The following is a 72,089-nucleotide window of genomic DNA, read 5'->3' on the forward strand; positions in this document are numbered from 1 at the left end:
GCCTCCAAGCTTCAGCAATCGACATCCCACGCAGTCCCGAACTTGGATCTATCACTGCACCTAGAAATCCTACCATCCAGCTTGACTGCATGGCGACGACTGCACAACACCATGGTGAGATCACCCAAATCGAACTTCCAGACCTCACCTTCCGGGCCATTGCAGGACTCAGAGGGAAGAAGATCGGTGAAAAAGGTGGATTCCTGATGTCTGTGGCCGAACCTGAGAAGAAAAAGATCACCACAGCCTACCTCGAGGAGAGCGAGAAGATGGCGGCTGCACCACGAAGCGAAGAACCCAGATTCAAAATGGCCGCGACCAGACCACGAGGGGCAGCGTTGGAGGAGCGACACGTGCACCGAGCGGCGAACTGGATGGAAGGCTCCCTTAAAGGAGACCGGGGTAACCCAAAGAAATTAAAGGGACAGTTTCACTCTTAAGATGCCAAGGACTTTAAAGTTCAAAGTGCAGTAAGCGAATGCAGGTATGTTAATGTAACGTTGAATTGTGATGCCGGAGTAACTGATGAAAAAAATTTTATGAATGCTTGTGAAAGTGATGTTAAGAACAAGTTTGTACTGTTAAATGATGATGATAGAAATTTTAATATGACTAATGTAACCCTGTATGGAGACACCGAGATACAAGAAAGTGACGTAAGTGCTAAAAGTAATAATGTAAAGAGAGATAACAGTGTAGAATCGACTATGTATGATCGGAGCCAATATGTCAAATATACAGAAAGTAGACTGTTAAAGGACACTGGGTTCTACAGGTACAATGTAAATGCCAGAGCTATCCCCCCCGTGGGAGACACCAGGTCCAGCAGGCTACCTGACCATGTAGCCTGGACTTTTGGGACAAATGTGATGCCCCAAGAAGGGACACCCAGTGGGAGCAGACCCACTGCAGAGACAGCAGTCAATGGACAGCACAGCCACCACCACTGGCAACCTGCCCCAGATCGGCCCTACACCCCCTGGCCACCAGGGCCAACACCAGGAGCAAGAGGCCAGTACCCTGCAGCTTTCCTGGCGGACCCTGGGATGACCACACTTCCACCACCAATGGAGGACAAGGAGCCCACACATTCCTGTGGCCCTGCCCTCCACCAAACACCACCACTTACCCACTCTACAGGGTATGTACCCTACCCATTGCACTGCTCCCCCACTGAGAGATCCTACAACAATGACACCCACATGGTCTGTGTGTGGGGGGGAGGAAATGTATGAGGCCAACCTCAAGCACAGGGATCACACCTGGCACCCACACAACCCTCACCGCAACCTCCCACAGCCCACTACTGATCACCTACCCAGGTTATAGCAATAAGGACTTGAAAAAAGCTCAGGGGGGAGTGTTGTTATATATGCATGCCAATGATGTAATGATGTACTGAACACTAGACCTGAATGTACCTTCACCTGTACACCAGAAAGTGCTGCTGCTGGAAACCTAACGGTCACCTGTACACTGCAGGTAACCCAATGTAGGAGCTGCAATAAAGGACGACAGTCTATACAATTCAAGTGCCATACCCCTGCCTCGTGGAGTCACTAACAGAGTGCCTAAATACACAATAGATTCAATGCCAGATGTCACACACTCAGATCAGCTGACATTTGTCGTCCGCTAAGGTTCCTAAGGTTCTTACTGATAATCAGTCATACAGGACAAGAAATAGTAGAAATAATACTGGCCTTTCTGGATAAGAACGGGATCGACATACAAAATTGTCGCAGACAATCTTATGATAATGCTTCAAATATGAATCTGAAATACAATGGTGTCCAAACTACCATCAAAGAGCAATGCCCATATGCGACGTTTATACCATGCGCAGCATACTCACTCAACCTTGTGGGGAAAAACAGTGCCAAATGCAGCCCAGTGATTGTCAGATTTTTTGACATTGTACAAAAGTTGTACACTTTTCTCTCTGCATCGCCGTATCGCTGGCGACTGCTTTATGAAAAACTAAAGCCTTTAGGGCTGTCTATCATCAAACAGCTTTCTGCTACTCGATGGTCAGCAAGGTATGAAGCAGTGTCAGCCCTGCTCAATGGTTACACTCCCATAAGCAAAGTGTTGGAAACCCTGCCAACTGACGTGGAACGGAAAGTTGAATGTCGAAATGAAGCTCAGTTGCTCCTTGACAAACTTAGTGAATGGGATTCAGCTATTGTCATTGTTATTTGGAACACAGTTTTGAAGCGCTTTCACCTGACCAATCTCTCGCTTCAAGAAACCGGCTTGAATCTGAATGTCATGGTGTCCTTACTCGAGTCCCTTGTCAATTTTGTCAATGCTCAGCAGACAAAGTTTGAGGACATCGAAGACCGAGGGATTAAACTGTGTAGCCACGAGTACAATTCAGAGAGGCGCGTCCGGGTACGCAACCACCGCTATGGCGATGGAGATGCTGAAAACACTGTGCTGTCACCTAAGGAGAAATTCAAAACTGAAGTGCTCCTTGTCATCATTGATCAACTAATCAGTACCTTGAAACACCATCTTGAAGCATACAAGGAAATTAATTGTAAGTTTGGATTCCTGTCCAAGCTAGCCGCTCTCTCGACTCATGAGATCAAGCAAGCCGCAATAAATCTTGCCCGTTCCTATCCCAAAGATCTAGAACCTATGATTGAAAATGAATTCATCCAGTTTTCTAGCTTAGTGGCATCCTCAACAGAGCTTCAAACCTCAATTTGTGTCAAACAATCGAAGTCAGCAGAGCTGAGAATGTATCAATTCCTCCATGCACACGCCTTCACCCAAACTTTTTCTAACATTGAAATAGCTCTTCAGATATATCTGTTGATGTTGGTATCAAATTGCAGTGCTGAGCGGCCCTTCTCGAAACTAAAATGCATCAAGGATGAGGTCAGGAACCGAATGGGACAAGGTCGACTTAATAGTCTTTCAATCATGAGCATTGAGAGCGAAGTACTGAGAGGACGACTTCTCGAAAATTATTAATGAGTTTAGCCGACAAAAATCTAGGAAAAGACCAATGTAATGTATACTTGTAGTGGCCTCTGTGGAGAAAATGGAATGCAAATGACAAATGATGGTCTTCCAAAAAATTTGCACTGTCTTGTTCTAAATTGTTGTCATTGTCAATTTAGTTTCAAAATGTAAGGATTTTAAAAAATTAAAGCGTTGTTGTTTACTATTTATACAGGGTTTCATCAAGGTATCAATTTAATTGTTGGAAACATAATAAAATATTAAATGAATGTCATCAAAGTATCAATGAGAACATAACCTTAGATATAGACCTGAATTGACGTTGACCTGCTACATACTCAGTATAGTGCCCTGTGACTTAGCTCACTAATGTCATTTATTGCAGGATGTGAATGGGAGTAGGGGATATTGCCCAGGGCCCGAGGCACCCTTAATCCATCGCTGCTTGAGCCCGCTTCTGAGTTGTTCAGCCACTCAGCAGCGTATATAGAGCCACCTCAATGCTGCAATCATTTATGTCCACCAGCGACAACACCAAGCACATTAGCAGAACAAAGAAGTTTTGCCACTACTCTGCATAAAGTAACGTCGGTTTTGAACAGAAATGTATATGGCAGAACGTACACGCTGGCTGCTGTGGCCCGACCTCAATTGACCCAGAGTCTGCCATCAACTGTTAATGTGAGGCAGTTAACATCCGTTGGCGCTGCGGAGGTGATCATCGGCCCCATCAATGCCACTTTAAGCACTATGCGTGGAGTGGTTGCAGAACAATGGGACACCTCCAACGAATGTGCAAGCGAGCTGCAAACCCTGCAAACCACCACGTTGCAGAGGAAGATCGATCTACAGTGTACCAGGCTGAATTGGAGATTCGTACTGAGGAGGCAGAAGTGGACGGGGTACACACGTTCACTACGAAATGCCCACCAATAATGTTGAAAGTTGAACTGAACGGCATTCCAGTATCTATGGAGCTGGACACGGGGGCAAGTCAGTCCGTAATGAGTAAAAAGGCCTTCGACAGGCTGTGGGAAAATAAGGCAAACGGGCCCAAGCTCATTCCCATTCACACCAAACTAAGGACTTACACCAAGGAACTAATCCCTGTAATTGGCAGCGCAGAGGTCAAAGTCTGCTACGACAGAGCAGTACATGAACTCCCGCTGTGGATTGTACCAGGGGCCGGCCCCACGTTGTTTGGCAGAAGCTGGCTGGGAAAAATCCGCTGAAACTGGGACGACATCCGAGCGCTTTCGTCCGTCGACGACGCCTCATGTACCCAGGTTCTGAGCAAGTTCCCATCGTTGTTCAAACCAGGCATTGGAAGCTTCTCGGGGGCGAAAGTGCAGATCCATTTGGTTCCCGGTACGTGACCCATCCACAACGAGGATCGGGCGGTACCGTACATGATGTGTGAAAAAGTGGAAATTGAACTGGACAGGCTGCAGCGAGAAGGCATCATCGCGCCAGTGGAATTCAATGACTGGGCCAGTCCGATTGTCCTGGTACTCAAGGAGGACGGCACGGTTAGAATTTGTGAGGACTATAAAGTAACGATTAATTGTTTTTCGCTGCAGGACCAGTACCCGCTACCCAAGGCAGACGACCTATTTGTGACCCTGGCTGGAGGGAAGACGTACACCAAGCTGAACCTGACCTCAACCTACATGATGCAGGAGCTGGAGGAGTCTTCGAAAGGCTTTACTTGCATCAACACACACAAAGGTCTGTTAATCTACAACCGGTGCCCGTTCGGGATTTGGTCGGTCACGGCGATCTTCCAGAGGAACATGAAGAGCCTGCTAAAGTCAACTCCTTGTACAGTGCTCTATCAGGATGACATATTAGTTACCAGTCGGGACACCATGGAGCATGTGAAGAATCTGGAGGAGGTTCTTAGTCGGTTGGATCGCGTGGGGCTCAGGTTGAAATGCTCGAAGTATGCTTTCCTGGCACACATCTTCTTGGGAAGAAGAATTGCAGCAGACGGCATCAGACTCACCAACGCCAAGACGGAGGCCATCCAGACTGCGCTGTGACCACAGAACGTGACGGAGCTGCGGTTGTTCCTGGGACTCCTTAACTATTTTGGTAATTTCCTACCTGGGTTAAGAACCCTGCTAGAACCCCTACATGCGGGAGATGACTGGCTGTGGGGGAATTCACAAGAGGCTGCCTTTAAGAAAGCCAGAAATCTGTTGTGTTCTAACAAACTGCTTGTCCTGTATAACCCATGTAAACGATTAGTGCTAGCTTGCGATGCGTCGTCATATGGGGTTGGGTGTGTGTTACAACAGGCTAACGAATTGGGGATTTTGCAACCGGTCGCTTATGGTTCCAGGAGTTTGTCCAAGGCCGAAAGGATTTACAGCATAGTTGAAAAAGAGGCTCTTACGGTTACGGGGTAAAAAAAATGCACCAGTACTTACTTGGCCTCAAGTTTGAGCTTGAAATTGACCACCAGCTGCTCATATCGCTGTTCTCTGAAAGCAAAGGGTTTAATACCAATGCCTCTGCCCGCATCCAAAGATGGGCGCTCATGCTGTCGGCATACAATTATGTAATCCGCCACAGACCGGGCACAGAGAACTGCGCAGATGCTCTCAGTCGGCTGCCATTGCCCACCACCGGGGTGGAAATGGCACAGCCAGCAGACTTGCTCATAGTCATGGAAGCATTTGAGAACGAGATATCCCCCGTTATGGCCTGCCAGGATCCTTTACTGTCCTTGGTAAAAAAACTGTGTGCTCCATGGCAGCTGGTCCTGTGTCCCAGTGGAGATGCAGGAGGTGATTAAGCCGTTCCACAGATGCAAAGACGAATTATCCCTGTAGGCGGACTGTCTATTGTGGGGCAATCACGTGGTCTTGCCCAAGAAAGGCAGAGACACATTCATACGTGAACTGCACAACACCCAACCAGGCATCATATTGATGAAAGCCATAGCCAGATCCCATGTGTGGTGGCCCAGCAACGACTCAGATTTAGAGTCATGCGTGCGCCAGTGCAACACTTGCTCTCAATGTACCCAGAGAGGCAGTGCTAATTTTATGGTCGTGGCCATCCAAACTGTGGTCGAGGATCCATGTAGGTTATGTAGGCTCATTATTAGGCAAAATGTTTTTGGTTGTCGTGGACGCTTACTCAAAATGGATTGAATGTGCAATAATGTCTGTAAGCACGTCCACGGCCACCATTGAAAGCCTACGAGCCATGTTTGCCATGCGCGGCTTGCCTGATGTCCTAGTTAGCGACAATGGGCCATGCTTCACCGGTGCTGAATTCAAGGAATTCATGACCCGCAACAGGATCAAATATTTCACATCTTCCCCGTTCAAGGCCGCATCCAAAGGCCAGGCAGAATGGGCAGTTCAGACCATCAAGCAAAGCTTGAAACGTGTGTCGGAAGGCTCCCTGCAGACCCAGTTGTCCCGAGTGCTGCTCAGCTACCGCACCAGGCCCAACTCATTCACTGGGGTTCCCCCAGCTGAGCTGCTCATGAAAAGGGTGCTAAAAGCAAGGCTCTCTCTTGTCCACCCTGATCTCCATGATCACGTGGAGGGCACGCGGCATCAACAAAGTGTGTACCATGACCGCGCAAATTTGCCACGCGATATTGAGATCAATGATCCTGTGTTTGTGCACAATTATGGACATGGTCCCAAATGGCTTGCTGGCACGGTCACGGCCAAAGAGGGGAGTAGGGTGTTTCAGGTCAAATTGACCAATGGACAAACGCACAGAAAACATTTGGACCAAATCAAATTGCGATTCACCAACAGCTACGAACATCCCGAAGTGGACACCACCAACTTTGACCCTCCAACGCACACATAAGTGGCAACTGACATCATAGTTGACCACGAAACTGAACTCATCATCCCCAGCAGCCCGGCAAGGCCGGCTGCCCAACAGCCCAGTAAAGAACTGACCAACCCACCCACACCCGCCTTTGTACCGAGACGATCAACAAGGGAGCGCAAAGACCCAGATCGTCTCACCTTGTAAATAAGTGTCATGTTGACTTAGAAACATAGAAACATAGAAAGTAGGTGCAGGAGTAGGCTATTCGGCCCTTCGAGCCTGCACCACTATTCAATATGATCTTGGCTGATCATGCAACTTCAGTACTCCATTCCTGCTTTCTCTCCATACCCCTTGATCCCTTTAGCCATAAGGGCCACATCTAACTCCCTTTTGAATAAATCCAACTTCACGGGGGAAGTGATGTTATGTATTTAACCCTTTGTAACCTGCATTACATCTGACCACCAGAGGGCCCACCTGTTGGAGTCCCAAGGGATCCCAGTATCCCTTGGGAGCACAGTACATAAGCAGGCCACCCACGAGGTACCTGCACTCTGGAATTTTATTAAAGGAGCTAAGGTCACAATTGCTCATTACACACAGTACTCAGCCTCACCTTTTATTATGAGTGTAACAAAGAAGGTTGGAATTCTCTGCCCAAGTGGAATTCTCTGCCCAAGGAAGCAGTTGAGGCTAGCTCATTGAATGTATTCAAGTCACAGATAGATAGATTTTTAACCAATAAGGGAATTAAGGGTTACGGGGAGCGGGCGGGTAAGTGGAGCTGAGTCCATAGCCAGATCAGCTATGATCTTGTTAAATGGCGGAGCAGGCTCGAGGGGCTAGATGGCCTACTCCTGTTCCTAATTCTTATGTTCTTAAGTTCTTATGGGCCTATACTCCTTGGAGTTTAAAAGAATGTGTGGGGATCTTATCGAAACATATAAGATTGTGAAAGGGCTTGACAGGGTCGGTGCAGAGAGGATGTTTCCCATCGTGGGGGAATCTAGAACTAGGGGTCATAATTTCAGAATAAGTAGTCACCCATTTAAAATGGAAACGAGGAGGAATTTCTTCTCTCAGAGGGTTGTGAATCCGGAATTCTCTGCTCCAGAGAGCTGTGGAGGCTGGGTTATTGAATGTATTTAAGGTGGAAATAGGCAGATTTTTGAATGATAAGGGAGTCAAGGTTAATGGGGTGTTGGCAGGGAAGTGGAGTTGAGGCCAAAATCAGATCAGCCATGATCTTATTGAATGGCGGAGCAGGTTCGAGGGGCCAAATGGCCTACTCCTGCTCCTATTTTAATATTCTTATGTTCTTATGTACACCCTTTCAGATTCAATTGAGCTGCTGTGCATTTCCAGCAATTTCCATGTTTCTTTCAGATTTCCAGTTTTTACGATATTTTGATCTTTTCTTGACATGTTACGGAATGTTCAAAAAAGAAGCACTTCAGATGAAACTGTGACTCCGGGATTAGAGCTATGAGCAGAGATTCACAAAGTGGAATTTATTTGAATTGAAACATAGAAACATAGAAAACATAGAAAATAGGTGCAGGTGTAGGCCATTTGGCCCTTCGAGCCTGCACCAACATTCAATAAGATCATGGCTGATCATTCACCTCAGTACCCCTTTCCCGTTTTCTCTCCATAACCTTGATCCCTTTAGCAGTAAGGACCACATCTAACTCCCTCTTGAATATATCCAATGAACTGGCATCAGCAGTAGGGAATTCCACAGGTTAACAACTCTCTGAGTGAAGAAATTTCTCCTCATCTCAGTCCTAAATGGCTTACCCCTTATCCTTAGATTATGTCCCCTGGTTCTGGACTTCCTCAACATTGGGAACATTCTTCCTGCTTCTAACCTGTCCAGTCCCGTCAGAATTTTATATGTTTCTATGAGATCCCCTCTCATCCTTCTGAACTCCAGTGAATACAGGTCCAGTCGATCCAGTCTCTCCTCATATGTCAGTCCTGCCATCCCGGGAATCAGTCTGGTGAACCTTCGCTGCACTCCCTCAATAGCAAGAACATCCTTCCTCAGATTAGGAGACCAAAACGGAACACAATATTCCAGGTGATGCCTCACTAAGGTCCTGTACAACTACAGTAAGATCTCCCCACTCCTATACTCAACTCCCCTAGCTATGAAGGCCAACATACCATTTGCCTTCTTTACTGCCTGCTGTACCTGCATGCCAACTTTCAATGACTGATGTACCATGACACCCAGATCTCGTTGCACCTCCCCTTTTCCAAATCTGCCGCCATTCAGATAATATTCTGCCTTCGTGTTTTTGCCACCAAAGTGAATAACCTCACATTTATCCACTTTATATTGCATCTGCCATGCGTTTGCCCACAAACCTAACCTGATCAAGTCACCCTGTAGCCTTTTAGTGTCCTCTTCACAGCTCACACCACCACCCAGCTTAGTGTCACCTGCAGCTTGGAGATATTACACTCAATTATTTCATCCAAATCATTGCTGTATATTGTAAATAGCTGGGGTCCCAGCACTTAGCCCTGTGGCACCCCACTAGTCACTGCCTGCCATTCTGAAAAGGACCCGTTTATCCCGACTCTCTGCTTCCTGTCTGCCAACCAGTTCTCTATCCACGTCAGTAAACTACCTCCAATACCATGTGCTTTAATTTTGCACACCAATCTCTTATGTGGGACCTTGTCAAAATCTTTTTAAAAGTCAAAATACACCACATCCACTGGTTCTCCCTTGTCCACTCTACCAGTTACATCCTCAAAAAATTCTAGAAGATTTGTCAAGCGGGATTTCCCTTTCATAAATCCCTACTGACTTGGACCGAACCCGTCACTGCTTTCCAAATGTGCTGCTATTTCATCTTTAATAATTGATTCCAACATTTTCCCCACTACCGATGTCAGGCTAACCGGTCTATAATTACCCGTTTTCTCTCTCCCTCCTTTCTTAAAAAGTGGTGTTACATTAGCTACCCTCCAGTCCATAGGAACTGATCCAGAGTCGATAGATTGTTGGAAAATGATCACCAATGCATCCACTATTTCTAGGGCTACTTCCTTAAGTACTCTGCGATGCAGACCATCAGGCCCCGGGGATTTATCGGCCCTCAATCCCATCAATTTCCCGAACACAATTTCCCGCTTCATAAGGATTTCCTTCAGTTCCTCCTTCTCACTCGACCCTCAGTCCCCTAGTATTTCCAGAAGGTTATTTCTGTCTTCCTTCGTGAAGACAGAACCAAAGTATTTGTTTAACTGGTCTGCCATTTCTTTGTTCCCCATTATAAATTTACCTGAATCTGACTGCAAGGGACCTATGTTTGTTTTCACTAATCTTTTTCTCATCACATGTCTTTTGCAGTCAGTTTTTATGTTCCAGCAAGCTTCTTCTCATACTTTATTTTTCCCCTCCTAATTAAACCCTTTGTCCTCCTCTGCTGTAGTATAAAATTCTCCCAGTCCTCAGATTTGCTGCTTTTTCTGGCCAATTTATATACTTCTTCCTTGGATTTAATAGTATCCTTAATTTCCCTTGTTAGCCACGGTTGAGCCACCTTCCCCCTTTTATTTTTACTCCAGACAGGGATGAACAATTGTTGAAGTTCATCCATGTGATCTTTAAATGTTTGCCATTGCCTATCCATCGTCAACCCTTTAAGTATCACTCGCCAGTCTATTCTAGCCAATTCATGTCTCATACCATCGAAGTTACCTTTCCTTAAGTTCAGGACCCTAGTCTCTGAATTAACTGTGTCATTCTCCATCTTAATAAAGTATTCTACCATATTATGGTCACTCTTCCCCAAGGGGCCTTGCACAAGATTGATAATTAGCCCTTTCTCATTACACATCACCCAGTCTAGGATGGCCAGCCCTCTAGTAGGTTCCTCGACATATTGGTCCAGAAAACCATCCCTAATACACTCCAGGAAATCCTCCTCCACCGTATTGCTACCAGTTTGGTTAGCCCAATCAATATGTAGATTAAAGTCGCCCATGATAACTGCTGTACCTTTATTGCACGCATCCCTAATTTCTCATTTGATGCTGTTCCCAACCTCACTACTACTGTTTGATGATCTGTACACAACTCCCACTAGCATTTTCTGCCCTTTGGTATTCCATAGCTCCACCCATACCGATTCCACATCATCCAAGCTAATGTCCTTCCTTACTATTGCATTAATTAAAACGAAGAATGTTGAGAAGATAATGTGATCTTCAGCGCCCTCAAATATGCGAGAAAGGCACTCATCAACAATGGTTTTGCTTGAGATATTCGAAGAACAGAGCCGAACTTTAGCAACACATGTTAACTAAAGTTGTCTAAAGTTGGCTGGCTGAGCCCCATTAGGTTTGTTACACAAGACCAAATGCACTGTTCAAAACTGTTGTTTTGTCATTTGTATTAAAACATGATAAGAACTACAATCTTTTCGGTGTTGAGCATTTACTTTCATTGTTGCAGGAATGCATGGGAGGAATATTCAACCCCTGCCCAAACCGGATTCAGAGTTGGCAGGGCAACTGTGCTGCTGGTCTGAAGCTGGCTGGGACAAGCCTGAATCAGTTTCAGGTCCGGGCTTCATTTGAATATAGATGAGAAATATGTGCTTTGCTACATCTTGCTGATTGTGGGAGGTCAGGAAATCAATGCTGAGTCAGCCGGCAGGTCTAGCCTGAAAGAGAGGGAGTGTAAGATTTCTAAATCACTGGCATTAAATTGACAGCAAGACCTTTCTTTTCAATCAAGTTGGAACAAGTTTATTAAACACACGCACATGCAAATAACCTATCGAACACAACAGCAGTCTATTAGTATCCTATGGACTCTACTTAATTTCAACTGATACAATGATGTTACAATAAAAAAGGTAAAAGAACATAAGAACACAAGAAATAGGAGTCGGAGTAGGCCATACGGCCCCTCGAGCCTGCTCCACCATTTAATACGATCATGAGCGATCCGATCATGGACTCAGGTCCACTTCCCTGCCCGCTCTCCATAACCCCTTATTCCCTTACCATTTAAGAAACTGTCTATTTCTGTCTTAAATTTATTTAATGTCCCAGCTTCCACAACTCTCTGAGGCAGCAAATTCCATAGATCCACAACCCTCTGAGAGAAGAAATTCTCCTCTTCTCAGTTTTAATTGGGCAGCTCCTTATTGTAAGATCATGCCCTCTAGTTCTAGTCTCCCCCATCAGTGGAAACATCCTCTTTGCGTCCACCCTGTCAAGCCCCCTCATAATCTTATAGGTTTCGATAAGATCACCTCTCATTCTTCTGAATTCCAATGAGTTGAGGCCCAACCTACTCAACCTTTCCTTATAAGTCAACCCCCTCATCTCTGGAATCAACCTTGTGAACCTTCTCTGAACTGCCTCCAAAGCAAGTATATTCTTTCGTAAATATGGAAACCAAAACTGCATGCAGTATTCCAGGTGTGTCCTCATCAATACCCTGTACAACTGTAGCAAGACTTCCCTGTTTTTGTACTCCATCCCCTTTGCAATAAAGGCCAAGATTCCATTGGCCTTCCTGATCACTTGCTGTACCTGCATACTAACCTTTTGTGTTTCATGCACAAGTACCCCCAGGTTCCGCTGTACTGCAGCACTTTGCAATTTTTCTCCATTTAAATAATAACTTGCTCTCTGATTTTTTCCGCCAAAGTGCATTGACCTCACACTTTCCAACATTATACTCCATCTGCCAAATGTTTGCCCACTCACTTAGCCTGTCTATGTCCTTTTGCAGATTTTTTGTGTTCTCCTCACACATTGCTTTTCCTCCCATCTTTGTATCATCGGCAAACTTGGCTACATTACACTCGGTCCCTTCCTCTAAGTCATTAATTTAGATTATAAATAGTTGGGGTCCCAGCTCTGATCCCTGCGGCACCCCACTAGTTACTGATTGCTAACCCGAGAATGAACCATTTATCCCTACTTTGCTTCCATCTGGTAAAGCACACGGCCTGCTTCTTTGTCTGTGGAGGGAGGTCCTGCTTTTGCCATGTGCTAAGGAGAAGAGACAGAGCAATCTTTGGCTTGAGCTTTTATACCTCTTAAGACCATAGTTTCTCAGAAAGCCTCAGGATTGGATCTTAGTTCCAGGTCCATTCCTGATTGGCTCCTCCTCATATATGTGTTTGTCTGGAGGGCCGGTGCCATTCCTTGATTAGGTTAATGGCTTTCCAATTAACATCTTTTCTAGTTTGGTGAGTTTCAAAGCCATGCTTCCTTTGTAACATGAGCTCTGCCCAGCCCAGAGACATGAACTTGGGGAAAGTATCCATTTTGTTTCTTTCAACAATGCAGTCTTTGCATATAATCTACACTTTTAACATTTATATATATATATATACAGAAGCAATTTTATCATTACTAAACACTTTTATTCTTACAGGAGTGGGCAGAGCATGGCCCATTTATGGGCCACATTATGTGCTTGGATCCAGGAAGAGCACTCTTGCTCCACCTGGCCTCAGAAATGCGAAAGAGAACAAAATAAGTTTGGGTTCCTTTTGTGAAGCGGCCACCAACAGACTCTCTAAGGACTGCAGGTTAGGTTGCTCACCACAGAGAACAAACAGACGTAGCATGCTTGGCACATACTCCACACATTTGTAGTTCAAAATAGGGTCTCACACAGGCTATTTACATCATTCCCTATTTAAACAGTCTCCCGCCTGACACTGGCTGGTGCACTGTTTTCCCATTTACAGGCCCTCTGATAATCACACCAGTTGATGTGTGTAGGTACTGCAGGGAATTCAGTGCCAGAGTGATCTCCTGGACTAGTTTCGATTGCCCAGATGGGTCGGAGAGGAATTTTCCAGATTTTTTTCCTTCAAATTGGCCTGGGATTTTTTAATCTGTTTTGTTGTCTCTCCCCCGAGTTCACATGGTTTCAAATGGGGTGGAGAGTATATTGTGATACACAAGTTTTCACAATTGGTAGGACAGGCTTGATGGACCAGTAGGTCTTTACCTGTCTGTCATTGTTCGTATGTTCATTCGGATGTAAAAAGCCTGAGTCTGTCAAGCATCGTTATGTTCTTCCCGATTTTTCCTGGCCAGCTCACCATGGTAAAGGCTGAAGCCTTGCAGACAGCTGGTAATTGAGTCCCAGGAAGCATTGCATTCCTTACCTCTTGCCAATCTCCAATAAAATGAGCCTATTGAAGATAAGCATGTTTGAGCAGCAATAATTGCCAGCACCACTATTTTATGGAAAAATTAAATGCTCAGAGCAACAGCAATAATCCCTTGTATCAGAATTCTGTATTAGTTGACTTATTAGCATGGTATTTCTATTGGTTCTTCTGTTTGCTCACCTTGTGTCCCAGCAGCAGTTTTCGAAGTGTGTCTGGGGGCATTCTGTTCTTTGCTGCATTTCCAACAATGCAACGGTGTCATTATGGGCTTGTAATTTGCTGTAGCAGGGCATCTAACAGTGTCTGCGACAGCTAGGCTTGCCCTTGCACATTAATGTTTTTACATTTCTTTTCCGTGGCAAGTTCCTGAAAGTGAGAGAAACAGTCCATCGAGGACCTGAGTGAACAGGCAAGCAATCTCAACTAATCCGATTGATGGATTGTGAAATTAACAGTGCAAGGGCTGAGAAGGAAGTATAAATTAGAGTGGGTGAATTCAATGCCAAATCAAGTAGAAAGAGAAATAAACCAAGGAAAAGAAAGATTGGATTGAAAGAAAAAGAGAGACAGGAAAAGTAAAAATGTTTATTAATTTTACATTTAAAAATTTCCAACTATTAAAACCTGAAGGACTGAGACTCATAAGAACATAAGAACATAAAAATTAGGAACAGGAGCAGGCCATCTAGCTCCTCGAGCTTGCTCCGCCATTCAACAAGATCATGGCTGATCTGGCCGTGGACTCAGCTCCACTTACCCGCCCGCTCCCCATAACCCTTAATTCCCTTATTGGTTAAAAATCTATCTATCTGTGATTTGAATACATTCAATGAGCTAGCCTCAACTGCTTCCTTGGGCAGAGAATTCCAAGGATTCACAACCCTCTGGGAGAAGAAATTCCTTCTCAACTCGGTTTTAAATTGGCTCCCCCGTATTTTGAGGCTGTGCCCCCTAGTTCTAGTCACCCCGACCAGTGGAAATAACCTCTCTGCCTCTATCCTGTCTAGCCCTTTCATTAATTTAAATATTTCTATAAGATCACCCCTCATCCTTCTGAACTCCAACGAGTAAAGACCCAGTCTACTCAATCTATCATCATAAGGTAACCCCCTCATCTCCGGAATCAGCCCAGTGAATCGTCTCTGTACCCCCTCCAAAGCTAGTATATCCTTCCTTAAGTAAGGTGACCAAAACTGCATGCAGTACTCCAGGTGTGGCCTCACCAATATCCTGTACAGTTGCAGCAGGACCTCCCTGCTTTTGTACTCCATCCCTCTCGCAATGAAGGCCAACATTCTATTCGCCTTCCTGATTACCTGCTGCACCTGCAAACTAACTTTTTGTGTTTCATACACAAGGACCCCCAGGTCCCTCTGCACCGCAGCATGTTGTAATTTCTCCCCATTCAAATAATATTCCCTTTTACTGTTTTTTTTTCCAAGGTGGGTGACCTCACATTTTCTGACATTGTATTCCATCTGCCAAACCTTAGCCCATTCGCTTAACCTATCTAAATCTCTTTGCAGCCTCTCTGTGTCCTCTATATAACCCACTTTCCGACTAATCTTTGTGTCACCTGCAAATTTTGTTACACTACACTCTGTCCCCTCTTCCAAGTCATCTATGTATATTGTAAACAGTTGTGGTCCCAGCACCGATCCCTGTGGCACACCACTAACCACCAATTTCCAACTGAAAAGGACCCATTTATCTCGACTCTGCTTTCTGTTAGCCTGCCAATTCTCTATCCATGCTAATACATTTCCTCTGACTCCACGTACCTTTATCTTCTGCAGTAACCTTTTGTGTGGCACCTTATCGAATGCCTTTTGGAAATCTAAATACACCACATCCATCGGTACACCTCTATCCACCATGCTCGTTATATCCTCAAAGAATTCCAGTAAATTAGTTAAACATGATTTCCCCTTCATGAATCTTGATTGCACTATTCCTATCTAGATGTCCCGCTATTTCTTCCTTAATGATAGCTTCAAGCATTTTCCCCACTACAGATGTTAAACTAACCGCCCTATAGTTACCTGCCTTTTGTCTGCTTGCCTTTTTAAACAGAGGCGTTACATTAGCTGCTTTCCAATCCACTGGTACCTCCCCAGAGTCCAGAGAATTTTGGTAGATTATAACGAATGCATCTGCTATAACTTCCGCCATCTCTTTTAATACCCTGGGATGCATTTCATCAGGACCAGGGGACCTGTCTACCTTGAGTCCCATTAGCCTGTCCAGCATGACCCCCCTAGTGATAGTGATTATCTCAAGGTCCTCCCTTCCCACATTCCCGTGACCAGCAATTTTTGGCATGATTTTTGTGTCTTCTACTGTGAAGACCGAAGCAAAATAATTGTTTAAGGTCTCAGCCATTTCCACATTTCCCATTATTAAATCCCCCTTCTCATCTTCTCAGGAACCAACCTTTACTTTAGTCACTCTTTTCCGTTTTATATATCGGTAAAAGCTTTTACTATCTGTTTTTATGTTTTGTGCAAGTTTACTTTCGTAATCTATCTTTCCTTTCTTTATTGCTTTCTTAGTCATTCTTTGCTGTCGTTTAAAATTTTCCCAATCTTCTATTTTCCCACTAACCTTGGCTACCTTATACGCATTGGCTTTTAAGTTGATACTCTCCTTTATTTCCTTGGTTATCCACGGCTGGTTATCTCTTCTCTTACCGCCCTTCTTTTTCACTGAAATATATTTTTGTTGAGCACTATGAAAGAGCTCCTTAAACGTCCTCCACTGTTCCTCAATTGTGCCACCGTTTACTCTACACTTATAATAGTTCATTTTCAATGCCAGTGAGGTTGGCGGGCAGTAATTAACACTTATCACGTCGCTAAAAGCGCACTTAGACTGAACAAGAATTGATTTTCTGTGATGAGTTTAGTTTACATCTACCATGCAAATACAGTAACTTCATGTCATTCAATGGTGAAGCAGACAGCACGGGCCAACCCACACTGCGATATGTGCGTGCACTAGATCCGTGCAGCAGAGCTGGTCGCCAGTCGCCTTGGTTAATCCTTGCTACTGGACTAAGACCTAGCTCTTTCAAGCCCGTGTGGTGGCTGATGTGCAACAGTCACCACACGTTAAAAAAATCCACACACAGGCATCTTCCACCCTTCAAGGTTTAGTTCGAGACCTGGAATTTTAGGTGCTTCATTGAAACACCTGTGAACTTTTTGACGTGGAAGCAAGTCATCCTCGATTCGAGGGATTGCCTTTGATGATGCTGATGAGACAGCAAGATGCCATTTTCGCAAAGCTAGCAGTGCATCTCCGACAGAATCTTGTGACTAATTTAGTTTAAACGCGTATCTGATTCTCACCATTCAAACTACAACAGATACTTCTGTCCAAACAATCTCCCACCATATGTTCAACATTGATAATTGAGGGGCATAGTAGCATAATGGTTGTGTTACTGGACTATTAATCATGAGGCCTGAGCTAATGATCTGGAATCGTGAGTTCAAATCCCACTCTGGCTGCTGAGGACTTTAAATTCAGCTAATTAAATGAATCTGGAATAGAAGTATCAGTAATGGTGACTATGGGCTCAAATTTTCCCAACCCCTTTTTCTGGCGCCGCTTTTGTCCGCCTCGAAGTGCGCCAAAAATCTTCCTCCCCATTCTGGCTGCTCCCCAGCCTCTCCTCCAACGTGGGGCAGCGTGGCCCAGTGGATTGGGGGCGAGCTAGGTCCCGGCGCTGAAAACAGTGCCGGGACCTCTGCACATGCGCGCTAGAGTCTGCGCGCATGTGCAGTAGCTCCTGGCAGGCCGATTCTGTGAGTACATGCTGCAGGCTTTGTGGGAGGGGCCCGAAGCACTCCATCCCGATCCCTGGCCAAATGGGCTTTCTCATTGGTGGCCCGTTGCGTTTCTTAAGATAGGACTTCTATTTTATATTTGTTATTTACTGATTGATTGGTTGCTTATTATTTTGGTCTTGGTGCTTTAGGTGCAGGGTTCCTTCTATTTTTTTATTTGTTATTTATTGATTAATTGATTGCTTATTACTTTGGTCTTGGTGCTTTAGGTGCAGGGTTCCTTCTATTTTTTATTTGTTAATTAATTGCCTATTACTTTTTGTGCTTGGTGCAAATGTACTGCTTTGTTTAGTGCTTGGTGCTTTAAATGTATTTATGCTACTTTAATGTTGTTGTGAAGGTGTTTAGTACTTTTCAAGGTCCCCTTCCCCCACCTATCTCTGACTGCCTGCGCTGATTTCTTAAGTCACTGCAAGGTTTTGCTGAACGTACAAGTGTGCCCACTTACGCTGGCCTAACTTAGTTTGGAGTAACTTTTAGCTGGCTAAACTTGCTTAAATGGTGTAAGTGGCTGGTAATGCCCCCTTTTGAAAAAAAAACTAAACTTAAAAAAAAACCTAACTAACTCACTTACACTGGCGCAAATTAAATAGCCAGAATTGCAACTAAAAAGATACTCCAGAAAAATCAAGTTGCTCCAAAAAAATCGGAGCAACTCCTGGGGAAATTTGGGCCATATAAAACTAATGGATTGTTACAAAATCCCATTTGGTTCACTAATGTCCTTTAGGGATGGAAATCTGCTGCCCTTACCTGGTCTGGCCTATAGGTGATTCCAGACCCACAGCAATGTGGTTGGCTCTTAATTGCCCTCTGAAATGGACGAGCGAGCCACTCAGTTGTCCCAAACCTCTACAAAGGAGCATCATGGCGGATCAAGAAGGTGGCTCACCACCACATTCTCAAGGGCAATTAGGGATGGGCAATAAATGCTGGCCTTGCTGGTGGCACCCACATCCCAAGAACGAATAAAAAAAATCGGTCACTTCATAATATGGAGTCAAACTAATCCAGTTTCTCTGCTGGCTACAGATTGCTGATTTGGTCTTCCTCAGCCAATTGTAAGCCCATACTAGAATCCTCCAATCACAGGGCTCTCCACCAAAGGCCATGCTGCTTCTGACAGTGCTCTCAATCCACATAATCATTGAAAGATACTTGATATTTTGAATCTCTCAGTGCCCTTGATCAAACTCGTTAAAATATGTTAGAACAGGGACAATAATAGAAATGGAAGCACTTTTAATTACATAAATTACATTTGCAGTGATTGGTATTTACTATCTTCACACTTTCGTCTTAGAGAATAGTGTAAAGTAGTGGAAGGATTTGCAAGCTGATTAACAGTCTGGTAGGCTGAAAATGTAACGCTCCTTCTATGGATGTAACCATCTTTATATCAACTGATCGGGTGGTTAGTCCAATATGGCTGGATGTGAATATTCCGCTGGATGTCAACCCAGAATTCAGAGCCAGAGTCTCTACTCGCCGTGACTGTCTGGAGCGGAGTTCTAATCTTGCACCTTCTGGCTCAGGGGCAGGATCATTACTGTTAAATTAAAGGCTTTCTCCATTCACAGTGGTGAACCACAGGTAAAGATTGGGGAATGAGCCCTGGGGCTCCTGTGCTTTGTACCATTTAAACAATTAACATATTAAAATCTCTATCATCAGATTATAGAATTACTCATTTACATCCATATAACCCATTGACACCCTAGGGGCAACTCATCCAGGTATATCTGTTATATATTGTAATTTTCTATGTGAACTTAGAAACATAGAAACATAGAAAATAGGTGCAGGTGTAGGCCATTCGGCCCTTCGAGCCTGCACCACCATTCAATAAGATCATGGCTGATCATTCACCTCATTACCCCTTTCCTGCTTTCTCTCCATACCCCTTGATCCCTTTAGCCATCAGGGCCATATCTAACTCCCTCTTGAATATATCTAATGAACTGGCATCAACAACACTCTGCAGTGGAGAATTCCACAGGTTAACAACTCTCTGAGTGAAGAAGTTTCTCCTCATCTCGGTCCTAAATGGCTTATCCCTTATCCTTAGACTGTGACCCCTGGTCCTGGACTTCCCCAACATCAGGAACATTCTTCCTGCATCTAACCTGTCCAGTTATGTTTCTATGAGATCCCCTCTCATCCTTCTGAACTCCAGTGAATACAAGCCCAGTCGATCCAGTATCTCCTCATATGTCAGTCCCGCCATCCTGGGAATCAGTCTGGTTTATAACAGCTCATTCTGTTACTGGTAATAAGAAATTCAAATCAATAATGCATGAATGCGGTAGCCTCGTGGTTATGGTGCTAACATCCTAGAGGTTTCAAGCTCAAATAGTTGATATTTGGTAAACTATCTCTCCTCATCTTTCTCGACCTATCTGCAGCCTGCGACACAGTTGACCACACCTTCCTCCTCCAACCCTCTCCTCCGTCGTCCAGGATGGAACTGCTCTTGCCTTGCTCTTATCTACTGAATTGTAGCCAGAGAACCATTCATGGCTTTTCTTCCACTGCCGCACTGTTGCCTCTGGAATCCCCCGAGGATCTATCCTTGGCTACTTTCTATTTCTCATCTCCATGCTGCCATCGGCGATATCATCGAAAGCACATCAGGTTCCACATATATAATGATGACACTCAGCTCTATTTCACAACCACCTATCTTGATCCTTCCACTGTCTTTGATTTGTCACACAGCTTGTCCGACATCCAATATTGGATGAGCAGAAGTGTCCTCCAACTAAATTTTGGGAAAACTGAAGCCATTGTCTTTGGTTCTCGCCACAACTCAGTTTCCTGACATCTGCTTCCATCTCTGACAACTGCCTGCAACTGAGCCAGTCTGTTCACAACTTTGGTGTTGTGTTTTTCCCTGAGATGAGCTTCCAACCACATATGTAAGAATCCCCTTTTTTGGGACCTCTATTATTCCAAATGATTCGACATTGATCCATATTGGTGGCAGTGGTTAAAACTTTATTCAGCACAAGCAAGAATCAACACAATTACTGTATTTTAAGCAGCAGTTTACATGATTAATAATTATACTAGCCTGTTCATGCCTTGGGTAAAAGTCGTGGTAGATATTCTCTGCACCCCTCTGTAGCCATGCCTCAGGCTTGTATTTGCCTCTGAGTGTCTCTGAGAATTACTTAAATCCTCCTGTCTTCTTCTACATTGAATCCCTAGATCTATCACTCAACTTCCCTTTCTCCCCTGAGAAGCCATGTCTTTTCTCCTCCGATCTCATACTGTCACTCCCCTCTCTTACTTTCCACTGAAAAACACCGATTTCAAGAGATGTTATTGTATCACACGGACCCCTTCATATCTGTCTGGGTCCGATGGTTGCATAGATTCCATCCCCAGCCGTGCCTTGTTTTACTCAAATTATTAAACTCTTTTCAAGGTCTGTGACATCATACCTTTCGACTGTGTTTTGTTCAGCTATAATCTACCACGATCAAATGTCAAGCTGATCAGTGATTTGCCCATCAGTTTTTTTCGCAAAGTTGGGTAGCTTGCCTTGTAAGCTAATTTTAATTACATATATATTTTTTTTTATTCATTCACGGGATGTGGGTGTTGCTGGCAAGGCCAGCATTTATTGCCCATCCCTAATGGCCCTTGAGAAGATGGTGGTGAGCCACGTTCTTGAACCGCTACACTCCGTGTGGTGATAGTACTCCCACAGTACTGTTAGGGAGGGAGTTCCAGGAATTTGACCGAGTGACGATGAAGGAATGGCGATATGCTTCCAAATCAGGATGGTGTGTGACTTGAAGGTTGAACGTGGAGGTGATGGTGTTCCCATGTGCTTACTGCCCTGGTCCTTCTAGGTGGTAAAGGTCGTAGGTTTGGGAGGTGCTGCCTAAGAAGCCTTGGTGAGTTGCTGCAGTGCATCTTGTAGATGGTGTGTGTGTATAAGTGTTAATAAATAAATTAGTAACAGCATGCATATCTTTGTGTATAAAACAAATAAGTGTTAATAGACAAATTAACAAGTAAATTGACTGTAATATTACACATATCCACTCTGCAACAACAATGACCTATATTTATATAACGCCTTTAACATAGTTAAACATCCAAAGTCGCTTCACAGGAGCATTATCAAACAAAATTTGACACCGAGCCACTAAGGAGATATTAGGGCAGATGACCAAAAGCTTGGTCAAAGAGATAGGTTTTAAGGAAGGTCTTAAAGGAGGAAAGAGATGTAGAGAGGCAGAGAGGTTCAGGGAGGGTATTCCAGAGTTTGGGGCCGAGGCAGCTGAAGGCAAGGTCACCAATTGTGGAGTGATTATTATCAGGGATGCGCAAGAGACCACAATTGCAGGAGTGCAGTTATCTTGGAGGGTTGTAGGGCTGGAGGAGATTACAGAGATAGGGAGGGATGAGGTCATGGAAGGGATTTGAAAACAAGAATTTTAAAATCGAGGCTTTGCTTAATCAGGAGCCAATGTAGGTCAGCGAGCATAAGGTGATGGATGAACAGGAGTTTTGAATAATCTCAAGTCTAAGGAGGGTGGAAGATAGGAAGCTAGCCAGGAGTACGCTGGAATAGTGAAGTCTAGAGGTAACAAAGGAATGTATGAGGTTTTCAGCAGCAGATGAGCTATAGCAGGGGCGGATTTGGGAAATGTTAATGAGGTGGAAATAACGGAAATTAGTGATGGCGCGTATAAATGGTCGGAAGCTAATCTCGGGGTCAAATATAGAACCAAAGTTGCGAACAGTCTGGTTCAGCCTCAGACATTTGCTAGGGAGAGGGATGGAGTTGGTAGCTAGGGAACAGAGTGTGTGGCATGGTCCGAAGACAATGGCTTTGGTCTTCCCAATATTTAGTTAGAGGCAATTTCTGCTCATCCAGTATTGGATGTCGGACGAGCAGTCTGACAATTTAGAGACAGTGGAGGGGTTTAGAGAAGTGATGAGGTGGAGCTGAGTGCCATCAGCATATATGTGGAAACTGATGCTGTGTTTTCAGATGATGTTGCAAAAGGCCAGCATGTAGATGAAAAATGGGAGAGGGCCAAGAATAGATCCTTGGGGGACACCAGGGGTACTGGTGTGGGAGTGGGAAGAAATCCTACATGTGACTCCTGCCCTACCCTATGGCTGACTCTTAATGCCCTCAGGAACCTAGCGATGTGTAATAGATACTGGCTTGCCGGTGTCACCTACATCCTAAGAAAAAAAAAGACAGAAACATTCAACTTTACTATATCCTTGGGGCATAAGGTGCATTCATACACTGCTACACAAGCTTGAATGCCTTGTCACCAAGCTATTGGGAAAGCTTTATTCATCTGAGGAGAATACAGTGGAAAGTTTTCAGATAGACCTGGTTAGGGACATCTTCAATCTTATGCTCCTTTCAGATTGCAGAAGATTTGATTGACTTCACCATCGAAAGTTTGATTTAGGATGAGAAGCTGGTTGTGGTACTGTTGATAATTTATTATAAATTCAACAGTTGCAGAAATCTGAGGACCTTGTCAATCCTTGGGATCCCCTCAAAGACCCTCGGCCCCAGCGTATAGAGACCGAGCATGAAGACCTCTGGGTTACACTGACCTCAACATTATGCATTAATTTGTTTGTAAACCTAATCCTAACCTGGTAATGTTATCGATAAGCAGCACGTTTGTAAATATTCTCCAAATCAGTAAAAGGGCCAGGATATCTGTCGGTCCTCTGGCATAAATGATGCAGGACACAACCTTCCCATTGGTCTTCGATCTTCTTCCTTATAAAGGAAAGTCCCTCCATGTCTTTTGGATTCCAGAAGATTGTTCTGAGCCCCTTAATATAATAAAAACAATCTTAACTTTTCTAATGAAGACGATTTAGGGTGTGCCAGAACTAGATTATTATGGAAAATTAGACCTTTTGGCTGACCCTTGACACCATTATGGAATCTTCACAGTTTTATTTCCATAAGCACCGATGTGCTTAGTTTGACTTTTTATTGTATTATGATGATCTCAAGCCTGGCATAGTTTCAGCATATTTAAATCAGTAAGCTTTGTATTCCTGCAGCAATCAATCATATTTTATTTAACCGCATATCAAATTTTTTTTTAGAATGTTTTTAAGTCCATTTTTCTTTCAATTGGAGCATCCAAATTCTTATCACAGCTGCAATCTGGGAGTGTGAATGGAGATTTTACTGATTTGATTTTAAGGCCCAGAGGAAGTTGCTTTTATATTGCACAAGACCCACCAGTTTCTGAACTGTGGTTTCATGCAGCTAATTGCAAACTGAATACAAAACCACTGGGGCTTCTTAAGGACTGGTAGCGCTAAAGATTTGATCTCGTACTAAATAAGAGCAGCTTATTGTACTGTTGTGCACAAATCTGAAATTAATTGCGTAATTTGGCAATCGAACCTCCGGCACTCTCATGCAATCTATAACAAGCTATGAAATTTAAATCTTCATGTTATCTCGCAGACTGGAATGTTAACAGGCAGCAGATACCATCAAGGTTCATTCCATGGCCTATGTCATGGGTTAATATTAAAAGAGTCACTGAAGATTCAGTCAGGTAGCTGTTTGCAGCACTCTCCTTTACTAAATTGTTCAGAATTAAAGTTTCAAAGACGCGACTTTTAAAGGTATTATCGAAAAATCACTTGCAGCCAATTTACATTTTTTGATACTATAGCAGCATAATCTTAACATAGGGAGATAAACACATTATTATATATGATTAATGTAAATATTCCTCTGCTCATTCACTTATTGATTGCAAAATAAATCAGTTTGTTGATTTACATTTGACCTATGAAGTGTTTATCAACCTGCCTTTCAGCAGATTGGACACGCACAGGTGGAGATCATGATATCCAGTTTATCTAACAAGACATTTCATTGTCATGACCCCTCGGGTCAAGCTATCACATAATTAGTAAAATAAATTCCTGATTGTAAGGGACACAGGGTCCATGAATGGGAGAAAGCAGTGATGCTGAACTCAAGAGCCTATTCAGTGTTGATGCAAAGAATTGTAATAGAAGGTCCTGCCATCACTAACTACTGGTCAGTAAAAGAACCTGTAGCAGAAATGTAAAATGCTTTCCCTCTGCAGCATACCTGTTTACATTTTCCACCATTATACCTTTTGGTCTTTCTTTTAAAGGGTTCATCTTTTAAATAGTATGTTGACCTTTATTACAAGAGGATTTGAGTATAAGAATAAAGATGTCTTACTGCAATTATATAGGGCCCTGGTGAGACCACACCTGGAGTATTGTGTACAGTTTTGGTCTTACCTAGGAAGAATATAATTGCGATAGAGGGAGTGCAAATGATTTTCCACCTTAAAAACATTAAGCTACTACCTTTAACATGACTTCAGAAAATCTGAGCTATCACAGCAAACACATCCATTTGCATTAATCATTTTAAGAGAACAATTCGGCTAACAACATCCGTCAGAAATTGTAACTGTAAATCAATACGGGTGGGTTGGGAACATGTGGATGGTTAAAGGGTTAGAAATCCGACCAGAACCCACCTCCAACCTGCCCACTTCCAGTTTTAACAGAGGCAGGATGGGTCTTGGGCAGCAAACCTGCTCCCAGGAGGCAGACTATCTATTTAAATATTATAATGAGGGTAGAAGCTTCTCCTTTTAAATCCCACTCCCACTCCTGCTCTCCCACTGATACCCCTTCCACCTGCCCGGCTTCATTCCCTAAAACTAAATTCAGAATAGCCCCCCTCTTATTGGGCTTGCTATGTATTGGCTATAAAAGTTCTTCACAATGCAATTTAGGAATTCTGTGCCCTCTGTACTTTTTACACTGATAGTATCCCAGTTAATATTAGGATAATTGAAATCCCCTAATATTACTACCCTATTGTTTTGCACTTGTCAGAAATGTGCCTACATATTGGCCCAGAAATTGCAGTCGGAGGCTTCCCGGGGGTGGTGCATCCGACCTGAAAAATTTCTACGAATTTACCTGGAGGAGCATGTGATTCCAGTGGGGAAGCCTTCTCTTCCTGCGCGGCGAAGCGTGCTCCCGTCTTCCAGGTTCCCACGCAGAAGGTGCAGTCACATGTGACTGCACAGCCAATCAGATACAGTCATCATAGGCGGTCCCTCGGAATTGAGGAAGACTTGTTTCCACTCTTAAAAATGAGTCCTTAGGTGGCTGAACAGTCCAATATGAGAATGACATTCCCTGTCACAGGTGAGACAGATAGAAAAGGAGTGGAAGATGCCTGTGCGTGAGTTCTTTTAACGTGGGGTGGTCGTTGCACACCAGCTAGCTGAGAAAGGTCTTAATCCAGTGGCAAGGGGGTCCAAGATGACTGGAGACCAGGCAATGTTATATGGGCCTAGTTGCCTACGGTGAGATGTTGGCCGCAGGTTCGGCTCTGAGAAGCACCCTTGATGGTAGGTGGTCCAAGGCTTGGTTGGGGGCAGGCATTGGGAGGGTCAGTGGCCCACTGGGGTTCAGAGTGGGAGGTCAGGGGGGTCACAGCCATGATGCTCACCACATGCTGAAGGAAGAGAAGAGGTCAGGTCTCCAGTGGGGAAGGAGAGCTCCAGTCATCGCTGAAGGAGGAGGGAAGGACCCAGTCTCCATTGAGGAGGAGGTCACCTGTGGGGAAGGAGAGGTCTAACCATCATCGAGGAGGCCCAGACGCCATTGTGGAATAGAGGCCCGAACGTCGCTGAAGGGGTGGAGGCCAGCTGCTGGAGGGGTGATGGCCCGCCACTGGAGGGGTGATGGCCCGCCACTGGAGGGGTGATGGCCCGCCACTGGAGGGGTGATGGCCTGCCACTGGAGGGGTGGAGGCCCGCCACTGGAGGGGTGGAGGCCCACCGCTGGAAGGGTGATGGCCCTCTACTGGAGGGGTGGAGGCCCACCACTGGAGGGGTGGAGGCCTACCACTGGAGGGGTGAAGGCCCACCTCTGGAGGGGTGGAGGCCTACCGCTGGAGGGGTGGAGGCCCACTGCTGGAGGGGTAGAGGCCTACTGCTGGAGGGGTGGAGGCCCATCGCTGGAGGGGTGGAGGCCTACCGCTGGAGGGGTGATGACCCAGTCACCTGATTGAAGGCTCACTTGCTTGCCGGACGTCGTCGTGGATCAAGGATCCCGGTCATCGTTGCTGATGGGTGGTGTGGTGGGAAGCCTGAGGTAGGCCCGATCTTGTGGGATTCGCAGGGTTGGGTTTAGAGTAAAGGTTTAAATGTTTAAGGCCCCTATTTGGGTCTATTAGGGCTAGGGGAAGTTTAGATAGTGGGAGTGGGGAGGCTGGAGGTGGAAAATTGCCAGGTGGTAGGTACGGTATTCCACAGCTTTCTCATTAATAGCAATAGGAATTCAGTATTTACCAGTTCTCATTGCTATTAATGAAAAAAAAACAAACACACTAAACACCAAAATAAAAAGTAAAAAACACACCTCACATAATTAAAATTAATTAAAATTAAAGTTAATAAATGCCTCAGGAAAAAAAAATATTTTTCCGATTTTTAAAAAAGTTTTGTAATCAGGGTTTCAATAAACTTACCTTAGTGGGCAGGGTTTTTAACAATAAAATGTGTTTTTTAAATTTAATTTAATTATACTTTTGTATATTTTTAAACTCTTACACCTGTAAAAGTAGACTATGCGCCTGGTTTTATCAGGCGCAAGAATTTTAAGGACATTTGCTGGGCAAGATAGGGGTAAATCCAGCAATATTGCCCTTGTAAATGTCCTCGCTCCCGATATGCATTGGATCTGTCAAGCACCAGCTTGACAGATCGGAAAAGCCGGTTTTTAGCGCATGCACATTGTGCGTTGAAAACCGGCTATTGCGATACCTTCCCGGGTCCGTAGAAACTCAGTATGGACCCGGGAGGCCGGAATTCCCAGGCCATTATTACTCTTCTATCATCCTCGGACTGTTTGTGGATCTTTGGTACACTCCCAGTGTGATTGCTCCTTTTTTTGTTCTTTAGTTCAAACCATATAGCCTAATTTGAGTTTTTGTGACTGGAAGGTTGTTTCCAGTGGGGTGCCACAGGGCTCAGTACTCAGTCCCGTACTTTTTGGAGTATATATTAATGATTTAGACTTAAATGTAGGGGGCATAATAAAGACATATGCAGATGTTGCAAAAATTGGCTGTATGGTTTACAGTGAGGAGGAAAGTTTTAGACTGCAGGAAGATATCGATGAAGTGGTCAGTTGGGCAGAAAAGTGGCAAATGGAAATCAATTCGGAAACGTGTGAGATAATTCATTTATGGAAAGGAAACAAGGCAAGAGAATACACAATAAATGGGAGGTTAGTGCGAAGGAACAGAGAGAACTTAAAGTGATGTCCACAGATCCTTAAAGGTAGCAGGATAGGTCGATAAGGTAGTTAAAAAGGCAAACGGAATGCTTTCCTTTATTAGCCGAGGCATAGAATACAAGAGCAGGGAAGTTATGCTAGATCTGTATACAACACTAGTCAGGCCACAGCTGGAGTACTGCGTGCAATTCTGGTCACCACATTACAGGAAGGATGAGATTGCACTAGAAAGAGTCCAGAGGGGATTTACAAAGATGTTGCCAGGACTGGAAAACTTTAACTATGAGGAAAGATTGGATAGGCTAGGGTTGTTTTTCTTGGAATAGAGGAAACTGAGGGGAGATTTAATTGAGGTGTATAAAATGATGAGGGGCCTAGATAGAGTGGATAGGAAGGACCTGTTTGCCTTAGCAGAGGGGTCAATAACCAGGGGGTATAGATTTAAAGTAGTTGGTAGAAGGATTAGAGAGGAGATGAGGAAGAATTTCTTCACCCAGAGGATGGTGGGAGTCTGGAACTCTCTGCCTGAAAGGGTGGTAGAGGCTGAAACCCTCATCACATTTAAAAGGTCCTTGGATGTGCACTTAAAGAGCCATAACCTACAGGGCTACGGACCTAGTGCTGGAAGGTGGGATTAGGCTGGGTAGCTTTTATTCGACCAGCACCGACATGATGGGCTGAAATGGTCTCCTTCTGTGTCGTAATTTTCTGTGATTCTATGAACTGGTCGGTTTTGCAGGACTTGTGAAACCCGCCAGCTAAAGTAAGGTGAGGACTGCTGAATCCAGGAGGTCAGTGACTTTGCACTTATCTTCTAGATCCATCATCGCAGTCTAGCCCACAACCCAAGACCCCCCACGAGGCCTCCTATCCCCACCCAGGACTCTGATTCCCTCCCCCTCCCCCCCCCCCACCGACCTCCAGTCCATCCCATGCTCCCGCAGCCCTGATGTACTCCTCCGACCCTCGACCATGTCGGCCCCCACCCCCTTGCTCCACCCAGACCTCCCTGCACCTCCGGCTGCTGATCATTCCCTAATATTCCCGCTGCTCATCCGGAACCCCAATCCTCACCCGACCGCACCCCCAGTCTCTGCACCTTCCTCCCCCGTGATGATCCCCCCCCCCACCGCCCGATCCTAACCCGAAACCTCCCCTTCCTGTGCTTCTCCTGGTCCCTGGCTGTTCTCTCCACACCTCTCCTCATGCGGGCCCCCGATCGTTCACCGACCACACTCACCCCCACCCCACCCCCACCTGGCCCTCTCCGTGCTCCTCTGGCCAGCCCCCACACTGACCATCCCCCACCCAATCCCTCCTCTCTGTGGCCTAGTGTCACAGGTCTAACCACCCGGAGCAAGCCAGCCTCTCAATCTGGCTAGCTGCAGGTGAGAATCAGAGGTTTCCTTTGCAAATCAGGCTCTGCCCTTAAATTTGGCAAGGCTTGTGGGAGACTTTGCTTTTGACACTCCCAATCCCGCCATTCCCAACCCACATTTCCATGAAAATTCTGACTACATTGTCATTAATCAGTCTATCTAGCAGCTTGTTTGTATCCAAGGCCCAAGGGCACTTGGCTCAAAGGAGTCAATTTTGCTTAGTGTACTAAATTTACTATCTTCCTTTCTGTGTGCAGATTGTTAGTCAGATTGAATAATTAAGACATGTAAGGAATTAACCCCATTGTAGATTCACCAGAGCTTCCATACATAATGCAAGAAAGAAAGAAAAAAAGAAAGAAAAATAAAAAGAAAGGAAGGAATTCCATTTATATAGCACCTTTCATGGCCTCAGAATGTCCCAAAGCACTTTATAGCCAATGAAATAATTTTGAAATGTAGTCACTGTTGTCATGTAGGAAATGCGGCAGCCAATTTGGAAATAGCAAGGTCCCACTAACAGCAATGTGATAATGACCAGATAATCTGTTTTAGTGATGTTGGTTGAGGGATAAGTATTGTCCAGAAGTGGATTCCACTTGGTCTATTTTGAGTGGAATCAATCTCCATTCTGCTGGCTGCAGGGATGTTTGTGGGCTCACAGCACAGAATTGCTCCTAATTTGGCACAAAATTGTACTAACTTTGACAATCTGACTTAGACCACAAGGATGGTTAGTCTGGGGTATCCAGATCTTGCACTCAAGCAGGAAACAGTGCTCTTCTGAGGCTGCAGCTCTTACGTATTGTCCAGGTACATTAAATGTATAAGTACAATGGTGCGCCACAGAGGGCGCTGTGGTGGGAGACCTGAAAGTACCTGCAAGACAGAGTATAAAAGGCTGCCCACCACACCTGAGAGGCACTCTGGAGTTACACAATAAAGGACTAAGGGCACAGCAGTTATATCAACACCAGACCGTGCGGAGTCAGTGATTTGTGTGCTACATACACCACATTAGCAACGAGGAAGCAGACGAACTCCATGCAACCATGGCTACTCTGGGCTCGCTAAAGGATTTTACCATAGGCAATGATTGGGGGACCTTTACGGAAAGGCTCGAGTACTACTTCACAGCAAACGACCTGACGGGGCACACGGACGCACTGAGAGAGAAGCGTAAGGCGATATTGCTTTCCAGTTGTGGCGATGAGGTTTACTGTCTCGTCAAGGATTTGTTGGCACCCGCGAGCGCCGTGACCAGTTGAAACCGAAGGAGAGCATCCTCATGGCCAGATACAAATTTTACCATCACTGCAGCCCTGAGGGCCAGGATGTCACCAAATATGCTGCGGACCTCAGGAGACTCGCGGCGCCGTGTGATTTTGGCGCACACCTTGACAAGGTGTTGCGGGATGTTTTTATTATGGGGATTGGCCATGAGGGCCTCCTTCACAAGCTGCTAGCCACGGAACCCACAGTCACCCTGACAAAAGCCATCACCATCAGCCGGACATTTATGACCTCAACTTGCAGCCCCAAGCAAATGATCCACACAGTCTCAAACCCAGCAGGCACTGTCCACAGGATAGCGCCCACCATGGACAAAACTGCAGAACGTGGCTCTGCCCGGGGCAGAGAGCACGGATCTCGGGGTCCAAGAACTCAGAGTCTGCTGAGGCGGGCCAATCAAGCAGCACCATGCTGGCGCTGCGGAGGAAGCCATTGGGCTCACCGCTGCAGGTTTGCGGAATACACGTGCAATACCTGCCACCTGAAAGGCCACCTACAGCATATGTGTAAATGAAATCAGACTCACCATGTGGCTGAGGAGATGGTGGATGATCCACCGTTCAGCGAGGAGCAGGCAGAAGGAGATGAGGTGTTGGGACTGTATACGTGTACCGACGATTTGCCCCCAGTGATAATGGAAGTAAAAATTGACGGAATCCCAGTGAGCATGGCAGTGGATACAGGATCAGGTCCGTCGTTGATGAGTCAGAGAACTTTTGAGAAACTGTGGGGTAACCCGGCTGCACGACCCAAGCTGGTCCCGGTCACGGCAAAGCTGCGTACTTACACCAAGGAACTGATACCTGTTCTTGGCAGAGCGGATGTGCAGGTATCTCACGGGGGGGCGAGACGCACGGTTTACCTTTGTGGGTCATTGCAGGCGATGGGCCGACGCCCCTCGGCTGAAGATGGATGGGAAAGGTCCGTGGGAGCTGGGAAGACTTCATTCCTCCACAGACCACTGTCCTCCGGGTTCCCAAAGAGTAGCGCCGACTGAGCTGGAGCTGCAGCCTTAATCCACACACAGGCGACAGCAGCCCAGAACGCCTGAACTCAAGCAATCCTGCAGCCTCAGCCTCCACAGACGAGCAGACCCTGGAAGAATAAGTTTGCAATTGCGGGCCAATTCCTGGGGTGCGGGCCGGTGGGGCGCTGCGGGCGATGAGCGGGAGGTCCATCGAGGGTCGACGGATCTGGGGAACCCACACAGAGGAAAAGCCGGGTGGCGGTAGCGGCTGCGATGGTGGCGGCCACGGCGGCCGCAGGAGAGGCGGCTATGGCGGCCGCAGGAGGGGCGGCAAGTGCGGAGACAACGGTGGGAGCGGAGGCTGCGGCGGTGGCTAGCATGACTCGGGAGAACACGAGCTAGAGTGGCAGAGGCAGCAGCAAGCACGGAGGGACTCACAGGGACTGTGACTGATCGAGTCCAGGGAGCCACTTCTGCCAAGGTGGGTTGCTCTGGATTGGTTTTTTCCCTTCCTTTCTTCCTTGTCCCTTCTGTTCTTCCTTCGCCAGCGAGTTCAAGATGGTGGTGAGCCTTGTGGCAACGGAGCTCTGCAGACAAAGGCCAGCAGAACACCTAAGATGCTGTCGCCCAAGGGAAACTTCGTGGGAGCCACACGATGGCGTCTTAAAAGGGAAATGCACCCGGGAGTCTTAAAAGGACCTTACACCATTGGCGGTCCCCACATAAAAATTTTGGTAAGGCAAGAGCGAGTCTAAATGAGCTATGTGAATGTAGGATGATGGATTTATGATAAGAGTTAATATTTCAATGCTAAATGGTCACTGTTTTTAAAATGATGGATATGAGTTACGGAAACATAGAAACGTAGAAACATAGAAAATAGGTGCAGGAGTAGGCCATTCGTCCCTTCGAGCCTGCACCACCATTCAATGAGTTCATGGCTGAACATGCAACTTCAGTACCTCATTCCTGCTTTCTCGCCATACCCCTTGATCCCCCTAGTAGTAAGGACTACATCTAACTCCTTTTTGAATATATTTAGTGAATTGGCCTCAACAACTTTCTGTGGTAGAGAATTCCACAGGTTCACCACTCTCTGGGTGAAGAAGTTTCTCCTCATCTCGGTCCTAAATGGCTTACCCCTTATCCTTAGACTGTGACCCCTGGTTCTGGACTTCCCCAACATTGGGAACATTCTTCCTGCATCTAACCTGTCTAAACCCATCACAATTTTAAACGTTTCTATGAGATCCCCTCTCATTCTTCTGAACTCCAGTGAATACAAGCCCAGTTGATCCAATCTTTCTTGATATGTCAGTCCGGCCATTCCGGGAATCAGTCTGGTGAATCTTCACTGCACTCCCTCAATAGCAAGAATGTCCTTCCTCAAGTTAGGAGACCAAAACTGTACACAATACTCCAGGTGTGGCCTCACCAAGGCCCTGTACAACTGTAGCAACACCTCCCTGCCCCTGTACTTAAATCCCCTTGCTATGAAGGCCAACATGCCATTTGCTTTCTTAACTGCCTGCTGTACCTACATGCCAACCTTCAATGACTGATGTACCATGACACCCAGGTCTCTTTGCACCTCCCCTTTTCCTAATCTGTCACCATTCAGATAATAGTCCGTCTCTCTGTTTTTACCACCAAAGTGGATAACCTCACATGTATCCACATTATACTTCATCTGCCATGCATCTGCCCACTCACCTAACCTATCCAAGTCACTCTGCAGCCTCATAGCATCCTCCTCTCAGCTCACACTGCCACCCAACTTAGTGTCATCCACAAATTTGGAGATACTACATTTAATCCCCTCATCTAAATCATTAATGTACAATGTAAACAGCTGGGGCCCCAGCACAGAACCTTGCGGTACCCCACTAGTCACTGCCTGCCATTCCGAAAAGTACCCATTTACTCCTACTCTTTGCTTCCTGTCTGACAACCAGTTCTCAATCCACGTCAACACACTACCCCCAATCCCATGTACTTTAACTTTGCACATTAATCTCTTGTGTGGGTCCTTGTCGAAAGCCTTCTGAAAGTTCAAATACACCACATCAACTGGTTCTCCCTTGTCCACTCGATTGGAAACATCCTCAAAAAATTCCAGAAGATTTGTCAAGCATGACTTCCCTTTCACAAATCCATGCTGACTTGGACCTATCATGTCACCTCTTTCCAAATGCACTGCTATGACATCCTTAATAATTGATTCCATCATTTTACCCACTACCGATGTCAGGCTGACCAGTCTATAATTCCCTGTTTTCTCTCTCCCTCCTTTTTTAAAAAGAGTTAAACCACGAGGTTCTTGTAAAAGGGATATGGATCCATGCCCCGTACCTCACCCAGAGGGGCTGGGATTAAATAAATGTTTAGTGTACCTGCAACCTTTTGACATAACATCTGTACCATATATTATATGTACCATACAAATGTACCGCCTATGTATACCTGCTTTCTGTTGGAGGTTATGCTCGTGTACCTTATCACCCATGCAAGGACTGCAAATACCATATGCTTGCACCGGGTCCTCCACATGGGGGAGAAGAGGAAAGCAGATGGTCATGGACTCACACCCACAAATTAACCAGGACGAACAAGGCCAAGGTCACCAGCAACGGCTTTTGGAACTGTGGGGGGGGGGGGTAGTGAGATGTTATGTATTGTCCAGGTACATTAAATGTATAAGTACAATGGTGCGCCACAGAGGACGCTGTGGTGGGAGAACTGAAAGTACCTGCAAGACAGAGTATAAAAGGCTGCCCACCACACCTGAGAGGCACTCTGGAGTTACACAATAAAGACTAAGGTCACAGCAGTTATATCAACACCAGACTGTGTGGAGTCAGTGATTTGTGTGCTACATACACCACAGCAGCACCTTGTTAAAGCAATGTCAAAACATCTGATTCTGCTTCTGGTTATGGTGGATCTGATGCAGAAATGCCTGTCTTGTGCACCTAGAATGGGAAAGTGAGCTATTCCCTAGCACTAACAGTCCTTGATTTGAATAGCCCGCAACTTTTACTGCTACAGTTTTATTTTAACATCTTGTGCACCTTGTTGGGTGGTGTGGCAGCCTCATCGAGATGGACTTAGTACACCGCCTCTGGGTGCAAGATCATGTGAAGTCCCTGCAACAACTGAAACCACGTCTGCCAATACAGTGATTGCCAACATTTTCCTGCTCTCTGCCAATTCCTCCCTCCTTTGATGGGCCTGGGTGGGGTGGGAACTTGTGGTGCCTCTTTGAGAGGAGGCCACCTCCTTGGACCTTTCCCTTGACATGCCCTCAGTGCTGGGCTTTCCAGTTGGATGAGCCATAATCTGCATAGAAACATAGAAAATAGGTGCAGGAGTAGGCCATTCAGCCCTTCTAGCCTGCACCGCCATTCAATGAGTTCATGGCTGAACATGAAACTTCAGTACCTCATTCCTGCTTTCTCGCCATACCCCTTGATCCCCCGAGTAGTAAGGACTTCATCTAACTCCCTTTTGAATATATTTAGTGAATTGGCCCCAACCACTTTCTGTGGCAGAGAATTCCACAGGTTCACCACTCTCTGGGTGAAGAAGTCTCTCCTCATCTCGGTCCTAAATGGCTTACCCCTTATCCTTAGACTGTGATCCCTGGTTCTGGACTTCCCCAACATTGGGAACATTCTTCCTGCATCTAACCTGTCTAAACCCATCAGAATTTTAAACGTTTCTATGCGGTCCCCTCTCATTCTTCTGAACTCCAGTGAATACAAGCCCAGTTGATCCAGTCTTTCTTGATAGGTCAGTCCCGCCATCCCGGGAATCAGTCTGGTGAACCTTCGCTGCACTCCCTCAATAGCAAGAATGTCCTTCCTCAAGTTAGGAGACCAAAATTGTACACAATACTCCAGGTGTGGCCTCACCAAGGCCCTGTACAACTGTAGCAACACCTCCCTGCCCCTGTACTCAAATCCCCTCGCTATGAAGGCCAACATGCCATTTGCTTTCTTAACCGCTTGCTGTACCTGCATGCCAACCTTCAATGACTGATGTACCATGACACCCAGGTCTCGTTGCACCTTCCCTTTTCCTAATCTGTCACCATTCAGATAATAGTCTGTCTCTCTGTTTTTACCACCAAAGTGGATAACCTCACATTTATCCACATTATACTTCATCTGCCATGCATTTGCCCACTCACCTAACCTATCCAAGTCACTCTGCAGCCTCATAGCATCCTCCTCGCAGCTCACACTGCCACCCAACTTAGTGTCATCTGCAAATTTGGAGATACTACATTTAATCCCCTCGTCTAAATCATTAATGTACAATGTAAACAGCTGGGGCCCCAGCACAGAACCTTGCGGTACCCCACTAGTCACTGCCTGCCATTCTGAAAAGTACCCATTTACTCCTACTCTTTGCTTCCTGTCTGACAACCAGTTCTCAATCCACGTCAGCACACTACCCCCAATCCCATGTGCTTTAACTTTGCACATTAATCTCTTGTGTGGGACCTTGTCGAAAGCCTTCTGAAAGTCCAAATATACCACATCAACTGGTTCTCCTTTGTCCACTTTACTGGAAACATCCTCAAAAAATTCCAGAAGATTTGTCAAGCATGACTTCCCCTTCACAAATCCATGCTGACTTTGACCTATCTATCATGTCACCATTTTTCAAATGCGCTGCGATGACATCCTTAATAATTGATTCCATAATTTTACCCACTACTGAGGTCAGGCTGACCGGTCTATAATTCCCTGTTTTCTCTCTCCCTCCTTTTTTAAAAAGTGGGGTTACATTGGCTACCCTACACTCGATAGGAACTGATCCAGAGTCAATGGAATGTTGGAAAATGACTGTCAATGCATCCGCTATTTCCAAGGCCACCTTCTTAAGTACTCTGGGATGCAGTCCATCAGGCCCTGGGGATTTATCGGCCTTCATGAGAACAGTCCGGAGGGTGTCTGCAATGTGGAGGAAGCCCACTGATATAGCTGTGCCTGATTGACTAGTCATGTCTGAAATTTAACACTGGCACCTCCTGTAACTGAGTGCCCAAAGTTTCAATAGTCCTAGTTACAATGCTTGTGAGGGAATCTGCCCTGTGCTAGCTAACTCAGGGATTTGAGGTTTCCTGCAGAAGCCTGAAAAGATGCCAATCCTTCCATGATCCAGTGTGTGTAAATCCTACATCACTGCAGTAATGTCAGTTGTGTACTGTTATTAAGCAACGCCTCAATTTCAAAATTCTCATCTTTGTTTACAAATATCTCCATGGCTTTGCCCCTCCCTATCTCTGTAATCTCTTTCAGTCTCACAAACCCCACGAGATGTCTGTGCTCCTCAAATTCTGCCCTCTTGAGCATCCCTGATTATAACTGCTCAACCATCGGTGGCCGTGCCTTTACCTGCCTGGGCCCTAAGCTCTGGAACTCCCTCCCTAACCCTCTCCGTCTCTCTCTACCTCTCTTTCCTCCTTTAAGACGCTCCTTAAAACCTACCTCTTTGACCAAGCTTTTACTCATCTGCTATAATTTCTTTTTATGTGGCTCGTTGTCAAATTTATTTGTTTTGCCTTAAAACACTGCTGTGAAGCGCCTTGGGACGTTTTACTGCGTTAGAGACGCTATATAAATAAAAGTTGTTGTTGTACATTTTCCCACAACTGCTGCAGACTGCTCAAGGTAGAGTCAAAGGAGGTTGCAAATGCTTTTTGCTCCTGCATTGACTCTCATATGAATACAGTCCCAATAGGATACCAATCCCTTGTCCATGCTATTTGTAAGGAAATGGTTACATTCTTTATATTAACTTTAGCTTTTATGTGAGTTTCTGTTAGAAGGCTGCAAGTAACAGTACCATTTCCTTTTCCATTCTCTGTTCAGTGGGAAATAAAAGTTACCAGACAGTGGGCTGGATTTTTGGCTTTTGTGATTTCAGGGCGTTAATGGCAACGGGGATGTCCTGATACCACCTGGAAAAAGTTTGCGCCACTGTGAGCAAAATTCGCCAAAAAATTAGGTTCCATGATCGGAGATTCATAATCTGGTGTTACACGAGGAAGATTTTGAGCCACAGCTGAAAATTGCGGCGTTAAAAAAGTTCCACATTTCGCGCATGCGCAGATGCGTTTCAATTTTCCCAGGCACAGGCGGTACTTTAGGACATGATGATTTAGAGTCTGCAGATGACCCGGTCCACTTCCAACACAGCGGGAGAGATGGCGCAGCAGGAGGGGACATAACGTGCTTCTCTCCAGTGGTTGCTAAGGTGTTAGTGCAGGCCATAGAGAGCAGGTGGCCTGCACTCCATCTGGTTAGTGGAAGGAGGCCTGTGCCCAGCATCTTCAAAAGGATATGACGTGAGATATCCCAGGAGGTGTCAACGGCAGACATGGTGGCCAGAACTGGCACACAATTCCGCAAGAAGTTTAACGACCTCACAAGGGTCATCAGGCAGGTCATATTTATGTAGGCCTGCCATGGTTGCAAGATCAGTGTGTCACACAATGTTAAGGGGTCGAAATTCGGTTGCTACCTCCAGCTGATACTGCCTATGTACTGCCATTAAATTCTTTCACTGAAGATGTAAGGACAATGTAATGGCAGATAAAAGTACTTATTCTAGTCAGAGCTTCATGCAGTGTGCTATGCACAAATGTTGCAGTCAATGTCACCTGCGATGTAGGATGCTTCTCCCTCCAATTAAGTACGCTGCAAATACCGCCTACTGGAATGTGGGAATGCTTGGTTTTTCAGGCATCTCCTGGGCGGGCGTATAATGCGACATTTGAGAGACTTTAACTGATAAACATTCAGCTACAAGTTTTCTTTGTCCCAGTCTCATAAATATATCAGCTGTTCTCCTTGGGATTAACTTGTCTAAGGCCATGATAGAGTGTGGTGAGTGATTTATGCTGAAACTCAAGTTACTATTACTAATTGCATGAGGTAATACTTTTAAACTTGCAGACTCTCACATAGCCAAAGTAATAGAAAGGTATAAGAGGAGCGTTAGAATTGAAACTCCAGAATTTGGCAAGCCTTGGCCAGCTGATCCTCTTGAGCTCGATACCTGTGGCACAGTGAATTGTCCAGTACCATGTACCATAAGTGTCTCAAGTATATAGAAACATAGCAACATTGAAAATAGGAGCAGTGGTAGTCCATTTGGCCCTTCGAGTCTGCACCGCTATTCAATATGATCATGGCTGATCCTCTATCTCAAAACCATGGGCTCGATCCTCCACTTTTTTTGTATGTTTAATGCCCACTTAACACCCATTTTACCGCTGAAATGACGTATAACGCCCATATATCGCCCATTTTGGCACAAAATGGAAACTGACGGGCATTTTTAGGAAACTTATCGCTGAGTGTTACTTTCCCCATGTGCTTAACGGCAGGAAGAAATCTTACTGCCCGCCCACTTTTTTGGGGCGGAATCATCAAAATGGGCGAAATCAACGGCCATAATATCGGCTAGTGTTACTTTCCATGGAATTAACGCCGAGATTCAATGATACCGCCTGCCCATTTTCTTTTGTCGTAAAGACCACATTTGGCGAAACTAACGCCCCGGAGATCACCCACCGTCACTTTCACCACCTTGCACACATATCGCCCACAATATCGCTCACCCAAAAAAGCGGCCAGAAAAAGTGGAACTGTTCTGAACTAAACCCAGTGGTGTGGCTGCCATTTTTTAAATCGCAGGTCGCTTCATTCAAAAGGCTGCTTCAACTTCGGGGGAGTTTGCATTGACTCTGGAGTTCTTCTCAGGTGAAGTGACCATCTCAGCAGACATATTTTCAGACTCTGGACTTTTGGGGGTTTACATGAGGTGTATTTTACTGAGGAAATTATTGCTTCTGATCAATCGCTATTATACTTTCATTGCAATGGAGCCAGCTATTTCTCAGCCTGCATCGATTAATACGAAGATGCTGCAGAGTGCAGATGGCTCAATGTGTGATGCACATCATTATGCCCCCAATTTAAGATGTGTATGAATGAGGAGGAGGGCCAGACCTCCCAATATTTCGATGAGCTGGTCACCAATGTCTACAGTCCTCCTGGACAACTGTACCATCTCTCCGCTCTCATGTGGAACAGACCTGCCGTATCCACAAGGCCTTTGCAGGGTCGGCGCCGTCCTGGGACAAATGGGGTGCCCTGTGGCGAGATGCTTGGGGCCAGAGTGGAGGCGGGAATGACCGGAGGACCACTAGCTGGCCTTGGGGTGGAATGGCTTCTGGAGTGTGGCAGACTTCGAGGTTCCTCGAAGTCCGCGTTCTCATCCGTGGAGAACAGACCCAGCGGATTGACGGACGAGAATTGGTGTTCCTCAGCAGCAGATGTAGGATTGTCCGGAGAGTCAGGGCCCGCGCCCCACCTTCTGGCCTCTGTGGTCTTGCCTGGGGCCGTGCTGCTGGCTGAGCTGCAAAACACAAATGAGGTTATTAGAGGAGAAGGTGGTGCTAGGGTGACAAGGTCAGTCCAGCGCTACACACAACATATGCACAATAAAAGCACCACCGCTCTCAAAATCATCACAGACATCACATTTCATAACCATCAACACATTTGCATTGCAATGATTTTCATTAGGCCAGCATTATTTCTAGGACAATTTTAGAAATCATCTATCATATATGATTGTTTGAATATGATTGGGACATCGATTAACTTTAAATCACACAATAGTGTAAGCTTTACACTACGTGACATCACTTCAGAGTCTGCCGCTGCTTCCGTGGATGTCCGGGGTGCTTCCCCACGAGTGCGAGCACCCGCTCCTCCATCTCAGTGATGTCGCTGGGGACTGGTGGTCCCCCATCCATTTGCCTCTGCACGGACCTCATCGTTGATAGCTTCTTCTGTAAAAGGTGACAGGATGACATGGCATGAGATCATTGCATGATATCATTGCTAGGTAATGTCACAGACACTGATACAACATATAACCAACAGATGTAATCATGATTATTATGATAATTATCATTCTTTACCTAAAGACGTGCAGCGTGACCGCAGGCTTTGAGTAAAACATTCCCGGTAAAAGTGGAAGACCTCACATCTGCTGATAGTCACTTATGACTGTTACAAATCAAATTATATAAATACATAAATACATGTAAATCAATGTAATACTTACTCTTGCGGATCCCACAAGGTCTTTGCATTGTTTGTGGCATTGGTTGCCCTCACACACCTCGTTGGTCACCGACGAGATCACCTCTGCTTCTCGGTCCATATCCTCTGGTAGGCCTTTGGGGTGGGCTTCCCACGCCCTCCCTGTGTCAAATCACCCCAGCGTAACTCGACCTCCTGCAGGAGGGAGGCATTTGCCTTGTCCGAGAACCTCCTCGCTCTTTTGCGCCCTCCATTGTGCTCCTCTCCCACCTCATTGTTCTCTCCAGCGTCAGTCTCCGCAGCATGCTGTGATGTCTCCTTCTCTCCCTCCATTATAGGCCAAATACAGGCAAATATGTGGCTGGTAACAGCTAATTTTTCTTTCCCTAGTTGCAGTGAAGTTCTAAAGTCTCCCTCCTTCCTCCTAAAGCAGCCGCACCACACCCAGACTTGCCTTCAGCCCCTCTGAGCTCCCGCTCTCTCTGTCTCCTCATCTGCGCATGTCATGATGACCCTTGACCTCCTGAATCGCGGGAATCGAGTGTTGCCCTGCCATTGCTAAGGATGGCGACACTTTACAGCAGAAGGTCAGCGAGATTTAACACTACCGCCCATTTCATATCGCTCGCGGTAACGCCCATTTTTAAAACTGGAGACTAAGTACTTTGAGAAGTCGGACTCAGATGAAATTATAATGGGGAACAAAGAAATGGCAGACCAATTGAACAAATACTTTGGTTCTGTCTTCATGAAGGAAGACACAAATAAACTTCTGGATGTACTAGGGGACCGAGGGTCTAGTGAGAAGGAGGAACTGAAGGATATCCTTATTAGGCGGGAAATTGTGTTGAGGAAATTGATGGGATTGAAGGCCGATAAATCCCCGAGGCCTGATTGTCTGCATCCCAGAGTACTTAAAGAAGTGGCCCTAGAAATAGTGGATGCATTGGTGATCATTTTCCAACAGTCTATTGACTCTGGATCAGTTCCTATGGACTGGAGGGTAGCTAATGTAACACCACTTTTTAAAAAAGGAGAGAGAAAACTGGTAATTATAGATCGGTTAGCCTGACATCAGTAGTGGGGAAAATGTTGGAATCAATTATTAAGGATGAAATAGCAGCTCAATTGGAAAGCAGTGACAGGATCGGTCCAAGTCAGCATGGATTTATGAAAGGGAAATCATGCTTGACAAATCTTCTGGAATTTTTTGAGGATGTAACTAGTAGAGTGGACAAGGGAGAACCAGTGGATGTGGTGTATTTGGACTTTTAAAAGACCTTTCACAAGGTCCCACATAAGAGATTGGTGTACAAAATCAAAGCACATGGTATTGGGGGTAATGTACTGGCGTGGATAGAGAATTGGTTGGCAGACAGGAAGCAGAGAGTCGGGATAAACCGGTCCTTTTCGGAATGGGAGCCAGTGACTAGTGGAGTGCCGCAGGGCTCAGTGCTGGGACCCCAGCTCTTTACAATATACAGTAATGATTTGGATGAAGGAATTGAGTGTAATATCTCCAAGTTTGTAGATGACACTAAACTGGGTGGCGATGTGAGCTGTGAGGAGGATACTAAGAGGCTGCAGGGTGATTTGGACAGGTTAGGTGAGTGGGCAAATGCAAGACAGATGCAGTATAATGTGGATAAATGTGAGGTTATCCAATTTGGTGGCAAAAACACGAAGGCAGAATATTACCTAAATGGCAGCAGATTAGGAAAAGGGGAGGTGCAACGAGACCTGGGTGTCATGGTTCATCAGTCATTGTAAGTTGGCATGCAGGTTCAGCAGGTGGTGAAGAAGGCAAATGGCATGTTGGCCTTCATAGCTAGGGGACTTGAGTATAGGAGCAGGGAGGCCTTACTGCAATTGTACATGGCCTTGGTGAGGCCTCACCTGGAATATTGTGTTCAGTTTTGGTCCCCTAATCTGAGGAAGGACGTTCTTGCTATTGAGGGAGTGCAGAGAAGGTTCCCCAGACTGATTCCAGGGATGGCAGAACTGACATATGAGGAGAGACTGGATCAACTGGGCCTTTATGCACTGGAGTTTAGAAGGATGAGAGGGGATCTCATAGAAACGTATAAGATTCTGAGGGGACGGGACAGGTTAGATGCGGGAAGAATGTTCCCGATGTTGAGGAAGTTCAGAACCAGGGGACACAGCCTTAGGATAAGGGGTAGGCCATTTAGGACTCAGATGAGGAGAAACTTCTTCACTCAGAGAGTTGTTAACCTGTGGAATTCCTTGCCGCAGAGAGTTGTTGATGCCAGTTCATTGGATATATTCAAGAGGGAGTTGGATATGGCCCTTACGGCTAAAGGGATCAAGGGGTATGGAGAGAAAGCAGGAATTGGTACTGAGGTGAATGATCGGCCATGATCTCATTGAATGGTAGTGCAGGCTCGAAGGGCCGAATGGCCTACTCCTGCACATATTTTCTATGTTTCTATGAGAATGGGCAAGAAGCCGGCGATCTGAAAACCGATTTTTACTGCCCACACCGAATAACGTCCATTTTTGGGCGATATGCACAAAATTGAAAAATCTAGCCCCATATTCCCGCTTTTTCCCCATACCCCTTGATGCCTTTTGTATCTAGAAATTTATCAATCTCCCTCTTAAATATATTCAGAGAATTCCATAGGTTCACCACCGTCTGAGTGATAAAATGTCTTCTCGTCTCGGTCCTAAATTTCCTACCCCGTACCCTGAGACTGTGACTCCTTGGTCTAGATTTCCCAGCCAGGGGAAACATCCTCCCCACATCCAGTCTATCCGACCCAATCAGAATTTTATATGTTTCAATGAGATCCCCTCTCATTCTTCTAAACTCTAGTGAATACAGGCCTAGTCGACCCAATCTCTCCTCATACGACAGTCCTGCCATCCCAGGAATCAGTCTGGTGAACCTTCGCTGCACTCCCTCTATGGCAAGAATATCCTTTCTTAGGTAAGGAGACCAAAACTGCAAACAATGGACCCAAGTTTCCGGCCACGCCGAAAACGGCGCACCTCTGAGCTGCAAGCCTGTTCTTCTTGCCTAAAAATGCACGAGAAAAAAACTGCCACATTTTCCGGCTCCTCGGAGTTCGATCTCAGCTTGGCGCGGCCGCTCTTCACAGCCGGGTGCGGAGCAAACACTCGCGCCGATTCTGTAAGTAGTGGGGGGTGGGTCCAATTTAAATGATCCAACGTGGTGCCGGCAACCCTGCGCGTGCGCGTTGGAGTGTGCACGCACGCGCAGTGTCAAACAAACATTGGCACTCGGCCATTTTTAAAAGGACTGGAGAAAAAGTGAAGATTTGTCTCTTGGACCCCTGGAAAGGCTTGTAATTTAATTTTTGTGATATTTTTGTGTGAGGGAGTGCTTTTAGCAGCACTGTTGAATAAATCACCTGCTGAAATCAGTGAGTTCAGCTTTTCACTGCTAAACTTGCAGAACCGGTGCTGCATTGGTGCATGCAAATTAAGGACTGTGTGTTTTGAGAAATAAGAGTGCCAATTCAACTTTGCAATGGATCAACGTCCACCAAGAACAAAGAATTTCTTACATGAGGAAGTAGAGATATTAGTGAATGTAATTGAGCAGAGATGGCAGGAGCTCGATACCAGCAACAGAGGTCGCATAAAAGTACCACCAAAAGAAATGAAGAAACGCTGGAACCAAGTTGCAGAAGATTACTGCGCAGTGGTGTATACCAGGAGATCTGGAAGTCAGTGTAAAAAGAAATGGCACGACTTGGTCAAGTAGTTAGTGTAAGTAATATTTCCCATTTTTAATTTAATCGTAATTGTAACCTGGCGATCTGTATGTCCCACCTTGCAGACTGAAACACTCTGTAAAAAGTTATATTTTACTCTTTGCAGAAGAAATTGGCCCACAATAAAAGGGAAGCAACTCGGACAGGAGGAGGCACGCCCAATCTGCATCCACTGACACCCTTGGAACAAAGGGTAGCTGCTATGATGAGTCATACATGGAGAAAAGCAATCAGTACAGCACAAGCTGGGCCCGCACGCGAGGAAGAGGATAAGTCCTTAAAATGCATCATGGCCCTTTAAATCAACCTGCTGTCTAACCTGCTATGTGTGAGAGTACTCATGCCACCCACCCGGCCCCCTCCCTTGCTGTTAAGCATTTGACTGTTCTGATGTATTTTGCAGAACATGATGATGATGATGATGATGACGATGACGATGCTGCTGCTGCCAACCCTGAGGATCCTGAGGGTACAGAACAAGGACCAGTACAACCAGCTGAGGACGATCCAGACTGGATGATGGCAATGATGTCTGCAGGGGAGAGCTTCCAATTTAATGTTTATGAGCCCCCATCAAGGGGCATCAGAGTTTCAACCCCTAGCATAGGTCTTGGTTCCACCTTCCATGGTTTCGCTTCCGATGTTGCGGGTCCCAGTGGTGCTGCTGATATAATGCAGCATTCTACAGTCAGTGCACTACCGGCCCAGCCTGCGCCTCCCTCTCGCATAGGTTCTGGTTCCACCTACTATGGTTTTGATTCCGACGCTTCGGGTCCCAGTGTTGCTGCTGATACCATGGAGCAGTTTACACCCATTCATCCAACATCCCAGCCCATGGCTCGCACTCAAGTGCTGTCGTCTGGAACACCGAGCGCCCCACCATCCCAGCCCGAGCCTCTCTCTCTAGTACTGCCGTCTGCAACACAGAGCATCCCACCGTTCCAGCCCGAGCCTCTCCCTCTAGTTCTGCCGTCTGGAACACAGAGCGTCCCACAGTCCCAGCCCGTGCCTCCCTGTGTAGTGGTGCCGCTTGCAACACCAAGCATCCCACCGTCCGTGCCCGCGCCTCCCTGTGTAGTGGTGCCACAAGGCAGACCCAGGCAGAGGAGGAGGAGATTGGAGACACGCTCTCCTGAGATGCAGCGTGCAACAGATGCGGATCAGGTTGTGGCATTGGGTATGGAGACCAATGAGCTTACCCGATCACTATCGGTGACATCAGTGCAGTGGGTGAAGAGGTGACGGTCATGACGGGTGAAATAGCAGTAATGACACGGGAACTTAGGGAGGGAATGTCCGAAGGAGTGCAATCAACGACACAGGCCATCAGGGAGGGCATGCAAATGACGGCACAGGCCGTCAGGGAGGGCATGCAAGTGTCGGCACAGGTCATCAGGGAGGGCCTGGTTGAGGTAGCTGCTGCAATAAGGGCTCACAGCCCGGCCAATCAAATGAGGAAGTGAATATTCACTGAGATATGGATGAGTCATGGTTGCAGCCTTTCTTTGCTGCTTTTGTTCTTGTTCTTGATGTAGCTGTAGTAGCATTTTTCAAATTGAAATTGTTTTGTAAGTTTTGTAACTTTACAACTTGTAAGGGATCTTATGGTTTTTAAGTGATCTTATAGTGTAAATGCTCTCACATTTTTTTGTATCTTATTTAATTTTGCACCTAAAAAGTGATCCTGAAGTGTAAGTGATCTTAGAGTGTAAAATTTTTCACATAGAAATTGTTTTGTAACTTTTGTAACTTTACAAGTTTATAAGTGATCTTAAAGTTTTTAAGTGATCTTCAAGAGTCATATTAAAAAGTGTAGTTTGATACAACAAATATTTTATTAGAGTGACGTTAACTTTTCAATAAAATATTTTTTCATGTTTCAAAACTGTTTCATGTTCCATTAACACAACACAACGTAGGAACAACTGCAAAGAGTAAACATGTCCATATGCAAAAGTGGTCGCAGAGCCCTCAGGCATCAGTAGTTGAAGCGTTCACGGATGAGCTGCTGGCGCAAGGCTCGAGCAATCGTTAAAGGGGCACGATGGACGGCCTTCCTCCGAGCTCGTGCTCCGGCATCAGGCACTTGCATGCTTTCCTGATTGTCGTTATCATCCACATCCTGGTCTTCCGTAATACTATCATCATGCACTGGACACTCATGTAGGTTTTCTGGTTCCACTACCAGCTCCTGCTGCCTCATGATGGCTAAGTTATGAAGCATGCAGCACACAACAGTGAAGTGACCAACAATCTGAGGAGAGTATTGCAACTGTCCTCCGGAATGGTCCAGGCATCGGAATCGCTGTTTCAATATGCCAATGGTCCTCTCAATGATGCTGCGCGTCGCAATGTGCGCCATGTTGTATTGACGGTCAGCTTCTGTCCGTGTCACGCGTAGAGGCGTCATGAGCCAGGTGGTCAGGCCATACCCTTTGTCTCCCAGTAGCCAGCTCTGCCCTTCTGGCTGCTGCTCAAACATGTCAGATAGAACGCTGTCGTGTAGGATGAACGCATCGTGGGTGCTGCCAGGGTATCTCGCATCGACTGACATGATGCGCTGCTTGTCATCACACACGAGCTGCACATTGATAGAGTGGAAACCTTTCCTATTTCGGTACTGCTCAGAATCCTCCACAGGTGCTCGCAAGGCTATGTGGGTACAATCAATGCAGCCTGTACCTTTGGGAAGCCGGCAATCCTGAAGAAGCCCACAGCCCTCTCATGGATCGCTTGTGCGGTCATTGGGAAATTGATGAAGTCATTCCTTCGCACATACAGTGCAGCCGTGACCTGGTAAATGCACGCATGTATTGCACGTTGAGAGATGGCACACACATCTCCAGTTGTAGCCTGAAACGATCCCGAGGCATAGAAAGAAAGTGCAACTGTTACCTTCACTGCAACAGACAGGGCAGTTGGCGTTCTGCTTCTGGGCTGCAAATCTGCTCTCACCATATCACAGATCTCAGTGACAACTTCTCTGTGAAAACGCAGCCTTTTCATACAATCAGCCTCGCTCATGTCCAGGTACGAGCGCCTGGCTCGATATTGTCGACGTCGGTAAGGTCTCCTGCACATCAACCTACGGGCTACGACGTTCTTGGTGCGGTGAGCTCTAATCAATTCTCTCCTATGCAGTGAATTGATGGTGAACCATTGCACAATACGTGGTGTTGACAATGCAGCACCCATTCTGCAAATTTAAGTATAAAACTGTCGATGTGGCTGCCTCTCCCTGTCCAAATGGCCTCAGTCCCCCTCACAGCTCGAAGGCTGCTGCTGTATCTTCGGCTGCCGTCGAGCCACTGACGCCGCCCCTAAAGTGTGGCCGAATGGCCTCAAGCACCTTAAAGAGCTGCGTGCGTCCAGTGTTGATTCTTCGGCTGCCGGCCAGCCACTGACATCCCATGGCCGAATGGCCTCATGTCGGTCCGGTGCTGATTCTTTGGCTGCCGGCCAGCCACTGATGCCGCTGCTATCCCATGGCCGAATGGCCTCAAGTCCGTCCGGTGTTGATTCTTCGAGGCCAGCCACTAAGAGAATGAAGGTCTGCCTCAAGCACCGCAGCTCAGCTCGAAGGCTGCTTGCTGCCGCTGTTGGGGCTGCAGTCGAGACACTGACACCACACCCCTGCCTGTCTCCAACATGAAAGGTCTGCCTGAAGCACAGCAGTTCGAAGGCTGCTGCTGTTTCACACAGGTAGGAACATGGTTTATTTAATCTTTTCTTTGCTTATAAATTTTTATTCAGGTTGGATTTATTTGTATAATATTTGTATAAATATAACTAAGGAATGATTGTAGAATTTAATGACTTCCCTTCCCCCCCTCTCTCTCCCCCACCTCGTTCCCTATACCTAATTTGTAACCTACGCTTGATTTTCTAAACCTTGTAGAAAAGGTTTTTTCGAGCGTACAAAAATTTTTACTCCATTCTAAGTTAGTTTGGAGTAAGTTTTCACTGCCTAAACTTTGAAAACAGGCGTAAGTGGCCGGACACGCCCCCTTTTGAAAAAGAATTCTGATCCAAAGTGAAACTGTTCTAACTGACTAGAACTGGAGCAAACTAAATGCCGAGAATTCAAATTTCTAAGATACTCCGTTCTAAACTAGTTGCTCCAAAAAAACAGGAGCAACTCAGGCCGAAACTTGGCCCCAATGTTCCAGATGCCCTGTATAACTGTCGTAAGACACCCTTTCTCCTGTACTCAAATCCATTTGCCTTCCTAACTGCTTGCTGCACCTGCATGTTTGCTTTCAATGACTAGTGTACCAGGATACCCAGGTCCCTCTGTACATCGACACTTCCCAAGCCATCACCATTTAAATAATATTTTGTCCTTATGTTTTTCCTACAAAAGTGGATAACTTCACATTTATTCACGTTATACTGCATCTGCAATGTGTTTGCTCACTCACTCAACCTATCTAAATCGCCTTGCAGCGTCTTTGCATCCTCCTCACAACTCACAATCCCACCTAGTTTTGTGTCGTCAGCAAACTTAGAAATATTACATTTGGTTCCCTCATCCAAATCATTTATATATATTGTGAATAGCTGGGGCCCAAGCACTGATCCCTGTGGTACCCCACTAGTCACTGCCCGCCACCCCGAAAAAGACCCGTTTATTCCTACTCTCTGTTTCCTGTCAGTTAACCAATTTTCAATCCATGCCAATACATCATCCCCAATCCTAATTTTGCACACTAACCTCTTATGTAGGATTTTATCAAAGGCCTTCTGAAAATCCAAATACATTGCATCCACTGGTTCGCCCTTATCTATTCTATCAGTTACATCCTCAAAAAACTCCAGTAGGTTTGTCAAACATGATTTTCCTTTCATAAATCCATGTTGACTTTGTTTAATCCTGTTGATATTATCTAAGTGTGCCATCACATCCTTTACAATAGACTCTAGCATTTCCCCTACTACTGATGTTAGGCTAACCGGTCTGTAGTTCCCCGTTTTCTCTCTCCCTCCTTTTTTAAAATAGTGGGGTTACATTTGCCACCCTCCAATCTGCAGGAACTGTTCCATAATCTATAGAATTTTGGAAGATGACAACAATGCATCTACTATTTCCATGGCTACCTCTTTTAGTACTCTGGGATGCAGATCATCAGGCCCTGGAAATTTATCTGTCTTCAGTCCCAATAGTTTCTCCAGCACTATTTTCTTACTAATTATCATTTCCTTTAATTCCTCTTGCTCACTAGACCCTTGGTTCCCGAGCATTTCCGGGACGTTATTTGTGTCTTCTTCCGTGAAGACAGAACCGAAGTATTTATTTAATTGTTCTGCCATTTCCTTGTTCCCCATTACAAATTCTCCTGTTTCTGTCTGTAAAGGATCTACATTTGTCTTCACTAATCTTTTTCTTTTTACGTACTTGTAGATACTTTTGCAGTCGGTTTTTATGTTCCTTATGTGTAATTATTATCAATAATAGTTATCATTGTATATGTGTAATTATTATCAGTAATAGTTATCATTGTATATGTGTAATTATTGGTAATAGTAATTATCACTGTGTGCTAAATTCTTATGAAAGTCAATAAATGTCTTTGAAAACTATTAGCTTGTGGAATAATTTATAAAGTTATAAGTAAGGACACCTATTCCCTAACACTATCGACAAATGGCACAGACTTGCAGCTTTGTCAAATCATTCGACATTCTCTCCTGCCATATTCACTTTCCAATCACTTAGATTTTGTGCTTAACCCCAGTGCCCCTGCCTGAAACTCACTCGTTGAAGGTTCCAGGATGTTAATATCTGGGTTGGATCTTGGGCCAGTGGAGTACTTGTTGCAGCATTCTGTTCAGTGCCAAGCCACCACTTCCTCTTAGGCCCATACAATCCATATGACCCATATAACTCTATGATATGCATCCAAGTGATCTACAAAAACAAAACGGTTAGATCTTCCTGTGTCAAACCGATTGCACACATCAAAACTTTTATATATGTAAACCTGTAAATACCTTGTTTAACCACCAGAGGGGTCATCCCCTGGAGTCCCAAGGGATCCCACAATCCCTTGGGAGCACCTGTGCTTAAGGAGGCCTCACAGGCTGGAGAGGCACTCTGGAGACCTGCAATAAAAGACTAAGGTCACACTTTACTTTGAGTTCACAATATCGGGTCAGACTCTTTATTCATACACTACAAAAACTATACAATTGAAAGCGGTGGACAAGATCCAGACTCAGTCGTGCTGGCTCAGGAATCTGTAAATCTGTAACCATATCTTATATTCATTGCAGAGTTAAACAAGGCATTTCTAATGAAGAAACCTGAAGCATTAATAGCCTGTAATCATAACCAAACAGCCCAGAAAATCTACAGCCTTTCTTGAATACCTCTGCTGTTACTTCAACGGGAGCATGCAGGAGAGCTGGAATCTTGGCTGGGATGAGGATTTTCAGGGCCAGAGTATTTAAGGAAATGATTAAAAACATAAGTAAAGCATTGGTTTTCTGTATGCAGTTTATATACTTCATATTGTGCTTCCTACTTACCACTTTCCATACCTCGGGAGTCTATTTTCAGCAAGGGCAGAGATCGATGACGAGGTTCAACACTGCCTCCAGTGCGCCAGTGCAGCCTTCGGCCACCTGAGGAAGAGAGTGTTCAAAGATCAGACCCTCAAATCTGGCACCGAGCTTATGGTCTACAGGGCTGTAGTAATATCCCCTGTATGGCTCAGAGACGTGGACCACCTCAAATCGCTGGAGAAATACCACCAACGATGTCTCCGCAAAATCCTGCAAATCCCCTGGGAGGACAGACGCACCAACATCAGTGTTCTCGATCAGGCCAACATCCTCAGCATCGAAGCACTGACCACACTCGACCAGCTCCATTGGGCGGGCCACATTGTTCGTATGCCCGGCACAAGACTCCCAAAGCAAGTGCTCTACTCGGAACTCTTACATGGCAAGCGAGCCCCAGATTGCCCCAGGGACGTTTCAAAGACACCCTCAAAGCCTCCTTGATTAAGTGCAACATTCCCACCAATACCTGGGTGTCCCTGGTCAAAGACCGCCCTAATTGGAGGAAGAGCATCCGAGAAGGCGGTGAACACCTGGAGTCTCGTCGCCGAGAGCATGCAGAAAACAAGCGCAGGCAGCGGAAGGAGCGTGTGGCAAACCAGTCCCACCCACCATTTCCTTCACTGACTGTCTGTCCCACCTGTAACAGAGACTGTAATTCCCATAATGGATTGTTCAGTCAACTGAGAACTCACTTTTAGAGTGGAAACAAGTCTTCCTCGATTTCGAGAGACTGCCTATGATGATGATGATGATAGTACTTAAATGAAAAATCAATTTGAATTAAATAGATGGTACAGGTGATGTTTTAAATGATGGGATTACATGAAACTACTACCTTTCAGTTGGGTTGGGATCCCAATGCTTAGCCTGCCACTGATTGGATGAAGGGGCCCTTGACTATGATGTTAATGATCTTGTAGATGTGGCAAATCTCTGACCTCAACAGAGAGATTTTCACTTTGTCTCAGTTTGACAGATTGCACCGACACAAGAATGATCTCGATTAGAATGTCGTGCATTTTGTATTGCCATGTTTTACAAGAAGGCAACTCTGATTTGGAGCATGTGAATGTGGGTTCTGTGGTCAATCCTCTGAAGAAAAGACGTAATCAGAAAGTTTCAGGTTTACTTGACGTGAACAAATTGGCATTTCATTTTCCAAATAGCTGTAGATATTTTAAGGAAATTCTAAAAGGGCACTTACATTATACTTTAAAAAAAACTGTAAACTGGGTTACATGCAGACTCATGCTGCAGTGCACCACTGCCATTCTTGGTTACTAAAATCCGCCTTTTGTTCGAGGTGAAGTATTGCAGTTTTAACCCGGTCCAATCTGTTTTGCTTCATTCAAATCTGCACAACTATTTTGACAGTGGTGGTAACTATGGTTTAGTACCAGTGTTAAAATGATGCCGATCAGATCAGTAAAGCAAACAGAGATTTGTTAGATAACACAACCTACACTGGTGATCTGCAAACACCCTTTGTACCCCACAACTGCTTATATCTCATTCTAATTGTTTTCCTTTTTTCCCCTCTTTATCCTTTTGTTTGAGTGTCTTTCTCTCTGTATTGCTCCCACAGACTTTCTCTGGCTATTGTTTCTGTATCTATCTGTCTCTGACATTTTTCTTTCACTGTTCTATCTTTCTTTCTTTCCCTTGGTATGATATGAGGCTGTGGGATTGTTACAAATTAGGGTCTGCTGTACATACCTTCTCCGGTTCTATAGTGTCAGTCACTCCTATAAATGGTCTGTCCACCTTGGGCTGGATTTTCCAGTCTTCTGCGCTCCGTTTTTTGCCCCGGAGTGGTGGTAATGGCAGCGGTGATGTCTCCTGGGCCCCGTAGCCATCCTCGGATCTGGTTTTACGGCGGTGCGGCGCAGCATCGCCCGGAGGAGCTGCTCCGGGTGTGCAACGGCCCTGGTTGTGACACCGGCACGAATTTGAACTCCTGCCCGACCTGTCCGCCCGGAAGTGCGCCCTGTAATGACTGCCTGGGAAATCAGAATGGTCCAGCGATCCTGTTGGTGAAGAGGTGAGTAATGGACTCCTAAGGTAAGTGTGATTGTTTCTTCTTTTAATTTTTTTAGCGATTTGTATTGTGGAGCAATGCGCAATGTTTTGGGAATATATTTGCGGGGTTTATTTAGGTTCTCCCCCCGCACCCCCAACCCCCCCAGATATCTCTCGGAGCACTCCTAGGCTGGCTCTTTAGCTTGGGAGTTTCCCATCCTTGCACCTAGAGAGATGTACAACGCCGACCTTAGCGCTGCGCACCTTGACGCAGGGCCCAGCTGCCCAACCTCACCTACTAAGGCGCAAACTTTTCCCGGCCTCTAACGTTCCCGCCCCACTGCCATTATCGCCCCAAAAACATAAAAGCCTAAAATCCAGCCCATTTCCGGCAGCTGACTCACACTTTCCCAATATCTTCTTGTATGGTCGTGGGACTCAGGGTACAACAATAGAACACCCTGGTGACTTGGAGCAGATATGTGCATCTTTTGCACGTGTATTTCTTCAATCTATTCAAAAGTGGACTGAGTTTACATTAGATGAGGTGAAGGTTAGTTTGAATCGTAAGCTGATTTATTCAATAAGCTGAAATGCACTGGGCAATAGGGATGGTCAGAGTCACTTGGTTCAATTTGTACCACTTATATTTGCGTAAGGTGTTCAGCCATGGCTCAATGGTTTTTCACCGTGTAAATTAAGCAAGAGTACCCACCAAAGTAGGGGTAGGGTGGGTTACTTTTCTTTATTTTGTATCCATAAGGAAGAAAGACTAGATTTTGTACTCAAGGCTCTGGAATGGAACTTGAACCCACAACCTTCAAGTGTTACCACTGAGCCACAGGTGACACCTATGGTGAAGTCCCCCATGATGATGCCTCTTTGTATGGCAATCATTTAAAATATGCAGCATAGTTTTTTCAATAATTAGAACTTCCTCAATGATGCTTGATTGCCCCAGAATAAAAACTTTATTTATATACACTCAGGAGGCATGTATCGATGTGCAATATTTTCTGGCATTGTTGCATGCATTTACATATTGATTAATCACAATATAATAAGGTTTAAGATAATGATTGAGGAACAAAATGGTTTAAGATAATGATCGCGATATAATAAAGTTTAAAATAATAATTGCAGTATCATACGATTTAAGCTAATGGTTAAGAGAGATACAAATAGTGGGTCAATTTTCCCCAAAGCTGTTTTTTTAGCGTACTTGAAGAGTTATGCCCATTTATTTGGGGCCCAACTGCGCCAAAAGAAATCCAACTTTCCCTGTTTGAATCGTTGATTTTGGCGCCGCCTAGCCTATCCTTTAGCTTTGGGGGTGGAGCCTAAGATCCGCGCCAAGAAGATTGGGTTGTCAGGATAACGATGGACACATTGTGGGCTGAGGCTGGAAAGTGAAACATACAAGACATTCTGTCCAGCTCATAGCAACCTGCACACGCAGCTTGAACATTACAGCAGCTTACCAGCTGCTCTCCCCCCCCTCTCTACCGCTGCTGTCCGGGTCGTGGAACTGGATCTTCTGCACTGATTCTCTTACCTGTGTTGATTTTGTTAACTGCCCAGAAGGTTTTTCCACAGCGGTCACATACGCCGTCTGAAGAAAAATTGGAGTAAATCGGAGCTGGCCAAACTTGCTTAAATGGCCAGAATTGGCGCGGGTGGCCCCCAATGAGGTAAAAAAAATCGTAGCCTAAAAAGATCCTACCTAAGTGAATTACGCTAGCACAGAAACTTTGGAGATTTTCATTTACTCAAAAAAAACGGTGCACACTGAAAAAGTGGCACAGATAATTGGGGAAAATTGAGCCCAGTATAAGGGAGAATCAGGTGTGCAGTTGGGCTGGAGATTAGAATCTGTCAACTGCTTGAAAGAAAGCCAACCACCACAGCAGCAGAATCAACAAAGATCTCGAGGGGGCAACAAATTCAAAATGGGCCACAAAATTAGACGTCATCAGAATCCAAGTATCTGACTGGTTTCATATCTTGGGAGAGTGGTGGAGCCCAGTGGAGGGGTCGTGATCCAGAAGCAGGAGCAAGAGAAATGGAGGTTGGAAGAGGCAAGGAGCGGAGGTTGGAAGGGACAAGAGCGGAGGTCAGAAATGGCGTAGAGCGGAGGTCAGAAGTGGCAAGGAGCAGAGTCGGGACGGGCGAGGAGCGTAGGTCGGGACCGGCGAGGAGTGGAGGTCGGAAGCGGCGAGGAACGGATGTAGGAAGCGGAGAGGTACGGAGGTCGGGACATGCAAGGAGCAGAGATTGGAAGGGGTGATGAGCGGAGTTCAGAAGCAATGAGGAGCGGAGACTGGAAACGGCGAGCTGCGGAGAAAGGAACCAATGAGGCATATCCCTTGAATTCTAGGGAGAGAGGTCCTGTGGGAAGGAGGACGGTGGACAGCAGGAGTATGTTTGTACTTGTATATCTGTGCTAGGCTAATGCAGCGGAGCATGGTCTCCATAAGAAATAGTCGGGGCTTGTAAAAAGGGAACAACTATAATCATGGGTGATTTTAACCTCCATATTGATTGGACAAATCAAATTGGTCAGAGTAGCCTTGAGGAAGATTTCATAGAATGCATAAGGGATGGGTTTCTTGAGCAGTATGTAACGGAACCAACCAGAGGGCAGGTTGTCTTAGATCTGGTCCTGTGTAATGAGACAGGGTTAATAAACAATCTCCTAGTAAAGGATCCCCTTGGAATGAGTGACCATAGCATGGTTGAATTTCAAATTCAGATGCAGGGTGATCAAGTTGGATCTCAAACCAGTATACTAAGCTGAAATAAAGGAGACTACAAAGGTATGAGGGCAGAGTTGGCTAAAGTGGACTGGGAAAATAGATTAAAGTGTAGGATGGTTAATGAACAGTGGTGTACATTTAAGGAGACATTTCATAACTCTCAAGAAAAATATATTCCAATGAGGAGGAAAGGGTGTGAAAGAAAAGATAGCCATCCGTGGCTAACTAAAGAAATAAAGGATGGTATGCAATTAAAAACAGGGGCATACAAAGTGGCCAAAACTAGTGGGAGGACAGAAGATTGGGAAGCTTTTAAAAGCTAGCAAAGAATGACTAAAAAAATGATTAGGAAAGGGAAGATAGCCTATGAAAATAAATTAGCACGAAATATAAAAACAGATAGCAAGAGTTTCTACAGGTATATAAAAAGGAAAAAAGTGGCTAAAGTAAATGTTGGTCCCTTAGAGGACGAGACCAGGGAATTAGTGATGAGGAACATGGAGATGGCAGAAACTCTGAACAAATATTTTGTATCAGTCTTTATGGTAGAGGACACTAAAAATATCCCAACAGTGGATAGTCAACGGGCTGTATCAGGGGAGGAACTTAACACAATCACAATCACTAAGGAGATGGTACTCAGTAAGATAATGGGACGAAGGGTGGCTAAATCCCTTGGACAAATTTGCGGGAATTCTTTGAGGATGTAACGAACAGGGTGGATAAAGGAGAACCAGTGGATGTGGTGTATTTGGATTTTCAGAAGGCATTTGACAAGGTGCCACAAAAGGTTGCTGCACAAGCTAAAAGTTCATGGAGTTTGGGGTAATATATTAGCATGGATAGAGGATTGGCTAACTAACAGAAAACAGAGAGTTGGGATAAATGATCCATTCTCGGGTTGGCAATCTGTAACTAGTGAGGTGCCGCAGGGATCAGTGCTGGGACCACAACTATTTACAACCTAATTAACAACTTGGATAAAGGGACTGAGTATAACGTAGCCAAGTTTGCTGACAATACAAAGATGGGAGGAAAAGCAATGTGTGAGAAGGGCACAAAAAACCTGCAAAAGGACATAGACAGGCTAAGTGAGAGGGCAAAAATTTAGCAGATGAGATATAATGTCGGAACGTGTGAGGTTATGCACTTTGGCAGAAAAAAAATCGAAGAGCAAGTTATTATTTAAATGGAGAAAAATTGCAATGTGCTTCAGTACAGCGGGACCTAGCGGTCCTGGTGCATGAACACAAAAGGTTAGTATGCAGGTACAACAAGTGATCAGGAAGGCCAATGCAACTGGCCTTTATTGCAAAGGGGATGGAGTATAAAAGCAGGGAAGTCTTGCTACAGCTATATAAGGTATTGGTGAGACCACACCTGGAATACTGCATATAGTTTTGGTTTCCTTATTTAAGAAAGGATATGCTTTCTTTGGAGATAATTCAGGGAAGGTTCACAAGGTTGATACCGGAGATGAGCGGGGTTGACTTATGAGGAAAGGTTGAGCAGGTTGGGCCTTTATTCATTGGAATTCAGAAGAATGAGAGGTGATCTTATCAAAACGTATAAGATTATGAGGAGGCTTGACAAGGTGGATGCAGAGAGGATGTTTCTACTGATAGGGGAGACTCGAACTAGGGCGCATAATCTTTGAATAAGGTGCTGCCATTTAAAACTGCGATGAGGAGAAATTTTTTCTTGCAGAGGGTTGTACACCTGTGGAATTTGCTGCCTCAGAGAGTTGTGGAAGCTGGGTCATTGAATAAATTTAAGATAAAGATAGACAGTTTCTTAACTGATAAGGTTATGGGGAGCGGGCAGGGAAGTGGACTTGAGTCCATGATCAGATCAGCCATGATCATATTAATTGGCAGAGCAGGCTCGAGGGGCCATATGGCATACTCCTGCTCCTATTTGTTATGTCCTTATCTTAAGTTACAAGGTCCAACACCGCCTTCAGTGTGCCAGCGCAGCCTTTGATCGCCTAAGGAATAGACTGTTTGAAGACCAGAACCTTAAAACCGGCACAAAGCTCATGGTCTACAGAGCAGTAGTGATGTCCTCATATATAGAAACATAGAAACATAGAAAATAGGTGCAGGAGCAGGCCATTCAGCCCTTCTAGCCTGCACCACCAGTCAATGAGTTCATGACTGAACATGAAACTTCAGTACCCCATTCCTGCTTTCTCGCCATACCCCTTGATCCCCCGAGTAGTAAGGACTTCATCTAACTCCCTTTTGAATATATTTAGTGAATTGGCCTCAACTACTTTCTGTGGTAGAGAATTCCACAGGTTCACCACTCTCTGGGTGAAGAAGTTTCTCCTCATCTCGGTCCTAAATGGCTTACCCCTTATCCTCAGACTGTGACCCCTGGTTCTGGACTTCCCCAACATTGGGAACATTCTTCCTGCATCTAACCTATCTAAACCCGTCAGAATTTTAAATATTTCTATGAGGTCCCCTCTCATTCTTCTGAACTCCAGTGAATACAAGCCCAGTTGATCCAATCTTTCTTGATAGGTCAGTCCCGCCATCCCGGGAATCAGTCTGATGAATCTTCGCTGCACTCCCTCAATAGCAAGAATGTCCTTCCTCAAGTTAGGAGATCAAAACTGTACACAATACTCCAGGTGTGGCCTCACCAAGGCCCTGTACAACTGTAGCAACACCTCCCTGCCCCTGTATTCAAATCCCCTCGCTATGAAGGCCAACATGCCATTTGCTTTCTTAACCGCCTGCTGTACCTGCATGCTAACCTTCAATGACTGATGTACTATGACACCCAGGTCTCGTTGCACCTTCCCTTTTCCTAATCTGTCACCAGTCAGATAATAGTCTGTCTCTCTGTTTTTACCACCAAAGTGGATAACCTCACATTTATCCACATTATACTTCATCTGCCATGCATTTGCCCACTCACCTAACCTATCCAAGTCACTCTGCAGCCTCATAGCATCCTCCTCTCAGCTCACACTGCCACCCAACTTAGTGTCATCCACAAATTTGGAGATACTACATTTAATCCCCTCGTCTAAATCATTAATGTACAATGTAAACAGCTGGGGCCCCAGCACAGAATCTTGCGGCACCCCACTAGTCACTGCCTGCCATTCTGAAAAGTACCCGTTTACTCCTACTCTTTGCTTCCTGTCTGACAACCAGTTCTCAATCCACGTCAGCACACTACCCCCAATCCCATGTGCTTTAACTTTGCACATTAATCTCTTGTGTGGGACCGTGTCGAAAGCCTTCTGAAAGTCCAAATATACCACATCAACTGGTTCTCCTTTGTCCACTTTACTGGAAACATCCTCAAAAAATTCCAGAAGATTTGTCAAGCATGATTTCCCTTTCACAAATCCATGCTGACTTGGACCTATCATGTCACCATTTTCCAGATGCACTGCTTTGACATCCTTAATAATTGCTTCTGAGACATGGACTATATACAGCAGGAACATCAAAGCACTGGAGAAGTACCACCAATGCTGCCTCAGGAAGATCCTGCAAATCCATTGGCAGGATAGGTGCACCAATGTCAGTGTTCTCGCGCATGTCAACATCCTCAGCGTCGAAGCATTGACAAGGCTTGATCAGCTCCAATGGATGGGCTACATCATCTGTATGCCCGATACGAGACTCCCAAATAAGTGCTCTACTCGGAGCTCTGACACAGCAAACGAGCCCCAGGTGGGCAGAAGAAACCTTTCAAGGACACCTTCAAGGCCTCCTTGAAGAAGTTCAACATCCCACTGACACCTGGGAATCACTGGCGCAAGATCGCTCAAAATGGAAGAGAACAATCCGTGAGGGCATCGAATACTTCGAGTCTCTTCGCCGCGAGCAAGCGGAGACCAAGCGCATACGGCAGAAGAAGAGCTTGACAACCCAAGCACTTCAACCAGTGTCTATCCAATCTAGCTCCCGCATTGGACTTATCAGTTATCTGAGAACTCATTTTTAATGTGGAAGCAAGTCATCCTCGATTCCGAGGGACTGCCTATGATGGTGATAAAGATCAAAGTAATAGATTGGAAAAAAGCTTACTGGCAGGGAATAAGGATGGAACTAAGGAAGGGAAATTGGAGAAAAATATTGACAGACTAAGACATAGAACAACATTGGGCAATATTTAATGGAGAGATTAATAGAGTTCAAGAGAATTATATTCCACTAAAACCATAAAAAATAAATTAGCCAAGAATGAGGTGCTATGGATAAATAAAGCAAAACGGATAAAATAAAATCTAAAGTACATAAATAATAAAGGAGAGGATGACAAAAGGGAATAAGTTAAGTTTAGGAACGAGGTTAAAAAAAATTAAAAAAGCAAAGAGGAAATATAAAATTAATATATCAAGGAATATAAAAAGAAATAGTAAAATATTGTATAGGCCCATTAGTAACAAAAGGAGAATTAAGATAGAGATCAGCCCACTTATAGATGAGTAACATTAACTTACAGGCGATGATATTGAAATGACAGGTATACATAATAAATATTTTACCTCAGTTTTCAGTGAAGAGGATAACAAGGCGGAAATGACAGTATCGAAGAAACAACAACAACTTTTATTTATATAGCGCCTTTAACGTAGTAAAACATCCCAAGGCACTTCACAGGAGTGTCATAAGACAAACAATAAATTTGACACCGCGCCACATAAGAAGAAATTACTGTAGATGATCAAAAGCTTGGTCAAAGAGGTAGGTTATAAGTAGCATCTTAAAAGAGGAAAGAGAGGTAGAGAGGTTTAGAAACATAGAAACATAGAAAATAGGTGCAGGAGTAGGCCATTCGGCCCTTCTAGCCTGCACCGCCATTCAATGAGTTCATGGCTGAACATTCAACTTCAGTACCCCATTCCTGCTTTCTCGCCATACCCCTTGATCCCCCTAGTAGTAAGGACCTCATCTAACTCCTTTTTGAATATATTTAGTGAATTGGCCTCAACAATTTCTGTGGTAGAGAATTCCACAGGTTCACCACTCTCTGGGTGAAGAAGTTCCTCCGCATCTCGGTCCTAAATGGCTTACCCCTTATCCTTAGACTGTGACCTCTGGTTCTGGACTTCCCCAACATTGGGAACATTCTTCCTGCATCTAACCTGTCTAACCCCGTCAGAATTTTAAATGTTTCTATGAGGTCCCCTCTCATTATTCTGAACTCCAGTGAATACAAGCCCAGTTGATCCAGTCTTTCTTGATAGGTCAGTCCCGCCATCCCGGGAATCAGTCTGGTGAACCTTTGCTGCACTCCCTCAATAGCAAGAATGTCCTTCCTCAGGTTAGGAGACCAAAACTGTACACAATACTCCAGGTGTGGCCTCACCAATGCCCTGTACAACTGTAGCAACACCTCCCTGCCCCTGTACTCAAATCCCCTTGCTATGAAGGCCAACATGCCATTTGCTTTCTTAACCGCCTGCTGCACCTGCATGCCAACCTTCAATGACTGATGTACCATGACACCCAGGTCTCTTTGCACCTCCCCTTTTCCTAATCTGTCACCATTCAGATAATGGTCTGTCTCTCTGTTTTTACCACCAAAGTGGATAACCTCACATTTATCCACATTATACTTCATCTGCCATGCATTTGCCCACTCACCTAACCTATCCAAGTCACTCTGCAGCCTCACAGCATCCTCCTCGCAGCTCACACTGCCACCCAACTTAGTGTCATCCGCAAATTTGGAGATACTACATTTAATCCCCTCATCTAAATCATTAAAGTACAGTGTAAACAGCTGGGGCCCCAGCACAGAACCTTGCGGTACCCCACTAGTCACTGCCTGCCATTCTGAAAAGTAGGGAGGGAGTTCCAGAGCTTAGGGCCCTGTAGGCAGCTGAAAGCACAGCCACCAATGATTGAGCAGTTATAATCAGGGATGGTCAAGAGGGCAGCATTTGAGGAGCGCAAATATCTCACGGGTTGTGAGGCTGAAGGAAAGTACACAGATTTGGAGGGGCGAGGCCATGGAGGGATTTGTAAACAAGGATGAAAATTTTGAAATCGAGGCATTCCTTAATCGGGAGCCAAGGTAAGTCAGTGAGCACAGGGGTGATGGGTGAACGAGAATTGGTGCGAGTTAGGACACGGTCTGCCGAGTTTTGGATGACCTCAAATTTACGTAGAGTAGAATGTGGGATGCCAGCAAGGGATGCGTTGGAGTAGTCAAGTCTAGAGGTAACAAAGGCATGGATGAGGGTGGTGCAGCAGATTAGCTGAGTCAAGGATGGAGACGGCCAATGTTACGGAGGTGGAAATAAGCGGTTTTAGTTATGCCGCGGATATGTGGCCGGTAGCTCATTTCAGGGTCAAATATGACACCTAGGTTGCGAACAATCTGGTTCAACCTCAGTCGGATGCAAGGGAGAGGGATGGAGTCGGTGGCTAGGGAACGCAGTTTGTGGCGGGGACCAAAGACAATGGCTTCGGTCTTCCCAATATTTAATTGGAGAAAATTTCTGCTCATCCAGTACTGGATGTCGGACAAGTAATCTGACAATTTAGAGACCATGGAGGGGGTCAAGAGAAGTAGTGGTTAGGTAGAGCTGGATGTTGTCAGGAAATTGACGCCTTATTTTCAGATGATGTAGCCAAGGGGCAGCATACAGATGAGAAATAGGAGAGGGCCAAGGATAGATCCTTGGGGGACACCAGAGGTAATAATGTGGGAGTGGGAAGAGAAGCCATTGCAGGTGATTTTCTGGCTACGATTAGATAGATAAGAATGGAACCAGGAGAGTGCAGTCCCACCCAGCTGGATGGTGATGGATGTTGTGACATGTCAGCACAATGCAGCATGTTTGCATCGCACTGACATGGTCAGCACAACGCTCAGGAGAGCGCCCGCCTTCTGGTCCCACTCCAAGAGCACTTCCGGCTCCAAACACCAGCGCTACGAAATAAAGTAACAAAAGAGGGCAATTTCCCTCTACTTTCCATCCCATGGATTCAGGCGGAGAATATTCACTGAAATCGAATTATCCCCGCCGTTTGGGGCGGTGGGCAATTTTGGCCCTATGGTGTCATCACCCCTCAGCCAAGTTTACGTCAGGCCATGATGTCGATGCAATAATCCATGATAAGCTCATGGATGGAAAGGGCCTTTCTTATTCACAAGCGAACAGATGTTCTGGAGGGAGATGTGGACAGATGTGCCAGAGTCCATAGGATCAGCGTTTGGAGGGATGAGTTGGATGGGAAGGAGATTGGTAAGGTTAGCCCTCCACGGGCAAGCTTGACGTCAAGGTCGGTGAGAGAGTATGATGGGACAGTTGGGGTTACTACTTTTGAGGAGACTGTGACGAGTGCCACGGTGGGCCCTTTTGAAGATGCCAAGAGAGGCACAGAGGGAAGTTGTTGGCTTATCCAAGAGGGAGTCAAGCCTGGGAGGGCGGCAGGAGAGTAGGAAGGCCGAAGAGTAATGAAGAGGGGGTAGGGATTTGGGAGGACAGAGTATCTGAGAGGAAATATGAAAGGCAGCATGACGACAGGAGAGACTGGTCAGGGAGGGATAGCAAGAAAAGAAAAAGTGGGAGAAAGAAATGGAAATAGAAGTAAATGGCTTGGGTCTGAAGCAGCAGCCAAACTGCTTGAGTGTTGGGCTGTTGGCATGGCACCCCCGCTCACTGGTGGGCCAGGTAAGACCCTTATGTTGCTGCAGAGTTTGCAGCTTGGGCCCTTCGCATTAATTGAGGGAAGAGGCCTCCTACGGGGCAGCTCTATGCAACCCAGTAAGTGGCGTTGTGCCTCACTCCCAATGCGTCCACTCCGCTACCATTCCAGAAAGGAAGTGGAGAGGTGGAATTTAGCGCTTCATTTTCTTTCAGGAGCGGTAACCCTAATTTCACACTGGAGGCGAGAGTTCTGCATCTGGCGCAAAGTCTCGTCCTCGCGAGTGTACCGAATCTTTCCCCGTTCGTGTTAATGCTGTTAAATGTATCTATAGATTGACTCCTAAGTTGTACTAGATAGTTTAGTTTGCAGCTGCCAGTTTTATTGCTGAATGATTTATATGTCATGCTAAATGGTCACAGATTATCATGGTTGTGGCTTCGCACATCAAAATTTAAAATATCATCATCAGCAATTTCTTTCTGGCCAAGTTGCTATTGTGTAACCTGTTGCTACAACCTCAGAAAATTGAAAAACATTTTTAGTGTTGGCCGAAGCGCAAATAGATGTCTACTATGCAAATACTTCTTTAGATTTATGCTGATAATATGCCAGGTCTGAGCATATGCCAGGAAAGGTGTTGGATAGAAATAGAAATTGGAAACCAAAGGAATTTACAGCACGGAAGGAGGCTATTTCACCCTATCATGCCTGCACTGGCTGACCAAGAACTATCCAGCCTAATCCCACTTTCCAGCTCTTGATCCGTAGCCCTATAGGTTACAGCACTTTAAATGCATATCCAAGTATTTTTAAAATGTGGTGAGGGTTTCTGCCTCAACCACCCTTTCAGGCAGTGAATTCAAGATCTTCACCACCCCGTGGGAGAAGAAATTTCCCCTCATATCTCCTCTAAAGCTCCCCCCAATTACTTTAAATCTATGTTCCCTGGTTGTTGATCCACCTGCCTAGGGAAACAGGTCCTTCCTATCCATTCTATCCAGTCCCTCATAATTTTATACACCTCAATCAGGTCTCCCCTCAGCCTCTTCTGTTCCAAAGAAAACAGACCCAACAGCTCCAATTTTTCCTCATAGCCAAAATTCTCGGCCCAGGAGTTTCTGGATTTGGGATGTCGTATTTTGTCATGTCTGTACATGCTGTTTGTAGCCACCAGATGGTGTCATTGTTGGAGGCCACTGAGCAGCACGCACATGGTGCTGCTCTGGTATAAAAGGCCAACCATTTTGTGAGTCAGGCACTTTGGGCCGAAATAAAGCAGAAGCAAGGTTGTACCTTGCTTAGTTAAAGAGTACTCAGTTTATTGCTTACGTAACAGATTTCTTCTCTGAAATCAAACCCTAAAACCGAATAGCCTCGCTCCTGAGGTATCCAGACATTATACCTGTACCACAAAAAGCAAGGGACCCAGCACTGAGCCCCGCGGAACTCCACTGGATACAGTCTTCCAGTCACAAAAGAACCCATCAACCATTACCCTTTGCTTCCTGCCTCAGCCAATTTTGGATCCAGAGCCACTTTGCCCTGGATCCCATGGGCTTTTTCTTTCGTGACTAGTCTGCCATTTGGGATCTTATCAAAAGCTTTGCTAAAATCCATACGCACTGCCCTCATCGACCCTCCTGGTTACCTCCTCGGATGAGTTATTTATGCCAGTCGCATAGCATTTCAATAAGCCTACCCATAAAAGGGCGGATACATTAAATGCCCCTTCACTTCTGGTGGGAAGTGATCAGTATAAAGCTCACTCGAGCAGGGGTGGAAGAGCAACAGGTGAAAAAAAGAAGACGACGATGATGAAGAAAAACTGTCACTCAATTTCACACTCGCAGCCACGAGCTCAGATACTGACACTGCGCAGAATTCAGAGGAAAACCTAGAGGCGGGATCTGCACATGTGAGACACCGGGCATGAGTGGCCTGCAGCCAGGGCAGAGGGCAAGTATAGCGCAAGTGTCAGCTCCCCGGAGGGCGAGGTTGCACACGAGTTCTGCTGTGGAGGACTCAGAGTAGACCGTCCTACCACTTTTGAAACTGACCACAGCTTTGGGATTTGGCGCATGAGCAAGTACTTGTAGAAATCCCGAAGTTGCGGTCTATCAATGGCAGCTCTGTAACTGGCTGAGCTGTGCCCCCCTCGCCAACCCCCCACCCACAGAGCCAGCCATCACTGAAATCTCAGAAATCATTGCATCTGATGAAAACTTCGGCTCTTCCGCAGTAAGAACGCTAAGAAATTCCCCACTAAAGGTTAAACCCAAAGCGATTAGGTATAACTGGAGTTTTAACAGTGTATTAATGGCTAAACAAATGTTAAGGGCCTGGAAAACTAATTTTAATTTGGTGCAGTTTGAAATGTGTCCAATTTAATAAAAAAGTAAAATTTTTAAGAAACGTTTCAAAAATTTTTTGTAATTATTTTTTGAGTTTGTGCATTTTTATTTCAGGTTTGCCTTTTCCCCATGTGAGAGTCGTAATCTTTATTTTGCTCTCTCTAACTATTTTAAAAAGTTAGAATTTTAAGGACTTACTCACTTCCTTGTTTGCTGTCTGTGAGTATTCTGCCTAGATCCCTGAGTGTCGCGTACTTCATGGCCAGCAGCAAACGCTTTTGCTTCAACCGCTGGCTGCAAATTGAGGGCCAGTATTTCACATTAATATGTTCATGTACAGTGTTTGTACACGAGCACATGTATTGTGAATGCAGTACTCAAACTGATAATGGTAATAGATTTGGTACCATCTCCTCTCTTTAAGAGCCAGGAAATCCCAGTCGCCATCTAACTAAACGTGAGGAGCATCACGAACCATAGCACCAACTATTGCCGCTATATAGCTACACATAATATGGAGCGAGCAGAGAGTGACCTCCCAGAGAAATCACATTAAACCTTTGTGCAGAAATATTGTGCACTCACCATTAGTTCCTTGAAAAGTGTCATGGATTTAGTATTACAGGCGAGTCATGGTTGATTTTCTATCACTTCTGCTGACAAACTTGTACTGCACAACTCCCCCCTGCCCCACCCTGTTACACTATTATACAGATTCATTACTTTGTTTGCAGGCTATGAAAATCTATTCAAAAAGGTACTCAACTCATTTTACAAAAACTAAAATATGGCACGCATATTGTTTGAGTACTTGGCAAAACCAAATTATCTCCCAATTTTTTTTTTACAATAATTATTTACTTTATGGTTTCTTGCCTTCCATTTTCCTCACATCACTATGAGTGTTAATGCTGTTAAATGTATCTATAGATTGACTCCGAAGTTGTACTAGTCAGTTTTGTTTGCAGCTGCCAGTTTTATTGCTGCATGATTTATATGGCATGCTGAAAGTGCACAGTTGGGCATGGTCGTGTCAACTGGGCATTTGTTTCACACAGAGAGAAAGAACAACACCCCGAAAATTAAAAATATATCATCAGCAGTTTCCTTCTGGCCAAGATGTTATTGTACCATGTTGCTACAAACTGACAAATTTGATTGCAATTGTCATTGTTGGCAGAAGTACAAACATGTGCCCATTATACAAATCCTTCTTTACATTTATGCTGATGTTAATGTGAATAGCTGTGGAATCTGACCAGCTCAAGTCTGAGCATATGCCAGGAAAGGTGTTGGATGAGTTTTTTCTGCCAGTCGCATTGCATTTCAATAAGCCTCTCTCTCTCTCTCTCACCTTCTCTTTCTCTCACCTTCTCTCTCTCTCTCTATCTCGCCTTCTCTCTCGCTCCCGCCTTCTCCCTCTCGCTCTCTCTCTCTATCTCGCCTTCTCTCTCTCTCGCATTCTCTCTCTCCCGCCTTCTCCCTCTCGCTCTCTCCCCCGCCTTCACTCTCTCTCTCTCACTTTCACTCTCTCTCTCGCCTTCTCTCTCTGTCTCTCTCTCTCGCCTTCTCGCTCTCTCTCTCTCTGGACTTCTCTCTCTCTCTCATCTTCTCTCTCTCTCTCGCCTTCTCCCTTTCGCTCTCTCTCTCTCTCGCCTTCACTCTCTCTCTCTCACTTTCTCTCTCGCTCTCGCCTTCTTATCTAAGGATAAGGGGTAAGCCATTTAGGACCGAGATGAGGAGAAACTTCTTCACCCAGAGAATGGTGAATCTGTGGAATTCTCTACCACAGAAAGTTGTTGAGGCCAATTCACTAAATATATTCAAAAAGGAGTTAGATGTAATCCTTACTACTAGGAAGATCAAGGGGTATGGCAAGAAAACAGGAATGAGGTACTGAAGTTGCATGTTCAGCCATGAACTTATTGAATGGCGGTGCAGGCTCGAAGGGCCGAATGGCCTACTCCTGCACCTATTTTCCATGTTTCTAAGCCTACCCATAAAAGGGTGGATACATTAAATGCCCCCTTCACTTCTGGTGGGAAGTGATCAGTGCAAAGCTCACTCGAGCATCTTGTGAGCAGTTTCCTGCCCCTGTCTGCTGATGTTACCCCATGTCGCCAATGCAACCGGTGGGAGACAGCGGTTGTATTTCCTCACCCCAGGGAGGAGATGATGCTCGCTGTCATTGGAGTGGCCATCGCTGAGGCCATGGCCAGTGGTGGGGCTGAAACAATAGATGACAGTATCTCCATATCTAATCCTCCTTCTCACATCACACTTTGTCCTCATCCCACAATCTCTTCTGATTTACTTGCTGCAGATGATGTAAGCATGCAGTTCTTACTTTCCCACCTTCCTCCCCGCACTACAATCCTACCTTTGTGCCTTTCTCCTTTCAGTTACTCAAGAACTACAACTGGAAAGGCAGGGGTGAAAGAACAACAGGTGAAAGAACGAAAGAGGTGGGAATGATGAAGAAAAACTATCACTCGATTTCACACTCGCAGCCAGCAGCTGCACATAATTTAGCGGATAGCATAGAGGCGGGATCTGCACATTGTGAGACACCAGACATGACTGGCCTATAGCCAGGGCAGCGGGCAAGGGTAGCGCAGGTGACAGCTCCCTGGAGGACGAGGTTGCACATGAGTTCTGCTGTGGAGGACACAGATGAGCACTTCGATGAGGCACTGAAGTTTTAATATTGGATAGTTTGAAATATAAATTTGATTTGGAATGTTTGTTTTGTGGTGGCTTTAATTGTAGAATTGTGGTCAAACGGATGGATGCTGTGATGTTTAGTGACAGAGGGAAAGTCAACTGTGTGAGTTTGAGAGAGGACATTAGCTGGAGCGTTGAGCTCCAAAATTGCAGCATTGGCTTCAAATCAGCATTTGCACGCTGATTGATGTCATGATCTGCTTACTCTGCATAAGTCCAGCAACTGCGTACTGCGGACTCTATTTTTGAGCCAAAACAGCACCTTTGGCGCCAAAACCATGGGTGCTGAGGAGCCGAATTCTTCTGCCTTTGTCTCTCTCTTAGATTTTCTCTTTCTCTTTTCCCAACTGTTAGATGTGTTAATTTTCAATGAAATGCGAACTCCGGTTGTATTTTTAATGTAATTTTATTCTGGCAGCAGCAAGCTTCTGGCTTTAAGCCAGGCCTTTGTCCTTCTGAGACCACATGGCCAAAATGGCTGTTCTTATACCTGGCTCAGTTTACAGAAAAGAACGCGCCTTATTTGACTTTATTGGCTCAATTGATATACTGTTAACCTTTAATTGGCTCACTACCAAAAGTGCTAAAATGTCAAGTTGATTGATGACTTAATGCAACATGCTCTCACTCATGTAGCAACTCTGACTTGGAAGTCTGTGAATTCTCACAGCCTGTCTGAATGCAGCCTGTTTTAATTCTCTATCAATCCCCCCTTTGATTCTTTCACAAACTGAATCATAAAACATCAGATATCACTGGTTAAATATTCTACAAAATAATTTCATACATGTTAATAGAGTTTCCTTCTAAAATTTGTTGATGTGTTTCGCCACATGTCCGGACTAGTAGCTTCCACACAAATTTACACCAACCCGAATTCCATCGTGGCCACAATGGAAGTCTGGTTTTAGTAGGTTAATTAACCTTATTCCAATTTAATCCAAATCAATATCTTAATTCAACCAGTAAACAACCTTCCCTTAAGCATAACATACCCCTGTGTCACGTACAGATGGTCTGCTGGGACCTGCAAGGCGTCTCACCTGCGGGACAGCAGCTGCAGCCGACAACATTTAATCAACATAAACAAACAATATAAAAGTAAGATAATTACAATGAATAGAATTAAACCTTCCACCAATGAAGTTCCTATTGAACCTAGCCATTCAGTGGTTCCGCTCCACAAAGTGAATGATGGAGGTTGCTTAAGTTTCTCTACCTCCTTTTGGATATGCGCCGCGAAGTGGATAATTTCTTCGGAGTTATCTGGGATATATGTGCTACACTCAGTTCCGAGTAGGGCACAAGTACCTCCCTTTTCAGTCAAGGGCCAGTCTATTCTGTAGGGCTACTGTGCGGATTGCTACCATTTCTGCATTGATTTTAACTAGGGCCTCTGAGGTATCATTGGCTACCCGTTCCACAACGGATGCCATGTTAATGGATTCCCTTGCCAGTCTGGCAGTCCCATACCTGGGGATCAGAATGGCAAAGAACCTCTCTGTTTCTGTGATAGCTCTCTTAGGACGGTGTAAATGTTCCGACAGTAACTTTATATGATACATATATGGCACAATATAGGCTAAATAGCAGGATCCCGTCCAATTCTGGGGCAGCCAAGGGTAAGCCTTGTGGCCACACACCCAATAGGTGCCATTATAGGCAATGAATGTTAGCTGTTTCTTTGTCAGCAACACTCCGGGGCCTATCCAGGCTTTTCCATCTGTTTTATTCAGAATCCCTGTTATGTTAAGAATTCCCACATCGGCCCAGTTTGGATGGTTCCGTGGCTTGATTACATTATAATTCCGGGAGCAGGTACTATACCTCATATTTTGGCCTCCTTTGATGTTTCTAATCAGACAGACTGATTCCCCCGGTCTTCCTATTCCCGTTGTATTAGTGATAACAAAAAATGGGGGCCATTTGGAATTATTGTACCTTGGTTGGTATCCCCCTTCAAAGGTAGTCAGATTGTAACCTGCTGACTTCCATTTACGTGTCCAGTTTTCCGTATCCTGAAACTCATTGCCTGTTTTGTTTTGATTAATTATCCACTCAGCCATTTCCGAGATATTCAAGAGAACTGGCCTCAAGGGAATCCCTCCCTTTGAGTGAATAGGAATATGCGCACACACCCAACAACTAGAAACGTTACCTTGTTTGGCATAAATGTATGACATATATAAAAAGGTATTTACATTTAATTCCCTTGCTACTCTACTATTTCCCTTTGGTGCAGAGGGTCGGCTAGTAAGAAGTAGGCCTATGCCTAGAATACCTACAATCAGTAATACAGTAAATTTATACATTTTGGCAAAAAGTAATTGTCCTTATTAGATTTCAGCTTCAGTTACGGGTGCTCGTTTAACGTGTGAGGCGTCGATCCAGGCTTTCTTTCCTTGGACTTTAACAGCTGCCTGGGTGGTCAATAACACTTGATAAGGTCCCTCCCACTTGGCAACCAAAGGTTCTTTATGCAACTTTTTCACATACACCCAGACTCCCGGGATGATGTCGTGTCCTCCTTCGGGTGGATTACCCCAAGCTGCCGATATCTGTCGGGAAACAGAACTAATAGCATTGGTTAGGTTCTGACAGTATGATAACAAAGTGTCACTCATTAAGTGAACATCAGCTTTCCGTAAATCGATAGTTCCTGGCAGCGACATAGGTCTTCCTGTTATAATTTCAAATGGGCTTAGACCTGTAGTTCTGTTCGGGGTTGCCCTAATGCTACATAGCACTATTGGACGTGCCTGGGGCCATGGTGTTCCTTCTTGGTGATATTTGGCAAGCCGTTGTTTCAGAGTTCGATTCATTCGCTCTACTTGTCCTGATGATTGTGGATGATAAGGACAGTGTAAATCCCACGTAATGTTCAGTAACCTACAGACTTCTTGGCAGATAGCACCTGTAAAGTGTGTTCCCTGATCTGAGTCAATGCTACTCGGGACTCCCCATCGGGGAATGTAATCCTTACACAAGACCTTTGCTTTGTGATTGGCTGTGGCTCTTTTAGTTGGGACAGCTGCTACCCATCTAGAGAATCTGTCCACCATGACAAGAATGTTAGTGTATCCTTGGCATGAAGGAAGAGATATATAATCAACCTGCAGATGCTGGAATGGTCCGACAGGGGCAGGGGGCCTCAGTTGGGGCATTACCGTGATGGGTCCAGAATTATTTTTCTGGCAGACCACACAGCGGTCTGCTACCAGCTGGGCATGTTTTGTAAATCCCCGACCACACCAGCTTTTCTGGAACCATGCCGTCATCTGTTGTGAGGCCAAGTGTCCCCACGAGTGGATCTGTTGGGCTAAAAAAGGCATAAGCGCTTGTGGCGCGACTGGCTTGTCGGTAACTCTTTGTCTC

The sequence above is a fragment of the Pristiophorus japonicus genome, chromosome 12 (assembly GCF_044704955.1).
Source record: "Pristiophorus japonicus isolate sPriJap1 chromosome 12, sPriJap1.hap1, whole genome shotgun sequence".
NCBI classification, from domain to species: domain Eukaryota; kingdom Metazoa; phylum Chordata; class Chondrichthyes; family Pristiophoridae; genus Pristiophorus; species Pristiophorus japonicus.